This window comes from Lolium rigidum, chromosome 6, assembly GCF_022539505.1.
Source record: "Lolium rigidum isolate FL_2022 chromosome 6, APGP_CSIRO_Lrig_0.1, whole genome shotgun sequence".
Classification (NCBI taxonomy): Eukaryota; Viridiplantae; Streptophyta; class Magnoliopsida; order Poales; family Poaceae; genus Lolium; species Lolium rigidum.
In genome coordinates, this window is record NC_061513.1 from 266,282,818 (window position 1) to 266,354,906 (window position 72,089).

Consider the following 72,089-nt stretch of genomic DNA (forward strand, 5'->3'; position numbering starts at 1 on the left):
AAGGGAGAGCCAGATCTACCCCGTCGGGGACGCCTTGTGGAGTGAATCCTTTGAACCTGATACCGTGCGAACGGGTCTTCTCAAAGGAGCCGATGAGTTCGGCTTCGATGATGGCCTTCAGCTCATCGTATTTCTTCTTGTGTTCCGTGGGGAGATCCTTGTACGTAATCGGTTCCTCCGCCACCTCGGATGCCGATGTTGACATGGATGGTTACGTGGATGTCGCAGAAGATGTCGACGCGGATGTCGACGTGGATGTCCCACCGGGCGTGCCAGAATGTGTTACCCTCCAAAACCCCCCGACGGGCGTTGGTTAAGCAACACGAAGAGCCGGGAAGCTCCCAGGGCCGCTTAGTGGATCCTCGGCACCTCGCGTCGTCCCGCAAATCTTCCGGCCAACGTCCCGGCGGTTGCTAGGGCGTGCCACCTGACCTAGACCCGATCGGGAAGGTGTTAGTGCTTCGATTGTTCCTGCATGGTAGACACGTAAACATTAAATACGAGCCCTATCGGCTCTCGGGTTTCCCTGTGGATCGGCTCAAGGAGCCGATCGCCCCATGTTTCACGTTGGATTTACAATGGCATGGGGATCCAGCTTGATCAGGACAAAGCTAAAATGATCCACGACAGTTTAGGGTTTTCACCGCATAATCGGAACGTCCTACGTGCGATCGGGCCTAGCAGCTACGAGAGGCGATGCAAACTACCCCTACGAGAGGCCTAAAAACCAACATAACGTTGATCCCCGGAACATCCCTCGCAGGGACGGTAAACAACTCCTAACGCACCACCGGATCCTCCGACCCCAACATAAGGCCTAACTATGCAGATATTAAACTAATCCTCGCGTAGCAAGGAGCAACTATAACGGATCGGATCTACTAAGTAAGAACAAGCAAGATGCTGCCCTTACGTCTGGGTAGACGTAAGGGCAGCTAGGTGTCGAGGGACGGCATTGCCACACAGATATGCACGTGAAAGCATCAATGCAAGCCCCTAAACACCTAAGGATAAATAGTACTGCTCGCCATCAACAAGGCTTCAGCACGAGCAGTACAAGGTTAACGAATAAACGTGTGCTGCCTAGATCGCTAGATGCGATCTAGGCAGCATGGTGCTTACCCAGGAGAAACCCTCGAAGAGAAGGGGTGGCGATGCGCCTGATTCGTGTTGGTTGAACGATGATTGTCCTCCTTTTCCGATAACCCTAGATACATATTTATAGTCCAAGGGACTTTCTAATTGAGGCGTGCACCTAATCGTGCACGGGCCGGACTCTATCTCTTTAATCTAAATTACAATGCGATCTACTAATTTACAGATACATGGGCAACTTAGCCAAAACTCTCAGCGCAAGGCCACTTCGAAGATGCTCCATGTGTACGTCCTTCAAGCCCATCTTCACTTACGGCCCAACTCCTGATTTGGCCAAAATCGGGTGGTAACAGCATGGTACTAAAACACCTCTCTATATGCTGAAAATTTTGAAGTTACTCTTGTTTTATCTTATTATGCTTGTCACTTTGTTCTTCATGAATTTATTTGTGTACAAGATTCCTATGCATAGGAAGAGGGTTAGACTTAAATGTGTTTTGAACTTGCTTTTTGATGCTCTCTTTTGCTTCAACTCTCATCCTTATGTGAGCATCATTAAAATTGTTGAGCCCATCTTAATGGCTATAAAGAAAGCACTTCTTGGGAGATAACCCATGTCTTTATTTTGCTACTACTTTGTTGTGTCTTGGAAGTTGTTACTACTGTAGCAACATCTCCTTATCTTTATTTTATTGCATTGTTGTGCCAAGTGAAGTCTCTAATAAAAGGTTGATACTAGATTTGGATTTCTGCGCAGAAACAGATTTCTATCTGTCGCGAATTTGGGCAGGGCTCTCTGTAGGTAACCCAAAAAAATCTGCCAATTTACGTGCGTGTTCCTCAGATATGTACACAACTTTCATTAGTTTTGAGTTTTCTGATTTGAGCAACGGAAGTACCTCTTAAAAATTCGTCTTTACTGGCTGTTCTGTTTTGACAGATTCTGTCTCTGTTTTTTTGCATTGTCTCTTGTGGACTTTAAGTGAGGCTTTCTAGACGTGGAGAGCTGTAGCTAATGTTTTATTGAGTTCTTCCAATGTGTCACTACAGGACTAAAGTGGATTAAAGTTTTTTGAGTACTAACCCCTCTAATGAAGTTTATGAGAAGTTTGGTGTGAAAGAAGTTTTCAAGGGTCAAGAGAGGAGGATGATATATGATTAAGGAGAGTGAAAATTCTAAGCTTGGGGATGCCCCCGTGGTTCATCCCCGCATATTTCAAGAAGACTCAAGCGTCTAAGCTTGGGGATGCCCAAGGCATCCCCTTCTTCATCAACAATTTATCAGGTTTCTTCTATTGAAACTATATTTTTATTCGGTCACATCATATGTGCTTTACTTGAAGCGTATGTGTGTTTTTTATTTTTGTTTGTGTTTGAATAAATTCGGATCCTAGCAATCCTTCTGTGGGAGAGAGACACGCTCCGCTTTTTCATATGAACACTGGTGTTCTTAACTTTATTTTAATGTTCATGGCGGAGTTGAAAACCGTTGCACTTATTGATATTTGGTTGGAAACAGAAAATGCCTCATATTGTCTTGAATAATTTGATACTTGGCAATTGTTTTGAGCTCTCAAGTAGATCATGTTTAAGCTCATGCACCATGTAGTTTAAACCTATTAGTGGAGAACTACCGTAGAGCTTGTTGAAATTTGGTTTGCATGATTGTTCTCTCTAAGGTCTAGATATTTTCTGGTAAAAGTGTTTGAGCAATAAGGAAGACAGTGTAGAGTCTTATAATGCTTGCAATATGTTCTTATGTAAGTTTTGTTGTACCGGTTTATACTTGTGTTTGCTTCAAACAACCTTGCTAGCCAAAGCCTTGTACTGAGAGGGAATGCTTCTCGTGCATCCAAAACCTTGAGCCAAAAGCTATGCCATTTGTGTCCACCATACCTATCTACTATGTGGTATTTTTCTGCCATTCCAAGTAAATACTTCATGTGCTACCTTTAAAACAATTCAAAAGCTATTATCTTTTATTTGTGTCAATGTTTTATTGCTCATGTGGAAGTATGTGGTGTTTTATCTTTCGATCTTGTCATTTACTTCTGACAGACTTTCACCAATGGACTAGTGGCTCATCCGCTTATCCAATAATTTTGCAAAAAGAGCTGGCAACAGGGTTCCCAGCCCCAATTAATTAACTTGCATTAATAATTCTCTTCACATGTTTTGCTCTGATTCATCAGTAAGCAACTTAATTTTGCAAATAGACACTCCTCCATGGTATGTGAAATGTTGGAAGGCACCCGAGGATTCGGTTAGCCATGGCTTGAGAAAGCAAAGGTTGGGAGGAGTGTCATCTCTAAATAAAACTAAAATAAACAGATACTCCTTCATGGTATGTGATTGTTGGAAGGCACCCGAGGATTCGGTTAGCCATGGCTTGTGAAAGCAAAGGTTGGAAGGAGTGTCACCCAAAAATAAAAATAAACTACACTAAAGTACATGTGTAAACAAAAGAGAAGAGGGATGATCTACCTTGCTGGTAGAGATAACGTCCTTCATGGGAGCCGCTCTTGAAAGTCTGGTTGATAAGGTAGTTAGAGTACCCACTACCATTCGTTGACAACAACAAACACCTCTCAAAACTTTAGTTTTATGATCTCTATATGATTTCAAAACTTAAAAAGCTCTAGCACATGATTTAATCCCTGCTTCCCTCTGCGAAGGGCCTTTCTTTTACTTTATGTTGAGTCAGTTTACCTACTTCCTTCCATCTTAGAAGCAAACACTTGTGTCAACTGTGCATTGATTCTTACATACTTGCTTATTTGCACTCATCATATTACTTTGTGTTGACAATTATCCATGAGATATGCATGTTGAAAGTTGAAAGCAACTCCTGAAACTTAAATCTTCATTTGTGTTGCTTCGATGCCTTTACTTTGAATTTATTGCTTTATGAGTTAACTCTTATGCAAGACTTTTGATGCTTGTCTTGAAAGTACTATTCATGAAAAGTTTTGCTATATGTTATCTACTTGTTAGCAAATATAGATCATTGCCTTGAGTCACTTCATTCATCTCATATGCTTTACAATAGTATGATTAAGATTATGTAAGTTGCATGTCACTACATAAATTATTCTTTTTATCGTTTACCTACTCGAGGGCGAGTAGGAACTAAGCTTGGGGATGCTGATACGTCTCCAACGTATCTATAATTTCTGATGTTCCATGCTTGTTTTATGACAATATCTACATGTTTTGCTCACACTTTATAATGTTTTTATGCGTTTTCCGGAACTAACCTAATAACAAGATGCCCCAGTTCCTATTTTCTGTTGTTTTTGGTTCCAGAAAGGCTGTTCGGGCAATATTCTCGAAATTCGACGAAACGAAGACCCAGCATATTATTTTTCCCGGAAGACCCCAGAACACCGAAGGAGAGTCGGAGGCGGGCCAGAGGGCCACCACACCATAAGGCGGCGCGGCCCTAGGCCTGGCCGCGCCAGCCTATGGTGAGGAGGCCCCAGGCACCTCCCTGCGCCACCTCTTCGCCTATAAGACCCCTTTCGACCTAAAAACGCGATACGAATTGACGAAACTCCAGAAAGACTCCAGGGGCGCCCCCGCCATCGCGAAACTCCAATTCGGGGGACAGAATCTCTGTTCCGGCACGCCGCCGGGACGGGGAAGTGCCCCCGGAAGCCATCTCCATCGACGCCACCACCTCCATCATGCTCCGTGAGTAGTTCCCCCATGGACTACGGGTTCTAGCTGTAGCTAGTTGGTACTCTCTCCCCCATGTACTTCAATACAATGATCTCATGAGCTGCCTTACATGATTGAGATCCATCTGATGTAATCGGTGTTGTGTTTGTTGGGATCCGATGGATTGTTACATTATGATTAGTCTATCTATATAAGTTTGTGAAGTTATTGTTGCTGTAATTCTGTTGTGTTTAATGCTTGTCACTAGGGCCCGAGTGGCATGATCTTAGATTTAAGCTCTATACTTATTGCTTAGATTGTATGTACAAGTTGTTTGCACATGTCTATGTCCGGAACCTGAGGCCCCAGAGTGATAGCAACTGGGATAACCGGAGGGGAAGGCTTAGATATGAGGATCACATGTTTTCACGGAGTGTTAATGCTTTGCTCCGGTGCTCTAATAAAAGGAGTACCTTAATTTCCAGTAGATTCCCTAGAAGCCCGGCTCCCACCGGCTGGTAGGACAAAAGATGTTATGCAAGTTTCTCATTGCGAGCACGTATGACTATATATGGAAAACATGCCTACATGATTAATAGACTTGATGTTATGTCTTAATGCTATTTCAATCCTATCAATTGCCCAACTGTAATTTGTTCACCCAACACTTGTTATTAGAGAGTTACCACTAGTGTAGATAGCTGGGAACCCCGGTCCATCTTTCATCATCGTATACTTGTTCCTACATGTCATTGGAAGTAGTATCAACTATTTTCTGGTGCCATTGCTCTCATATTACTGCTACTCGCTGCCGTGTTATCGTTACTATCGCTCTCATATTACTGCTCGCTTTCACATCACCCCTGTTACTAGTGCTTTTCCAGGTGCAGCTGAATTGACAACTCAGTTGTTAAGGCTTATAAGTATTCTTTACCTCCCCTTGTGTCGAATCAATAAATTGGGTTTTACTTCCCTCGAAGACTGTTGCGATCCTCTATACTTGTGGGTTATCAGTCGTCCTCGCGAAGCCACCTTCGATGTCCCATGAACACCGTTTTCGAGGACCCGAGATCTCTATCTAGCTGGCGGTACGTTGTGTCGTCCATGCACCTGACGCATGCATTGAATCCATGGACCACCTTGTAACACCCCAAATTTCAATAAAAGAAAATTAGAAGAATTCCAGAAAGTAAAATTTCAAACCAACAAAAACTTTTTCTTACATATAGTACCATGCATAGGACTTGTGCATTTGAGTGATATGCCATGATGCTTGTTACCTTGTGTATATGCTAAACCCTAAAAACCCTAATGTGATCAAGTGAAGATCACCAAGAAAATGAAATGAAATAAAATAAAATCAATTGCTAAAACCCTAAAACCCTCACATAGACATTATGCCATTTTCATAAATTTTGACCCTAGATCAAATTGATCTTCATCATTAGTTGAAATACATTACTAAACTCATATTACAACTTTGTGAATCATAGAAACACCCATTAAATCAAATTCAAATAAAAATGGAGGTCACATAGAATAATGGTCAAATCTGCCCATTATAATCTGGTCACCACTTTGAGCCCTCATATTTCAAAATTCTCAAACTAAAATCTTTCCACTCTTTGCATGTCATCCAAGACAACATCAAGGTGAACACTTTTTGTAAAAACCACTATGCCAAATTATTTATAGATCCATAACTATGCTCACCCAAAGTGGCAACATTTTATTAAAATCAACAATCTCACACTTAGCATTTTTGAGAGTTCTTGGAATTTAAAAATTCCACCATCACCTCAAAACCTCTCTGGTCATTTACAACTTATATCAACACTCACATTTCAAAAACTTTCACCATTTGAATATTTTCGAATTTGGTTATTATTGCATTTTACAAATTTGGGCACTATTTGCAACTATTGCAAATAGTGATCTACCTCAACCCCTCTACCCTAACCTACCCCATTTGGTCCCCTGGTCCCCTTAATCCATTTTAATGCCAAATAGAAACCTAAGGAGAGGAGGAGCAAGGCTAGGACATGGCCATGCCGGCCATGTCACCAACCCGACCACCTCCACCTCTCTCCCTTCTCTCTCCGCCCGGCCCCCATGCCATTGAGCGCCACCGCACCTCCCTAGCGCCGCCCAGCACCGCCACGGTCGACGAGGACGACGACAACGCCCGAACGCACGCGTCCCGAACGGCATCGCCATGCCGCTCGCGTCGCGCGTGGACACCCACGGGCACCCACTGGCCACGCGCCGCGCGGCCACCACACGCACGCCCTGGCCCCTCTCTCGACGGGTTGAGCGTCAGCACGCCACCCCGACGCCGCCCGACACGCTCACCCACGCTGCCCTGGACCGCCGCCGCCGGAGACGCCGACCGCGTCGTGCCGTTGCCGCGACGCGTACACGCATGCGCCCGACCAAGTTAGGCACCGCCCGCGTCGCCGTTGACGCTCGGAGGACCGCCACGACACGCTGAACAGCGCCGCGTCGCCGCCTAGCTCGCTAGACCACCGGAGACGCCGCGCCCATGTCGCCATCGCCGCGAGCACCCACGGCCACTCGCTGGCCTATAAAAGGAGACGCCCATTTGACGATCCGAGCACACCAGCACCTTCCCTCTTCTCCCTCGACCGCCTGAGCCACTCCACCGTCGACATTAGCCCCCGTAGCTCGCCAATCGCCACCTCACTGCCGAGCGCCGCCGCGGAAGCTCGTCGTCGATTGGAGCCACCCCAGGACGAGCCGCTGCTACCAGGAGGACCGCCGTCGTCTACACCTTCGTCGAGCATATTGCCAACCCCTCGCCGGAGTCCAGGTGACCCTCCGACCCCTACCCGAGCCGCGCCGGCGAGCTCTTCTCCTCGTCGACGACGATGGACGTGATCCGTCGGATCACGATCTGATCGTGCGTCCCACGTCGCCCCGTACCGATTCGGGTGCGGTGAGCCGCTGACAGGCCAGCCCCACCCTGTCAGGCAGCCCACGCGTCGGTGGACCGTGGTGGGCTGGCTTGGGCCCTTTTTAATTCGTTTGGCCCGTTAGCTTTTCCCGCCGGCCCTTTTATTCAAATTTCATTTAAATAATTTAGTTGAATTACCCCACTGGACCCAACTTAGAAATTGCATAGAAATTGTTTGGCTTGGCCAAATTTAATAAATTTTATATATTTGGAAAGCTATTAAAATTATCTACAATATGCCACTGGTCTCATGACCAGATTCGTTGTAGAATTAATTCGACAAAAATAACAAGGCAGGGACTTTTCCCTACTCAATTAATTATTAAAAATCAAATAAAATAGATATTAAGTTAGTTCCAACTCTGGTAGTTCACATATTACTTACACAAATTGATTAGGCAATAAAATGGTGTGGTCACCTTGCATGATCATGCCCTAGTTTAAGTAGTGGACAATATAGCTATTTTTCCCTAAATGGTATTGTCCAAAAATATTAGTAATTCATATGGGAGCTTTTCTTCCATTTAAATCTTGTCATGAACAATCCAATATGAGGTGAAGACTCTGATCATAAAAATCTCATATGGTTTGTTGATGATATTAAATCATTACCATGTTAGAATTAAATTGTATGGGGTGCTACACCCCATTTAAATCATTTTCTCAAAATGATAAGTGTGAAGAGGTTGACTTGGGTCAACCTAGGTCACCTATTATACATAAGAGAAATTAAATCCTAAAAAGATAATGAGAGGAAATTATTTCTCTGAATAATTCAAAAGTAACATTTAAGATTATTACGAGAGGAAATTATTTTTCCTAATTAATAAGAAAAACCCATCCACCACCATAATAGTGATATGTGATGCTAGTTTAATTTGTGTGAATCATGTGTGTGCTTAGTTTAGTAAATAGATTGGTGTGATGATTGTGTATCCCGTATTCGTATTTTAGACGCTAGTACCGAGGAGTACCCAGAGGAGGAGGAGGTCTACTGTCAGGGAGAAGAAGACCACTTTGACCAGTTTCCCAACCAAGGCAAGATAATACTCTTGCAAGTGTTAGCTCATCCTGAGCCAAGCACCACCCATTTACTTTATATTATGAGCCTAATTCCCAGTTTTATTTTAAGTTTTACTTACTGTTATTTTGTACTATTGATTCGTAATTCCATAGGGTAAATGTTAGATTAGTACAAGAGTATCAAAGTTAGCCTAGGAGCAAAGCAAATTACTTAGCACCCCTCATCCTTAGATGCTAGTGCTAAATTAAAACCTGACTACTCTAGATGGGAACATGTGTGGTGAAATGTTGAAATGACTTTTGAAGGTGAATATGACCAAGAGAAGATGGTGATTTTTGATTAAAAACTAGTATTGGTTTGGATGCGATACCTTTCCAATTATGGAGTACCCCCACAATACCTGATTATGGGTAGGGCTTAACTAGAAGTTTATGTATCTTAGTATGAGTTCCCTCTGAACACACATCATAGGGGTTATGCCGAGGCTGCCTCCGTTGTTGAGAAATGATGTGAAGTGAATTGTACGGCCAAGCCTCGTGCAGTTCCCGGGTTGACAGTTGGTCTTCACTCGGGAGGCCAAGCTCATGGGGAGAGGTGCTCATACTAGGGTTAGTAAATGAAAGGTTATGGTTGATGATCCGCGTATTGTGTTACGATGATTCGGGGAAATCCCGACGGATGAAATCAAATGTTGTGGCACAAGTGTGCAACCTCTGCAGAGTGTAAATCTATTCGAATAGCCGTGTCCACGGTTACGGACGGTTGGAAAGGCCATACAGTTTCCAGTATTAGAATTTGATCATGTGGTTGAAATGAATGGTGAATGGTGACTTGATTATATCGAAAACACAACGAGTTGTGGGAATGACACTGATGTTCCCACTTGAGTTAGTTAGTATATGAATAAGTCTTTAGTAAATACTTGTGAACTAAAACTAGCTTATGCAAAGAATCTAGAGCTTAGCACCCCCTTACTAGAAATGTTAGCACTTACACTAGTATTAGTTTGCGAGTACATCAAGTACTCACGGCCGTGTCCCCGGCTATTCAAATGGCCGGACTATGAAGAGGAGCAAGCAGTGACGAGGAGGACGGTCAGCAGGAAGTCTACAACAACTAGGAGTCTGCTAACGTCAAGCGTTGGCCTGTGGACTATAGAGTCCTTGTATCTTACGCTTCCGCTATGAACTTATGTTTGTTCGTTGACCAGTTCGTTGATCGTTAGATCAACTATTTGTGTAATATGGATCATGTGATTCCAATTTGTAAGACTTTATGAGTTGTAATGAATGATGACTGTGATACTTAACTATTATGCCTCGCAACAACAATATTCCTGGGATTGCGATGTATGACATAATAGGCATCCGGACTTAAAAATCCGGGTGTTGACAAGTTGGTATCAGTAACACCCCAAATTTCAATAAAAGAAAATTAGAAGAATTCCAGAAAGTAAAATTTCAAACCAACAAAAACTTTTTCTTACATATAGTACCATGCATAGGACTTGTGCATTTGAGTGATATGCCATGATGCTTGTTACCTTGTGTATATGCTAAACCCTAAAAACCCTAATGTGATCAAGTGAAGATCACCAAGAAAATGAAATGAAATAAAATAAAATCAATTGCTAAAACCCTAAAACCCTCACATAGACATTATGCCATTTTCATAAATTTTGACCCTAGATCAAATTGATCTTCATCATTAGTTGAAATACATTACTAAACTCATATTACAACTTTGTGAATCATAGAAACACCCATTAAATCAAATTCAAATAAAAATGGAGGTCACATAGAATAATGGTCAAATCTGCCCATTATAATCTGGTCACCACTTTGAGCCCCTGTATTTCAAAATTCTCAAACTAAAATCTTTCCACTCTTTGCATGTCATCCAAGACAACATCAAGGTGAACACTTTTTGTAAAAACCACTATGCCAAATTATTTATAGATCCATAACTATGCTCACCCAAAGTGGCAACATTTTATTAAAATCAACAATCTCACACTTAGCATTTTTGAGAGTTCTTGGAATTTAAAAATTCCACCATCACCTCAAAACCTCTCTGGTCATTTACAACTTATATCAACACTCACATTTCAAAAACTTTCACCATTTGAATATTTTCGAATTTGGTTATTATTGCATTTTACAAATTTGGGCACTATTTGCAACTATTGCAAATAGTGATCTACCTCAACCCCCTCTACCCTAACCTACCCCATTTGGTCCCCTGGTCCCCTTAATCCATTTTAATGCCAAATAGAAACCTAAGGAGAGGAGGAGCAAGGCTAGGACATGGCCATGCCGGCCATGTCACCAACCCGACCACCTCCACCTCTCTCCCTTCTCTCTCTGCCCTGGCCCCCATGCCATTGAGCGCCACCGCACCTCCCTAGCGCCGCCCAGCACCGCCCTGGTCGACGAGGACGACGACAACGCCCGGAACGCACGCGTCCAGAACGGCATCGCCATGCCGCTCGCGTCGCGCGTGGACACCCACGGGCACCCACTGGCCACGCGCCGCGCGGCCACCACACGCACGCCCTGGCCCCTCTCTCGACGGGTTGAGCGTCAGCACGCCACCCCGACGCCGCCCGACACGCTCACCCACGCTGCCCTGGACCGCCGCCGCCGGAGACGACGACCGCGTCGTGCCGTTGCCGCGACAGTACACGCATGCGCCCGACCAAGTTAGGCACCGCCCCGCGTCGCCGTTGACGCTCAGAGGACCGCCACGACACGCTGAACAGCGCCGCGTCGCCGCCTAGCTCGCTAGACCACCGGAGACGCCGCGCCCATGTCGCCATCGCCGCAGCACCCACGGCCACTCGCTGGCCTATAAAAGGAGACGCCCATTTGACGATCCGAGCACACCAGCACCTTCCCCTCTTCTCCCTCGACCGCCTGAGCCACTCCACCGTCGACATTAGCCCCCGTAGCTCGCCAATCGCCACCTCACTGCCGAGCGCCGCCGCGGAAGCTCGTCGTCGATTGGAGCCACCCCAGGACGAGCCGCTGCTACCAGGAGGACCGCCGTCGTCTACACCTTCGTCGAGCATATTGCCAACCCCTCGCCGGAGTCCAGGTGACCCTCCGACCCCCACCCGAGCCGCGCCGGCGAGCTCTTCTCCTCGTCGACGACGATGGACGTGATCCGTCGGATCACGATCCGATCGTGCGTCCCACGTCGCCCGTACCGATTCGGGTGCGGTGAGCCGCTGACAGGCCAGCCCCACCCCGTCGGGCAGCCCACGCGTCGGTGGACCGTGGTGGGCTGGCTTGGGCCCTTTTTAATTCGTTTGGCCCGTTAGCTTTTCCCGCCGGCCCTTTTATTCAAATTTCATTTAAATAATTTAGTTGAATTACCCCACTGGACCCAACTTAGAAATTGCATAGAAATTGTTTGGCTTGGCCAAATTTAATAAATTTTATATATTTGGAAAGCTATTAAAATTATCTACAATATGCCACTGGTCTCATGACCAGATTCGTTGTAGAATTAATTCGACAAAAATAACAAGGCAGGGACTTTTCCCTACTCAATTAATTATTAAAAATCAAATAAAATAGATATTAAGTTAGTTCCAACTCTGGTAGTTCACATATTACTTACACAAATTGATTAGGCAATAAAATGGTGTGGTCACCTTGCATGATCATGCCCTAGTTTAAGTAGTGGACAATATAGCTATTTTTCCCTAAATGGTATTGTCCAAAAATATTAGTAATTCATATGGGAGCTTTTCTTCCATTTAAATCTTGTCATGAACAATCCAATATGAGGTGAAGACTCTGATCATAAAAATCTCATATGGTTTGTTGATGATATTAAATCATTACCATGTTAGAATTAAATTGTATGGGGTGCTACACCCCATTTAAATCATTTTCTCAAAATGATAAGTGTGAAGAGGTTGACTTGGGTCAACCTAGGTCACCTATTATACATAAGAGAAATTAAATCCTAAAAAGATAATGAGAGGAAATTATTTCTCTGAATAATTCAAAAGTAACATTTAAGATTATTACGAGAGGAAATTATTTTTCCTAATTAATAAGAAAAACCCATCCACCACCATAATAGTGATATGTGATGCTAGTTTAATTTGTGTGAATCATGTGTGTGCTTAGTTTAGTAAATAGATTGGTGTGATGATTGTGTATCCCGTATTCGTATTTTAGACGCTAGTACCGAGGAGTACCCGGAGGAGGAGGAGGTCTACTTGTCAGGGAGAAGAAGACCACTTTGACCAGTTTCCCAACCAAGGCAAGATAATACTCTTGCAAGTGTTAGCTCATCCTGAGCCAAGCACCACCCATTTACTTTATATTATGAGCCTAATTCCCAGTTTTATTTTAAGTTTTACTTACTGTTATTTTGTACTATTGATTCGTAATTCCATAGGGTAAATGTTAGATTAGTACAAGAGTATCAAAGTTAGCCTAGGAGCAAAGCAAATTACTTAGCACCCCTCATCCTTAGATGCTAGTGCTAAATTAAAACCTGACTACTCTAGATGGGAACATGTGTGGTGAAATGTTGAAATGACTTTTGAAGGTGAATATGACCAAGAGAAGATGGTGATTTTTGATTAAAAACTAGTATTGGTTTGGATGCGATACCTTTCCAATTATGGAGTACCCCCACAATACCTGATTATGGGTAGGGCTTAACTAGAAGTTTATGTATCTTAGTATGAGTTCCCTCTGAACACACATCATAGGGGTTATGCCGAGGCTGCCTCCGTTGTTGAGAAATGATGTGAAGTGAATTGTACGGCCAAGCCTCTGTGCGGTTCCCAGAGTTGACAGTTGGTCTTCACTCGGGAGGCCAAGCTCATGGGGAGAGGTGCTCATACTAGGGTTAGTAAATGAAAGGTTATGGTTGATGATCCGCGTACTTGTGTTACGATGATTCGGGAAATCCCGACGGATGAAATCAAATGTTGTGGCACAAGTGTGCAACCTCTGCAGAGTGTAAATCTATTCGAATAGCCGTGTCCACGGTTACGGACGGTTGGAAAGGCCATACAGTTTCCAGTATTAGAATTTGATCATGTGGTTGAAATGAATGGTGAATGGTGACTTGATTATATCGAAAACACAACAGAGTTGTGGGAATGACACTGATGTTCCCACTTGAGTTAGTTAGTATATGAATAAGTCTTTAGTAAATACTTGTGAACTAAAACTAGCTTATGCAAAGAATCTAGAGCTTAGCACCCCCTTACTAGAAATGTTAGCACTTACACTAGTATTAGTTTGCGAGTACATCAAGTACTCACGGCTGTGTCCCTGGCTATTCAAATGGCCAGACTATGAAGAGGAGCGAGCGATGACGAGGAGGACGGTCGGCAGGAAGTCTACAACAACTAGGAGTCCGCTAACGTCAAGCGTTGGCCTGTGGACTATAGAGTCCTTGTATCTTACGCTTCCGCTATGAACTTATGTTTGTTCGTTGACCAGTTCGTTGATCGTTAGATCAACTATTTGTGTAATATGGATCATGTGATTCCAATTTGTAAGACTTTATGAGTTGTAATGAATGATGACTGTGATACTTAACTATTATGCCTCGCAACAACAATATTCCTGGGATTGCGATGTATGACATAATAGGCATCCGGACTTAAAAATCCGGGTGTTGACACACCTGCCCCGCGACATATCCGTAACCGAGAAAGTCGTGCACCGTCGTGAGCAGTGCGGCTCTCATAGGGAAATATTCTTCCGCGGCGGCGTCCCACGTATTGGCAGGCGTGTCCCATAGCATGGCTAGCTCCTATTTCAGAAGCCCCATATACAGATTAATGTCGTTCCCTGGTTGTTTCGGCCCTTCAATTAGCATACTCATTTGAATGTACTTCCTCTTCATGCACAGCCAGGGGGGGAGGTTGTACATCCACAAAAACACGGGCCAGGTGCTATGCGTGCTGCTCTGGCTGCCAAATGGATTGACTCCATCGGTGCTCGTGCCCAGCCTTATGTTCCTAGGATCGTCCCCAAATTCTGGGTACTCGAGGTTCAACGCATTCCACTGGCTAGCATCCGAAGGGTGTCTCAACATCCTGTCATTTTTCTTTTTGTCCGGATCATCTGCGTCATCTTCTCCCTTCCTCATCTCCGCGTGCCAGCGCATTAGCTTTGCTTGCTTAGGATCCGCGAAATACCGCTGCAGACGAGGAGTGATCGGAAAGTACCACACCACCTTCCGAGGAGCTTTCTTCCCCTTCTTGTACCGACTGACGCCGCACTCCGGACATATGGTAGACTCCGCGTGCTCGTTCCGATAAATGATGCAATCGTTCAAGCACACATGGTATTTCACATGCGGTAAATCCAGAGGACACACGATTTTCTTGGCCTCCTCGATACTAGTCGGACACGTGTTACCTTTGGGAAGACGTTCGTGCCAGAATGACATGTTGTCGTTGAAGGATGTGTCGGTCATTTTGTGCTTTACCTTCATCTCCAGAGCCATGAGCGTTACTTTCAGGCGGGTATCCTCCGGCCTGCATCCTTCATACAATGGAGTAACCGCGTCTACCTCCAGTTGATCCATCTTAGCTTTCTCTCGGGCGGCAGCTCTTGCGTTACTCGTCTGCTTGAGAAGCAGCTCTTGAAGATAAGGGTCCGGCACCCAGTCCATCGACGATGGTCCATCGTCTTCATCTTCATGATCGTCATGATGACCTCCATCTTGATCTTCCTCATCATCAGGTCCAGGATCTCCTACATTGTGATCATGATCATCTCCAGGATCTTCTACATACTGATCATGTCCGGGATCTTCTACATCCTGATCATGTCCGGGATCTTCTACATGGTGCTCACCTCCTTCCTTATTTCTTGTTGAAATCCCATGGACAAATTCATAATCATCTTCGTCGCCTTCCCACCGATAGCCATCCATGAAACCACGCATGAGAAGGTGGTCCCGCACCATATCGGCTTTAGGGTCCATAAGGCTCGCCAGCTTGCATCTTCGACACGGACATCTTATCTCCTTTTGGTTATTTTTAATCATCTCGGCCGTCGCGGCTTTCAAAAACCTAGCCACAACGCTTTCGCTCATCATGCGGACCATGGTCGCCTGCGGGTATAGAGAAAATGGATATCTTAGTATACCAAAAGAAAATTTCGGCATGACCTTCCCTAAAAATAGGACATATGTATATGCGTAGTATGCCCATTATTCACCGAAACGGAAATGAATCAACGTTTCGGCAAAATATTGGCAACTCCATCGCATTTCTAATCCCTGCAAACAAAAACATGCAACACATGTGTGGAGGCTTCGCATATACAACACATGCATGTGGAGGCTTCGCATACAACACACATATGCACGTGACGCTTCACGCATGCACAACACATGCAGAGCTTTCGCATAACATATATATATGCACACACACGTGTGCAAGACGATCGTAACCGGTCACACACAAAGCATAAAACCAACAAAGTTACCGATACGGCGAGACCGAGAGTGTTGGATGAGGAAAAGAGTTGAGATTGAGTAGGTATTGAGCTATAGAAAGGATCACCCTTACTTACCTACCAAGAAAATTAAGTTTACCACTTAATTTGGGTGAATGAAGAGGTCAAAATGAGGTGGGGAGGAGGAGCAACACGACCAGATCAAGATTTGGTGGGAGGTGGTGGTGGAAGAGTGTTTGGGGAAAGTGGGTGGCACATGTGAGTGAAGGAGGAAAAGCAGGAAATGGTCCAGGTTAGCAATGGCGCACCACGTAGCCGTGCGCCACTGCTACGGTGACATAGCAATGGCGCACTGCTTCGTGGTGCGCCACTGCTCACCTGGTACCTGCAACCCACGCCCCTGCCCAACTTAGCAGTGGCGCACCATGTCGGTGGTGCGCCATAGCTAGTAGTGGCGCACCACGCCAGTGCGCCATTGCTAAAGCCCTCATCTCTAAAGGGGCCCTGGCCACCTCCTAGCAGTGGCACACCACTACGCCGTGCGCCATAGGTAAGCAAAGTAGCAGTGGCGCACCTAGGAGACGTGCGCCACTATTAGTTTTGGGTAGGAGTTGGCCTCCTGCCAGGAATTAGTAATGGCGCACCACAAACAAGGTGCACCACTATTATATTTGTAACAGTGGCCCACCGTTTTGTGGTGCGCCACTGCTAAGTAGTAGTGGCGCACGGCCATCATGGTGCGCCACTGAAGTCAACCTTACGGCTAGGCCTTTTCCTAGTAGTGTCTTGATGGCCGTAATGAGAACCACTGGGACTTCCAAGGTGAGCTAGTTGCGCCACTCCCTGGGGCTTTAGCTTGGGAGAACTATCTGCATATGAATATAGAAATCACTGACGAGAACATCTGCAAACGGCTCCAGACGGATCTGATTGATCATCAGTGGGCATTGGTTGGCCATGAAGACCTTGACTAGAGGAATACCATCTTATTTTCATGTAGACTTTTTAAAATTTGGATGTAATAAGAACTATGACTTCGTTGAATCTATCGGGAGCGGTGTTTTGGAACATGGGTGCATATGCTCCCTATATTTTAAAATACGTCTTATAAACATTTTAAATTTTAAAAAAATGGAAATAAAAAATTTGCACGTACATCTTCACGTGCTACGTGCTCACAAAGTCGTTTCATAAACAACCGACTTATCATGTGACGTGTGTAAAAATGATAAAATTATGTGCTTAAAATAATGCTTGTCGCAAGATAAATTTTCTCCTTTTTACATAGACCACAAAAATTATTGGTTTTTCGTGAAACTTGACGAACACTTATATTATGGATATGTACATGTAGGATTTTTTATTTAAATTTTCTGACATTTCGAAATATGATGTTTTGCTAGAGGGAGCATACGGCACCCGGGAGCCGAATTGAATTTCCGGAATCTATTGCATCTTGTTGTTTTCAAACTTCATATTTCATGCCGCCGCAGAAATGTATCGGCCCGCTGGAGGCACCCCAGGCGTAAACGGACGCGTGAACAAAAACGGTCTTTCTCGCGTCCACCGCGCGACGCAAACGGACGCTCGCGGACAATGATTTGCGTGGCCGCTGGAAATGCCTAAGAGACCCATTTTTTTTTTAACACGGACACAAACGGTCGATGCTCTGGAGGAGAAGAGTTCGTGTCCGGCGCGTGCGACAAGTTTGACGAGAATGCCATGTGACCTCCTTCGAGAAGGGCAAAGCAGGCACGGATGCGAGACTGCCATGTGATCTGAGAGCACGCCAGGAACCTTCCTTGATCCTTCCCGCCTACCTACTAGTATACTCAACCATCATTTCAGAAACCGCGAGGAGCCGACGACCACCTGGACGGCATCGGTCGATCGACCACACCATGTCCGGCGGCGACAAGGCACCGCGCGTTGTGGAGGACTTGTTCGGCATCGTCCAGATCCTCAGCGACGGCACCATTGTACGCGGTGACGAGGCCGTCCTCCGCCAAAAGGAGACGTACCCGGATGTCCCCGGCGTGCAGTGGAAAGACGTCGTGTACCACGCGGTGCGCGGCCTGAGGGCCCGCGTGTACAGGCCGGCGTCCTCGCCGCCGCTGGCTGGCAGCAGCAAGCTCCCGGTGCTGGTGTACTTTCACGGCGGAGGCTACTGCATCGGATCCTACACGCAGCCGCCGTTCCACTCCTTCTGCCTCCGCGCCGCCGCCGAGCTCCCGGCCCTCGTGCTCTCCGTCCAGTACCGCCTGGCCCCCGAGCACCGCCTCCCCGCCGCCATCGAGGACGGCGCGGATTTCCTGTCCTGGCTACGCGGCCAGGCCGAGCTCGCCGCCACCGGCGGCGCCGACCCGTGGCTCGCGGAGTCGGCCGACTTCGCACGGACGTTCGTCTCCGGTGTATCTGGCGGAGCCAACCTGGCACACCACATCACCGTCGACGTCGCGTCCGCGCAGCTCGCGATCAGCCCGGTACGCGTCGTCGGGTACGTCCTCCTCTCCGCTTTCTTTGGTAGCGCCGAGCGCACGGCGGCGGAGGTTGACCCGCCGGCGGACGTGTCCCTGACGGTCGACATGTCCGACCAGCTCTGGCACATGTCGCTTCCGGTGGGGGCGAGCAGGGACCACCCGGTGGCCAACCCGTTCGGCCCGGACAGCCCCAGCCTCACGGCGGTGGACCTCCCGCCGGCGCTTGTGGTGGTGCCGGGGAGCGACGTGCTCCGCGACCACGTGCGCGGGTACGCGGCCAGGCTGAAGGACATGGGGAAGACCGTGGAGGTCGTCGAGTTCGCGGGAGAGCAGCACGGTTTCTCTGTGCTCCAGCCGTTCGGCCAGGCGGCCAATGAGTTGATGCGAGTCCTCACACGATTCGTGTACACAGGTCACAGCGACTGAACGGTCATGTCTTGTGATCTACACTGATGCTTTGTGTTGCTGCTTATTTCAGTTTTACATAGATATCCAGATACTGAAACATTTTCGTGGTTCTCAAAATAAAACGAGTAGAGCAGTAACATTGGCAGAAACTTTTGATTCATCACGGCAGCGTAGATGCCTTCGGATCAAGTTAATTTATCACGACCAATTTTCAGTTTATCTCAGCAAACCATCAATTTTCTATACCAACTCGTATGTAACAATTTCTCGTCCTCTCGTAACAGTTTCAGAAAGGTCCTGTCTGAAATTCTGAACAGCTAGCAGCTAAATCATCAAATTTCAATGACTTCTTCAGGAGGTTCAGTCTTGCATCGACCATTCTTCTTCGGCCCCGCTTCCTCTGGAGCTCCCCTCTTGCCGCGAGCACTCTTCTTCGGCATAAAGACATCCGTCAGGACGGTTTTGGATTTGAAGGCAGCAGCGAGTATGCCCAGCGCCTGCACTCACACACACAATAAACAAGAATCAATCACAAGTTAATCGAAGAAACTACTACCTGACTTGACATTAATAGTTCAATACTGCTAGTACCTCATCGTTGCCGATCTTGACGATCTTCTCCTGCAGCACGCTGAGGTCCTTGACGCCGCACTGGGCGAGCAGCGTGATCATCGACATGGACGCCGGCGTCACCGAGAGGTCGTCTTTCACGGTGTACGTGTGCGCGGACACCACGGGTCTGTTTGTTTCGTCGCTGGCCAGGGTCATGGCCTTCTGCCTATAGGTGTAGCAACTGGGGCAGAAACTGCCATAGGTCTCCGAGAGCTTTGCACATCCTAGACACGAGTAAAGTGTTCTACTGCCGTTGAGCTTGACGCCCAGCAGCAGCTGCAGGCTGGAGAGCGTGGCGGGGGCGGCGGCGGGGCTCAGTTGCAGCTCTTCGGTATTGTACTTGGCGCCCAATGTCTCCGCGCTGCCGAGCAGTGTCCCCACGCTGCCGACCATGCCCTCCTTGGCCAGCAGGCTGGTGATGGTGCCCAGCGGCAGGGTGAGTAGGGCCGTCAGGAACTCCACAACGTCGCTGCCGGCCTCGGCAAAGCAGAGCTTCCCAGTCTTCTTGTTGATCAGCAGCTTCATCGATAGCTCCTTTGATGCCATACTATCCTGTTAGGGTTCAGTTCAGACGTCCTTCAAAGATGAGCAACGTTAATTGGCAGAAAAACATGCATTTATGTCTAGGAGAAGTAACATTTCAAGACTGTAACCCAAAGATGAAAACGGGGACAAATTATTCTCTGAACTCGATCTTCCTGGCTTTGGGCGAAAAGGATGCAACAGGGAAGTGCCAAGAAGAGATTTCTACTCAATCCATATGCTGGCCGTGAGGTCGATTTGGTGCAAGAGAAACAGAAGCAAGCTTTATAAGCAATACAAGCCGGTTCAACAAGTTATTGACCAAATCAAGACAGATGCATCTCAGTAGTCTTTGGCGAGCAGGGGCCACCTTTTTCTCCACATCTAGGCTTTGTGGTTGGTTTGAATGGTATTCTGTTCTTGGCTTCAGTTTAGTTGTTGGCCATGTGGTAGCTCTTGCTTAGCTTGAGTTTCAGAACTTGAGCCAGTCGTGTTTTGTACTTGTTTTTTTGTTTGAAGATCATAATTCCATATATAAAGTCACCAGCAAGCCGCCTCATTAAAAACCTTCTAGCCCCTTTAGGTATCCTGGTAAGGAAAAGAGTGCGTCGTGGAACTTGCTGGGCTCAAGTCAAAGTACAATCAGCCTTTTGACTAAGAAAGCCAGGCCGGTCCAAAGGAGCTATTTTGGTGGTATAGTTGTGTGGTTTGCACATAGCTCGTGGCTTACACTTGATGATGTCCAGGAATCGGAAGTTGTCTAGTCATACAGAGATTTCTATGGGATATGGTCCTTTTCTAACAATGCAGGAGACCCGCATGTGATATATTAAGAAAATAAGGTGGCCAACGAGGGAGAAAAGACATCATCCTGAAATACACAAGAACTAAAGAAAAAATAGATTAAGCTTTATCTAAAGCTCAGAAAGCTACAGTAGAAATGGTTGAGATCAACTAGATCAGGTATACGTTTCGGTTTTGATAGTACATTGCACATATTTATTCACATAAGTTTGCAGCTATACTGCAACAAATTAACATATTTAAGGAGATGGCAATGCACTGTACATGAGTGTAGCATTTACAGTCCTCTATACCGGTTTATTAGACCACCACGTACTTCGAGAAAACAGTTTAGCCATTAATTTAATAAAAAATTATAAGATATGCCATGCAGTGACGGAGCTTCAGTCCGGCATGCCCGGGCTCGGCTCCGTTCGGCAGGCGTAGCTCCCGGTGCGATTCGGGTGAGTATGTGGATTAGGGCCTAATGTGGATTGTGTTGGATCTTTAATTTCAGAAAATTCCGAGATTTTGGTTAAAATGCCAAGGCAGCGGTATTTGGATACCTAAACTTTTATTTGTGATTCATATTGTTTATTGAGCTACTACCTCCGTTTCAAGAAATAAGACACCCTCGTTTTACGTGTTTTTTGTTTGGCTAAGAATTACTTCAAACAGATAAAGATTGTTTGTATAAAATTAATATCATTAAAAAATATTTTTCAATATGAATCCAATGATACTAATTACATACTCCGTATAATATAATCAAGATTTTGTTGCTCAATTTTTATGGTCAAAGTTCATCTTGAAATACGTGTGCTCCTTGTTCTTTGAAACGGAGGTAGTATTGCTTATCATATTTAATTTCTAGAATAGTAAGAATGTATGGTTCTTCATTTTAGTACTAATATTCAGATTATGTTATACAAATCTCTAGTTGCAATTCCTGTGAGAAAATATCCGGTTGCGACTCCCCGCAAAATGTAAATTCAAACATGATTCTCATCTTTTTTTCTTAGCTATGGTTCGCCCAGGTTTCAATTTTTTCCTGGCTCCGCCACTGATGCCATGAAAAGTATACCTTTGGTAATTTATTTTGCATTTGTATCTAATGGTATAATTTGTCTGACATATATCTCATACTCAGTTTATCAAATTAATGGTCAATTTTGTCTCCATGTACGTAGTGGCCTAATAAACCGATATGTATGTAGTACACTACGGGAAAAACTATCTTTGCCGTACAGCCTATCTTTGCCGTGTGTCCACGCACGGCAAAGATTTCTTTGTCGTGCGCACGAAGAAAAATGCACGGTAAAGATCTTGGCCACGGCAAAGACAGACACAAGCGCACAACAAAGATAGGATTCATGGCAACGACGGAAGAGGCCGCACGACAACGAAAGGTGCACGGCAATAGCCCAACACACCGCACGGCAAAGATTCAGTGCACGTCAAAGATGTTGGGTATTGTCGTGCCTCACCCTTTGCCGTGCACGCAGCTGTGTTGCACGGCAAAGCAGCCTTTACCTAATGTTTTTAACAAACGCACGTCAAAGCAAGCCTTTGCCTAGTGTAAGAGAGCACGGCAAAGATGTAAAAATTGGATATCTTCTCAGCTCAAAGGTGTGGCGTGGTATAGTGATCAACAAATAAACACTTAGCCCAGTGGCAAGGTTGCACGCTTCCGCTACTACGTCCTAGGTTCGATTCCTAGACCGACTAGTTTGGGGCTTTTTTTTATAGATAAAACATGTTTGACACACGGCAAAGAAATGACCTTTGCCGTGCAGCGTCGCACGGCAAAGCCTTTGCCGTGCATATAGCTCCCTTTGCCGTGCAAATAGTTGCACGGCAAAGGCTTTTTCTCCCGTAGTGGTAAGTGTGTTCCTAAAAGACTCAAATCCCGAATTAAGCGAGTTGGAGGCCCTATGAGAGCCTAATGAATTGCCTTTCCAGATAAGATCATAAGGAAATACAAGATTAAGGTATAAATATATAAATCTAACATTACATTGATTAAGAGCTCGGAGCAATTTTTGAATAAGGTTTTGGGTTTTCATGCCATCTCAAAGACAGCAATTGGAATAATAGGTGGGACTAGCTACCTAGGCTAGGACAAACTCTGTTATAAGCTTGCCTAAAACACCCTCTAAGAGTAAGCAACATATATACTATAAATAGGAATCATGTACTCAAGGAACTTAGATTATAAAAGCTAATTTGACCTTTAAGCAAAACATTGATTATATTACTCCCATGAAAAGGATGTCGCAAATATATCTAAATTCAAATGCATGTAGACAATTTAGTGTATAGATATATTCAAATTTAGATAAATCTACGATATTCTTTTTCGGAACAAAGGGAGTACTAAGTACTGGCTATATATATCATTTTACTGCGCTTAAGTGTACACGCCCGTCTTTCCAAGGAAAATTTCCATTATCATCCCATACACATGCAATTTTGTAAAATTTTAAAACTTATAAATATCGGATTCATCCCACATATTTATCTGGTAAAATCTGTGCAAAACTCAATTTCGTCATGTTCCTATCCAACAGATTCACAAATCGCCAATTTGCTCACGTTGCTGCCTAAAGACGAGACTAAAACAGTAGGAACAATCATGGGAAACGCCAACTGATCGAACAGGTGGTGATATACAGCATTAAAACCCATCAATGGTGACACGTTAGAAAAGGGGTTTGGCTATTTCATCCCAGAAGCGACTAGGAAAAGGTACAAGGAGACGGAGGTGTCCCAAAGCACGGTGGATGGAGAAATTCACTTACAGTGGTGTTGCCGCCTTCCCGCTGATGCTCGCCGCGAGAGGAAGGCGACCACGACGGCGGCTCAACGTAGGGTTTGCGGCTCGACGATGGTGCGTACGCGAATGGATACGTATGGATCGTTGATTCTGGGCCTGTTGGACCATATATATACGGCTCTTCCTTTGAGTTGATTTTGATCCATTAATATTTTTTCTAGTTTCGGTGCACTAAAGGACCGGACAGTTTGTTTGGCCCTAATTGTGATGGCAAACCCTATATGCCGATCAAATTAGTCGTTCCCCTCTCACAGCAAGCCATCACCCCACCCCTGCCTTTTTCTCCTGATTTCCCCATCCCTTCCTCTCGCTCCAGCCCTCCTCCGCCTATGAGAAGTTTTAATCAGCGCCCTCCGGCCCACCCCCGCCGAGGAGAAGCTCACATGACGACCCTCCTCCCGCTCCGGTCCTCCTCCGCTGACGAGGAGCTCGCTTCGAAGCCCTCCCCCCTCCCCCCGATGACGAGAATCACATGCCGGCCCTCCTCTCGCTCTGGTGCTGCTCCGCCAACGAGGAGCTCGCTTCGAAGCCCTCCAGCCCGCCCCCGCCGACGAGAATCACATGCCGGCCCTCCTCCCGCTCCGGTGCTCCTCTACCGACGAGGAGCTCGTATCGGCGTCCTCCGGCCCACCACCGCCACAACTGTGTCGCTCAGCAACCACCGGCTCAGCCTTCCTCGCACGTCCGACGGGTGACCTAGCATACCTCCTCTGCTGGCGGGCGCCCTACCACTCCTCCTTTGCCGGGCACGACCTGGCGCGCCTCCTCTGCCTGCAGGCGCCGTTCTCTACCGACGAGAGCCATGCTAACCCCCAGCTTCTCCCCGCACGGCTAGACCTCCATGGCATGGAGGAGACATTTGAGGATCTTATTTGACGTAAGAAGTTGCACCTCTCTGCAATTTCACATTCTGGAACTAGACAAAACCTACCAACCACACTCTAGGTTTAGCAGCCTACAATCTACCAAACATACAACAAAATCTCAGCCTAGCTAGTATGATATGGGCAATGCTCACATAAGAAAGTAATTTCTAAGTGAACCGGGCTACGAAACATACCCATAATTAAAAAGTGGGGCAGTTTGGCCCACATTGTTCGGGCCCGTTAGCAGGCTCTACCTACTGCCTGATTTCTGTGAGCTGTGATATGATGACTGGGTCGCACGAACGGGGTGCCGCACACCCCCTCCGACCCGACGGCTGTCAATTGGGCCGTAGCCCACCAGGTAAACGTCTTTTTTCTGTTTACAGTCTTTTTTTTAACTAACATTTTTTCTGTTCTCAAAATTTGTTCAAAACTTTCTGTATATAGATTTTAGAAATGTACGGTTTTAAATTTGTTCAAACTCTAAATTCGTTCAAATTTCAAAAAATTCTTTTAAAACTCGTAATTGGTTCAAAATTCAAAACGTTCAAATTTTGAAATCGTTCAAATTTAAAAATTCTTTCAAATTGTGAATATGAACATTTCTTCTATTTGAACAATTTTCAAAGTTATTTTTTTCAAATTTAAAAAATTTCGAAATTTATTTTCAAACAGAAAATAAAACGAGAAAATAGCTAAACGAAACACACAAAAAAACAGAAAAGGAGAAAAGAAAAGGAAAAGGAAAAAGAAAAAGAGAAAGAACAGGAAAAAACACCTAACCTGGTAAGCATATAAGTGGGTGCCAACCTCGTCGGCATCTAGAGATGGCCCTGATTTCGACCATTTCGGCCGACGCAAACGGACACGGGCGGACATTTCCGGACGCTAGGAGACCCTTAGGACATCTTTAGCGGGCCGACCCAAATACTTCTAGGCTGTCCGTTTCTGTCCACGCGGATAGACGGACAGCCTGTGACTTCTCAGCTTTCGCGCGGGCGGGAGCACGAGGCGTGCCGTGTTATCCATGACCACCGGAATTTCTTGCCCGCCGAAGGTCGTCTACGAAGACGATGACGAGGACGACGAGGAGGAGGACGACAATGAGCAAGCTGGAGGTGGTCCTCCCGGACAACTACGACGAGGATGCGGCCACGGCCGCTGCCCTGGCCGCGTCATTGGCCGGCGAGGAGGCCAAATGGTCATGGCTAGGGCTGGAGGACATCGTCCAGCTCTCGGTCATGGTGGCGGAGCACGCAGCCTCGCTGCCACCGCCACCACCGCCGCCGAACGCGCCACCACAGGCGCGTGGGACGGCCAGGAGGTTCCACCGCCTCCGCCACCGACGCCACCGCACTTCGCACCTCCTCCGCGGTACGCGCAGCCAGCGGAGGTGCCTGCTTGGGCGCAGCAGCTCTGGACATCAATGCCACTCATCGACCTCGTCTCCGACGACGACGAAGACGACGACAATTGAATTAGTTTAGATTTTTGATTTAAACTATGTGAATTATGTTTCAATCAATGAAATTTCAATCAAGTTTTTGCGATCTTTTTTAAATTCGTGCATTTCTATTTGTTTGTTGTACGCCGTGCCAACTAGCCATCAGACCGAATGGGTCGCGCCGCTGCGCGCTGTCCAGGCAAGCCGGACCGTGCGACGCATATTATCCACAGGCCAACTAAAACGGACAAAAACGAACTGTTTGGATCGCTGATTTGGGTCCCTTATCTTCTTTCCTTGCTTGGGCGGACTGTTCTAGGAGGAGAGGCCATTTCGGCAAAAAAAAAAAAAAGGCAGGAGAAGCCATCCGTTTGTACATCTGATTAAGTAATTAATTTTTGCTTGGAGATTTCACCAAGCTAGCGAAAACAGCCTTTGGGATTGAGCTCGCGGCAGTGGCAAGGGAGCTCAGCAACTGTGCAAGAATTAATTATACGTGCTTTCGCTGGGAGGAGATGTCGTACGTAGATCGGATGAAATTTGTCGTGTGTGAAGCAATTCCGCTTTCACACTATGCATGCAAGTTCGCCATGTCGATTGTTCTTCCATTCCCCACCGAAGTCTCCTACGCAGTCTCTTTGCATAACAACAACAGTGCACTCCAAATTCTTCATATGTGTTCCCAAGAGATGTTTCATGTAAGCGAGATGTCCTCCGGAATTGAATACAGCGGCACCAAGAAGCGCAACATCAGGCTCCTGGTGGACAGCAAGGCCCAGCGCGTGCTGTACGCCCAGGCCGGCAAGGACGTCGCCGACTTCCTATTCTCTGTCCGCGCCATGCCGTCATGGTCGAAAAGCTCCATTGCCCGCAGCGTACGTGACGGCGGCAACCTTGATAATCTAGACCTGGATTTCATCTGGCGTAGCATCAACCGCGGCATCAGGGAAGGTCTCATCACGGAAATAGGTGGCGGCGCCGTCCCGTACTGCTCTGCGTGCCAGCGGAGGCGGAGCATGTCAACGACGACCACGATGGTGCCTTGCGCCGCCGGGGCTATCTGCGTGCAGCAAGCAGGGGACGCGACGTACACGGTCATGGACGACCTGCAAGTGGCGCCCATGTCCGCTATCTCTGGGCTCAACATCTTCAATGTCAAGATCGGCTCGCTCGAGGAGATGACTGTGCAGCTTGGCCACAACGAGGTGGGTAACCACTCGAGTAGTTAGTGTTTCTCAGAAATCAGTTTCTTTTGATCATTGAATTTATCAGTTTCTATTTGCTCTCGTCTTTGGATTAATTTGTAATATAGGCTTTGGAGATCTTAAACGCATCCTTCCGATCGAAGACTATTCTCACAGATGTCTTCCTTGGGAAGAAGCAGAAGGGCTGGAAGCTTCCTCTGTTGTTCAGCGGCCTTTTGCTCATCGTCTTTGGCCGGCTGTGTCGCGATGCTACGGCTGGTGTTCGTTCATGAAGTTTGCAATGGTCGTCTTCTGCCTAAGAAATATTGAACGGGTCTTCGGCTTAGCTAGTACTTGGAACTCTTGGTTGATTTGAATAAGTCGAATTTTCAGTTAAGTCTTATACTTTCCGATTACAATATTTGTTGAATATATAAGCAAATATCCATATGAAATAATCCGTACAAGTAATTGATAAATCATGACTATGTAAACTAATAAACTAAACGTGCAGTCTAGTAAGATAGATGAACAGATCACATCTAAAGGAGACAAACCGATCGCATCTACCACATATACTAGAAGAAGAAACTCCAACAGAAACTGGAAGAGAAACGATAAGATCACATACTTCACAGCAGCGTCGTTGTCGCCCATGTTGAGGTTGTCGAAGAAGTCGTTGAGGTCCGGGAAGAAGTTGTCGGTGTGGAGGAACTCGTCGTCCGAAGACGACGTCGTGCTGCCAGTAGTCGCGCCGGAGCGCTCCCCAAAAACCTGATTGCCCCTCACCCGTAAAGATAAGCTCGGCTCGGCGAGATTCCCGCAACCCGCGTCGTGACGAGGCGAGGCGAGGCGGGCGGCGGAGGAGGAGGAGTGCGCGAGGACTCTCTCTCTTCTCACTCACTTACTAGGACTAGAACAGCCCACCTTATATACCACTCCAACTCTCTCCCACTAGAATGTGGACTAAACTTTAGCCCCCACTAGTGCTGCCACTGATTATTGAAATGGGCCATGTGAGTTTTAGAATTTGATAATGGGCCATGGGCCAAAGGCCAAATGCCCACAAATTCCAGCAATATTATCCGTGCATATATAAGTTGCAAGTTAGATTATAATTGAGTTCCTTTTTTTAGTTGCAAGTGAGGGTGCTCCGGACTGTGCTATTTATTTGGTGATTCGTGTTAGTCATGAATTGTAAAATGGGTGTAACTGAGATTTGATTGCATCGTCTAGCTTGGAACTAAGTTAATTCTGAGCCGACTAGATAGCACCTCCAATTAAAGAGTTTACGTACGTCCAATTAAGAACATCTCCCTATTATTTAGAGGAACATATTTGTTCCTAAGAAAAAAGTTTATAACCAAGACCCTAAACTTAACTCCCTAAATCTTACAATTAGCGCATACATTTCGTCGAACCCTTCCAATGTATCTCTGTGGCGAGCCATAAAACTTACAATTTGGAGCCCATCCATCATGTGGGGCTGGTTCCCTTCCCTGGTGCCATCCTGTTTCATTGATAGGCACGCCTCTGTTTCTTTCGCTGTAGCCTCCTGGAATGACGGTGACACTGATAAATGTGATGTTGTTAGTGACAATCTTTCCTTAGTTAACCTATGATTGCTGGGTCCCCCCCAAGACTACATGACCCGCCCCACATATTGCTACTCATGAGTCTATCTTTCTGACTTTGGTTATCTGGTAGGAAGGTTAGTCATAAGAAAAGTCTTTATTCTTTCACACATGAACTGAATCATTATTCCCCCTCCCTATATGCACTAGTAGAAAATAGGCCTTTCATTCAAAGCCACTGGGAGCTTTAGTCCTGGTTTTGAAGCAAACCGGGACCAATGCCTCCCAATTCGTTTGGAACCTTTCGTCCCGGTTGGGTACCAACCGGGACTAAAGGGGTGACGGAAGGCTGCATTCGGGGCGAAAGCCTTTAGTCCTGGTGGTATATAATAAGAACTGAGACTGAAGGCTTTGTAGGTACTTTGGCTCCCCATGCACCCTTTTTTAGCTTTGTAAAATATAAAACAAAATGATAGAAAATTCAAAAAATAAAATATTTTGAAATTCCTGTATGTTACGCAACCTACTATTAGGGTAAATTAGCAAATTCAACTTTCTTATGAAAAAAGGTATGCAAAAGGTTTACCCGGTTAGCCAATGTTTATATTCTCAAAATTTAAAATGGAAATATGAAAGCAGGAAGATATTTTAGATTTTGCCAGAATTTCAACATTTTATATTTTATTAAATTTTAAATTAATAATTGCATCCTGCATAAATATTAATGTTACTTAACCATAAAGGAGGTTAGGCAATTTTTAGATTTCCAAATTTTCAGGTTTTAGGTTTGGCAAAAAAGAATTATTAAAAAATAAAGTTAAAAAATAATTAAAATACATACTAAATAGTTAATGTTTATTTGTTTATTCAAGGTTATTATTATATCATTATTTTTATTTATTAATAGAATTATTTAGTATTCAAACAATAAAGAAGTGTGACATCGACCAACATGTTAATAGGATTAATATGATACTACTATCACATACATCCGCGCGAAGCACTTGGAAGTGGGGTGGGAAGGAACTTAAAAGTTAAGCCTGCTAATGCAGGATTAGTGGGAGGATGGGTTACTGAGCGGGAAGTTTGACCACGAGTAGTTAATTTAACTATAGTTTAAGTGTAGTTAGAGACTAAACTTGTCAAATAACGAAAATACTAGAAATTCTGAAAAGAAAAAGAAAGAAAGATAGAGTTAAAAATAATTAGAAAAGGAAATGGATAAAAAAATTGACGAAATAGCCTTTAATCCCGGTTTGTATTACAAACCGGGAGTAAAGGTCATTCACCCCGGCGCGCGCCAGCAGCCCACGTAGCGGGGCATTTAGTCCCAGTTTGTTTTACAACCGGGACTAAAGGGAGGGTCTTTAGTCCCGAATACATCTGGCCATGGGCAGCCCGGCCCGACGGCCCGGCCCGAGCCCGGCCCGAAAAACTCGGGCCTGGGCCGAGAAATGTTGGCCCGACTGCCGGGCCGGGCCGGGCCTGGGTAGCCCGAAAACAGCGATTAACACTACGGCCCGGCCCACGGCCCGACGGCCCGACGGGCTTGGTGGGTATTTGGCCGGGCCGGGCCGGGCTTGGGCCGTATTTTTTTGCGTCGGGCTTACCTCGGGCCGGCCCGAGGCCCGGCCCGGCCCGACACATGCCCAGGTATAGTCCCGAATAAGTAGTCCTGGTTGCAAAACCGAGACTAAATGCTCTTATCAACCGGGATTAAAGGCCCTTTTTCTACTAGTGATTACCTGCCGGGCGTGTCCACGAGGCGCGACGCGAGGAGTTGCCCGACGACGGAATATATGCAGTCGATACGACTGATGGCGGAATATAGGCTGGTGCGAGGAGTGACGGCGGAGTGCAGGCAACCGGCCGACGGATTGGCGAGGGGTGGTGCCGCTGGCGACAGAGCAACAAGAGGGGAGGGGGATTTGCGACGAGACAGTGGTGGGGTTTGCGTGTTCTCTTGCCGATAGAGCGGGCCCGTCCCCGCTTTTGTCTCGTCCGGAGTCCCCGAGCGCACCCCGGGGGTCCAGGGATGGCCTGGGCTCTCCGAATGGATTAAGAGCATATTCCGGGGGGAAACGAGTAACCGGGACCGCGACTGAGCCAAATAACGCCGTTTGGATGAAAAAAGCGCCTGCCGGGGGCCTAGTCGGCGAGACGGCTGGAAATGCTCTTAGATGGCTAAGAGGTTGGAAGAACTAACTTGTATCCAAACTTATATCCATTGTATGGTAGAGTATCATCAATACTCGCATGCATTAATTATGATTTAGAGGAACACGATGACAATAAGTTGATAAGGCTGGTCATAGTGGTAAGTATCATGTTGTAGTATCATGCATATGATACTTTTGTATGCTACTATCTCTATAGTGGTTAGTATCATGAAGTAGGATCATAATTATGTTATATTTATTACTTTTTAAAATCTCAATGCAAATGGGTGCACAAGATTTATTTGGCATTAACTTCTCTCGTGACATGCGCTATGATACAATATTCACCTATGTTACTCTAATCTCCTCTCTCCTCCTTAATTAGCTGCCACATCAGCATTTTTGTGGGACCAATGTGTATGATACTAGCTAAGATACTAGCACTATGGCCAGCCTAAGAGGAAAAATAAATGTTCCCTTTTGTAAAACCTATAAAGACGCATCGTTTATTTTACGGAAATAAAGAGCTCACTAGATATTGGTCATAAAACGTATTCATTTGTGTCGTCTTTTCATGCGAACAAAACATGGATATTTGACCTCAAGCTTCACAAGTTGACTGCCCAGCATAGCTTCTTATGCGTAGCTTCGAGCATGCATTGCATGTACATCTTACTACCTTTGGTGGGATTCATCTTGCAGCTTCTTCAGAAGGCTCCCTCTTGCAGCGAGAATTCTTTTTCGGCAGGAATACATCCGTCAGGACAGTCTTGGACTTGAGGGAAGCAGCGAGTATCGCCAGCGCCTACATCCCAACACCCAGGAGAATTTATCAAGGCAACTACCTAGTAAAAATTCAAGACTTGAACGTAACCAGAGAACACCAACCTCTTCCTTGCCGATCTTGACAGTCTTCTCGTCCAGCGCGCTTATGTCCATGACGCCGCATTCCGCAAGCAGAGTGATGCCGGATAGCAGGTTCGACGCTGGAGTGACCGAGAGGTCATCCTTGACGGCGTACGTCGTGGGCGACCCCGCAACCACCTTGGGGCCATTGGTTGCGGCGTCGGGGGCCATTGTCATAGGCTTGTCCATCGGTTTTTGGCAGACGAGGCAGTCTGTGCCTTTGGTGGCCGACAGGTATCCGCAGCTGGCGCGTCGGTTGTTGCAATTGTCAAAAGAAAAAGTCGGGCCTGGGAAGTTATTGTAATTCGGACCTTCACATGTGAAGAGGTTGGTGTTGCTGAGGTGGGAGCCCAGCAGCTGCTGCAGGCGGGAGAGTGTGGCGGGGGCGACGACCGGACTGAAACGCAGCGCATTGCTCTTGTAGTTCGCGTCCAGCTGCTCCATGCTCCCAAGCACGTTGCCGATGCTGCCGACCATGCTCTCCTTCGTCAGAAGGCTGGCGACGGTGCCCAGCGGCAGGGAGAGGAGGCAGGAGAGGAACTCCACGACGTCGCTGCCAGCCTCAGCGAAGCAGAGTTTATCTGTCTTTGTGTCGATCACAAGCTTGATCGATAGCTCCTTGGTCGCCATGCTATCCTATCCTGTTATAGTTCAGATCAAAACATCTCAATTATTTTCCATGAACAACATCAACTGTAAACCACAAGGTAGGTGCAAACGACTCAGCCTGTATCACTAAATAACATTTTGCAGTACACCTTTTGATCGAAAGCTTATATTCCAAATGTTAATTGTATGGCTTTAGGTTCCGAGTTCAGAGATACAGTAGAAATAGTTGAGATCGACCTGATCAAATTTACATTTTTTTTGTTATTGATCCTGATTTAAAGCTTTGAATGCCTTAACTGACAAAACAAATTCAGAAATTGCGAGGCAACAAATGTATCATGTTTAGAAAGAGCAAGACAACCTTATAGATCTAATACTATGTTCATTAGGAGCTCAGAGAAACCTTGGATCAGGTTTCCATGCCATCTCTAACACTACATTGAGAATAATTCGTGGGACTAGCTACCTCGGATAAGACAAACTACTTCAGTCATAGGCATGCCTAAAACTATAAAACACCCTCTAGTAATTTCTAATAAGTTCTTTCTTTTCTTCAACTAGCAGTTGGAAGATACAATAGGTAAATGCGATAAAGAAATGCAGCATAAGGTTTAAGTAATAAAAAATGTGCAATAGAGAGATACAACAGAAACCAAGAGTGTTTCAAAAAGCACAATACAAAGTAGTAATAAAGAAACAAATGTAATAGACACTACAGAAACACAATTTAAAATTACAGTGATTTAATAAAGAAAAAGTCACCAAAACATATCAAATCGGGGTTTAGGTTTCAATATCCTGTCAAGACAAATACAATGGTCAAAAGATTTATACAAAACATATATGTGGAAAAAAACTAAATATATTAATAAGTTGTCCAACCTCTAGAGGTTAGCGTGCACCTGCGCCCATGAGCAAACACAATTTCTATTCCTAGCTACCGGGCATATGTCATTTTTCTTTTGTTCTCTTAGCGTACACACATATTTTTCCGAACAGAACATACCTGCTGCAGATTTCATGGTAGTAAGTATTTGCACAATTTTATCGAAAATTTATATTCCATCTTACGTGTAAGGCTTTATGTTATGAGTTAACAGATACAATAGAAATGGTTTGACCTGATCAACTTTTACTCCATCCATAAATAAGTGACTCAACTTTGTCTTGATACGGATGTATCTAGATGTATTTTAGTTATAGATTCATCCATATCTAAAAAAATTGTGTCACTTATTTTACGACGAAGGGAGTACAATTTTTTGTTAGTGATCCTGAATTAAGCTTTCCATGACCTAGCTGACAAAAAAAAAACAGAAATTGCGAGGCCACAAATTAAACATTTTATAGAAGGAGCAAGAGTAAAGTTACAACTTCATAATCTACCACTATGTTCATTAGCAGCTCGGAGCAACCTTGGATCAGGTTTTCATGCCATCTCTAACACTAACACTACATTGGGAATAATTCTGGGGACTAGCTACCTAGGATAAGGACAAACTCCTTCAGTTATAGTCATGCCTAAAACTGTAAAACACCCTCTAGTAATTTTTTTATCTAGTACTCCTAGTTGGAGTATACAAGAGGACAATATCATAGATAGATGCACCAGAAAGATGAAGTAATAAATAGATCTGTGGTACAAAGATACAGCACAAAATCTAAGAGGCTTTAAAAACACAATACAAAGTACTGTAAAAATTGTAGTGTAGCTAGAAAAATGCAGTAGGACATGTAGTGCAAATAAACAATGTACAGACTAATGTAAATATACAATACAGAAATGCAGCTCTAGAAGTTAGCACGCACCTGCACATATGAGCAAACGCAAATTACATTATGTACTAGTGACTGAGCATATGCCATTTTTCTTTTATTCTGTAAGCGCACATGCATGTTTTTTTCCAAGAAGAACATACCTATTGCAGATTTCATGGTATTCTGTATTTGCACAATTTGTCAATTTTAATAAAACTTAGAAAAACAAGGACTTGTGATAAAATTTGTGCAAAACTGAACGTATTTTGTGTTTTGGCCTATCTCATGGTTCACAAATTCCCAATTCCCTGATGGCTGACGACGACTAGAATAACAGAACAGAAGGAACACGCATCCGAAGCGCCAACTGATCAGGCGGGGATATATACATCATCAAAATCATCGAGAAGATATAAGACATTAGGTTCGCGGTTCGGGTTAGGGCAGATCGTAGTCGTCGTGAGTACAACGAAGCAAAACGTTGCAAAAACGGTATAAGGACGGAGGTGTCCCAGAGAACGGTGGCCAGGGAGGAAGGCGCTCACAGTAGTGTCGCATTTGATGCTCGCCGATGCCGCCTGGCGCCTGCCGGCGAGAAGAAGACAGCGGCTCCACTCTTCACAAAAAAAAAAAAAAAAGACAGCGGCTCCACGATGCGGTTTCTTTTAGCAGGTCAACAGGTAGGTATGGACTGATGCGTTAACTCTGGGCCTGTTCGGCTATATATACATGGAACTTCCCTACTATAGGGCCATACAGTTTGACCCGAATTTCCCTGGACCGAGCGGTTTTTGCGGAGAGACGTTGGGAGGGCGATTCTGGGCGATTGCGCCAGAATCCGACGATGAAGACGATGATGGGATCGCCAAGACGCCGGCGACGAGGTCTCCACCAGATGGATCCGTTGCGCAACCGACTGCTTACTTGATTTCACCGAAGGTAAACTGTGATCTATCTTTGACGCCCATGAGTTCAGTTTTGAGAAGAGAGAGGAAGAGAAGACTGCAGAGAGAATCGGCGCGCATGCTAGGTATGTTCTCTGATTCTATTTCTGTTGTTACGCCTCCACCTGCATCTTCTACTCCGGCGAAGAAAGATCCGGTTTTGTCTCCGTCGACTTTCTTCCTGGAGGATTTTGATGCCAAAGACTGGATTTTGGTACACCGAAAAAGGAAAACCAGGACACAAATCGGATCACACCACAAATCGATGTGTTCATCGATACATCAAACATGCCAATTTCAAATCCCGATGTGTTCATCGAGGGATCAACGGGAGGTTTTTGAAAAAACCGTTTCCCTTAATTCTACCGTGGGCCATATGGGCTGTAACAATTCTGATCGTTGGGCTCCTGTGCGAGGCTGCGGACGATCAGACGAATCTTCGATCGTCAAATTAACTGGAGGGTATCGCCGTCTGGTAGGGTTTCGATCACACCCTTTCCACCCGGCTCCTCTCGTCTCCTCCAAGGCGGCGGCTGCTGGACATACTGCGATGTCCAATCGTGGCGGTGGCTTCAATCCCAACCGGGGACGAGGCTACAATGGTGGAGCTGGCCGTGGCAATGGTGGTGGACGGTGGAACGGCGGTGGAGGTAATTTCGGTCCTGGGCGTGGAAATAATTTCTTTGAAGGAAGTTCTAGTGGTACTGCTGGTCAAGGTGATGGGAATAGGGACTCAGAGCATCGTGGCGGAGGTTTTGATGGTGTCTTTCGTGCTGGTTATGGGAATTCAGAGGGAGATAGAGGAAGATCCAACTATGGGCAGGGGTATAATCGTGCTGTAGATCGTCGCCCGTATGCTGGCCAAAACTTTGCATATCGGCGGACCAACAATGGAACTGCTGCTCGTGATGCTAGGCTGGATAATGCTAGGCCAGCAAACTTGGTGTCAGATGTTCCAGGTTTGTCGGCTGAACAAAGTCTTTTGGTGAAAGAGGCTGCGAATGCTTTTGCGAAGCAATTGGCAGGTTTATCAAATGGCAGTCAGGGGGCTTCACAAAACACACCTATTGCTCCTTCGGTTGTGCAACCGTTGGCTGCGCCGGGACGTCAGACACATGGGGTGCAAAGAGCTGAAGCTACACTTTTGGCTGTTGCTGGGATTAATACACAGGTTGATGATGCAGCCACAAACCAACAATCAGCGGAGTTTCAGATGGCGAAGAAGAAAAAAGGCTCTGGATGCTTTAGATGTGGTCAGGTAGGACATTGTCTGAATGACTGCAAAGCAACAATTTGTGAATGCTGTCAAAGCACTGAACACATATCCAGGAACTGTCCTTTGCTCAACGCCCCTAAGCCTAATATGGTGATGTATGGTCTGGCTCATGAAGAACTCATGTTTTGGGATGTTCCTATGTCAACAAATGTTAGACCAAGGCTAGAGAATACACGGATGGGAAGGGTTACAATTTTTGGTGGTGAACTCACTATCCCAGAAATAATTGTTCAGTTACAATGGATAGTACCAGATGAAACTTATCAGTGGGATGTAGTAAGGGTGGAGGATAATGTGTATCGTGTCAACTTTCCTAGTAAGATGGATTTGGTGAGAGTGCAACACTTTGGTCGTTTTAATGTACCTAATTCTGAAATTTACATGAGCTTTGATTTTTGGAAACGATCTGTTGAACCTATATGGAGGCCGCATGAGGTTTGGGTAAGAGTATATGACTTACCCACTTCAGTTCTGGATGATTACTTAGCCATGTGGGCTATAGGCAATTTATTTGGCAAGACAACAGATATTGATATCACCTTTACAAGAGCTAATGATGTGCTGCGTATGTACATTATTTGTCTTGACCCTTCTCTCATCCCTGCTCAGATGGACATAAGGGTGCTAGATGAATTTTACAGAATGAGGTTTGAAGTTGAGGGTGTTCAACCTGTAAGAGCTGCTGATGTGGTGATGAATGAAGCGAACAATGGGGAAGGTGATATGGAGCATGATGGTCCAGATGGCAATATGGAGCAGCCGGGTTCTGTTGATGAGAACAATTCTGCTGACCAACAAGATGGACATAATGGTACTACAAATGTACAGACTGATTTACAGGGACAGAGACTTGCTCTTTCCCCTTTTCAATTTGGAGTGGCGGATCCTGTAACTGTTGTCAATGGGGAGATGGTGGGTGCTGTTCCGAAGTCTCCAAATGTAATTTTCAGTGCTGAAATTCAGGAACGACTAAAAGGTTTTGAATGTGTCAAGAGTTTGGCGCCCGAATTTGCTGATGAAGTGACCAACCGGGTGCAGTTTCAGAACTTGTCATCACATGTGCCGGCTGATTTTGTTCAGGATACCTCTGTCGGGCCGTCTGAGCACAGCCCGGCCCTTTCTGACGCGCAAGAGAGCCTGGCTGCGGTCCAGCCCAGCATGCATGAGGCCATGCAGAGTACGTCGATCAGCGGCATAGACGCTGCGGGAATTTGCGTCACACCTTGTACTGCTCCGACTCCTGTAGGGGTCTCCGAGGTATTCACAAAGGCAGATCATGATTTCGGTTTAAATTCTAATAGTCTAGATAATGTTTTATCACCTGATTCTAATATATCAAATTTGAACAAGATTGTTGCTGAGTCTCCAAAGGGACAGCCTAGCCTGGATGAGGTGATCAAATTTGGTGGTATTCTTCCAAATGCGGAGGTGGGGCTGAGATCAATACGATATTGTTTTTGGAGCATGACATCCACAAAGCAATTAATATGAAACTTATATTATCAATGTTTGAACAATTGTCCGGTCTAAAAATAAATTTTCATAAGAGTGAGATATTCTGTTTTGGAAAGGCTAAAGATATGGAAATACAATACAGACAGATTTTTGGTTGTGAGGTTGGAACCTTGCCAATTAGATATCTGGGAATACCGGTGCACTTTAGAAAACTCAGAAATCTAGAATGGAATCCAATTGAGAGTCGATTTGGCGCAAAACTGGGAACTTGGCGTAGCAAATTACTTTCGTACGGAGACAGATTAACTTTAATTAACTCGGTCTTAACGAGCTTACCAATGTTTATGTTGTCGTTTTTAGAGATTCCTGTAGGGGTCCGAAAACGATTAGATTTTTATCGGTCTAGTTTCTTCTGGCAAACCGACGAGACAAAGAAAAAATATAGGCTCACAAGGTGGAACATGGTGTGTAGACCTAAAGACCAAGGAGGGTTGGGAATTGAAGTTTTGGAACTAAAAAATAAGTGCCTGTTGAGTAAGTGGTTGTTCAAGATTCTTACTGAGGAGGGAATGTGGCAACAACTTATTACTAATAAATATTTAAAGACTCAGACTTTAGCACAGGTGGAAGCAAAACCTTCTGATTCTCCATTTTGGAAAGGTCTAATGCATGTGAAAGATGATTTTTTTAAAAGAGGAGTTTTTAAATTGGGGAATGGAGAAGACATTCGATTTTGGGAAGATATCTGGCTTGGAGATAAGACACTAGCGCAGCAGTATCCAGCCTTATATAATATTGTACAAACAAAACATGTTAGAGTGTCCACTGTGTTGGCACATAATCCACTAAATATTGTGTTTAGAAGGGCGTTTAACGATTTTAAATGGAACCAATGGATAAATCTGTGTCAACGGCTAATAACGGTACAGTTGACAAACTCCCCGGATAAATTTGTTTGGAAACTTAATGAGTCCGGCATTTATTCTGTCAAATCATTGTATCTTGATCTAATGAATGGTCACACTCCCTTTTTAAGAAAATACTTATGGAAATTGAAGATTCCATTAAAAATTAAAATTTTTATGTGGTTCCTAAATGGTAAAGTGCTGCTCACAAAGGACAATTTGGCGAAACGTAAATGGAATGGTTGTCAGAAATGTTGTTTCTGTAATGAATCAGAAACTATTCATCACTTATTCTTATCATGCCCTTTTGCTAGAATTATTTGGCGTATCATATATTGCACATTTAATATACCTCCTCCTGCTAATATTACAAATATGTTTGGAAATTGGCTAAATGGAGTTACAAAGTGGGATAAGAACAGGATCAGGATTGGCATATCTGCTGTATGTTGGTCTATATGGACAAGTCGGAATGATCTTATTTTTAACAGACAAAAGGGAACAAATTTTTTGCAGGTTATAAGACGGGCGGCTTACTGGATACAACAATGGGCGTTCCTTCTCCCGGAAGATCAGCGGGAGATTATGGATACTGGATGCAACCGTATGCTGGCGGTTACTCAGGACTTCTTTTTCCAGGCTACTGGGTGGCGACATACTAGTAGGATACAAAATGGATAACTTTACATGCTTATGTTTTTTTCGATGGTTGATACATGTCTCAACCCTCTCTGATCCGTGATGTAAAACTTTGAACTACAAATGCTATAAATAAATGAAAGCCGTGTGCATCAATCTGATGCAGAGGCTGGGCTATGCCCCATTTCGAAAAAAAAAAAGCAGGCCCCTGCTATTGCCGTTTTCCAATGGATTTTCCCTGTCTCAAAGTCAGATATGTGGTGAAAAGGGACAGTGTGTTTCTGCACCCGGGACATATCAGCATATGCACCCATTATTTGAAAATGTTTAAAATAAAAATGAAAATATCTTGTGTATATCTTGATATGTTACATGCTCACAAAGTTGTTCCAGCAAAAACCGTTAAGTTTTGTGTCCTATGTAAAAAGACAAATATTTTGTTCAAAAATAGTCTATTTTTCGAGGCATTATTTGTATTTTTTACACAGGGTATAAAAATTGTCGGTTTGATGTGAGACTTTACGTGCACACATAGAACATGTTCCTCTACATGTGAAAGTTTTTTCCTAATTTTTTTATATTTTTAAAATATGTTTTATGCATACCATGCACACCTGACATCAGTTTTGGTTTTCCGGGCCAAAAGTTAGCTAAAAAAAAGTATAGGTGAACATGAAACTGGACGGATAGACTATCTATTTGATCGATGCGGTGCTTGTATTTCTTCTTCCGTTGAGACAAAAACGGATATAGCAGCAACTTAGGTTGATCCATCGGCTCTGGAGTATCTAAAGGTATAATAGCAGCCTCCTCATGGGGGTCTCACAACGATTTGAGCACGTGAGCCGTCGGATCATTTCATCGGCGCATCTCGTCCGTTCATTCTGGACACTCCTCACACTAGCTAGCCCCATGCAATGGCGGATTGTTACCCGCCTCCAGCTGCATGTGGGCCCCACCTTTGCCGGTCCTGCACGTCAGCCACCGTGGCTAGGATCTATGTTGGTGCGCATTGGCATCTGGCAGTGGATCTCAACCCGCAGGGGTATTTTCGTAATTTCAGCGTGGCCTGGTATAAAAGCGAGCCTCAGGGAAAATAAAAACCCTAACCGCCTAGCGCCCCCGCCTCGCGCCCGCCTCCCCATCTCCCACTCCCCGCCGCCGCCGGACTCTTCTCCGGCGAGCCACCATCACCCGCGTCCTCCCGGGGATCTACGCGGCACACGTTGCCGGCGCTGTCCTTGGGAAGGAGCGCGGAGACAGGTGTGGCGAGTGCGACGGCTTGGCGGGCGAGCGCGTCGGGGAGGAGTTGAGGAGGCAGAGGACGTCGGCGGGTCCGGCCCGTCCGACCACGGCGGCGCCACGCGCATGGACGATGGCGACACAGGTAGCGGCGGCTGCGCGGGGCCCCTTGCGGAGAGCGGCCCTGGCGAGCAAGGCGGCTGGGCGGGCGAGCGCGTCGGGGGACGAGCAGAGGAGGCAGAGGACGATGGGGGCGCTGCTATAATAGCTGCCCCCTCATGGGGGTCTCACAATGATTTGAGCACGTGAGCCGTCGGACCATTTCATCGGCGCATCTCGTCCGTTCATTCTGGACACTCCTCACACTAGCTAGCCCCATGCAATGGCGGATTGTTACCCGCCTCCAGCTGCATGTGGGCCCCACCTTTGCCGGCCCTGCACGTCAGCCATCGTGGCTAGGATCTCTGTTGGTGCGCATTGGCATCTGGCAGTGGATCTCAACCCGTAGGGGTATTTTCGTAATTTCAGCGTGGCCTGGTATAAAAGCGAGCCTCAGGGCAAATAAAAACCCTAACCGCCTAGCGCCCCCGCCCCGCGCCCGCCTCCCCATCTCCCACTCCCCGCCGCCGCCGGACTCTTCTCCGGCGAGCCACCATCACCCCCGTCCTCCCGGGGATCTACGCGGCGCACGTTGCCGGCGCTGTCCTTGGGAAGGAGCGCGGAGACAGGTGTGGCGAGCGCGACGGCTTGGCGGGCGAGCGTGTCGGGGAGGAGTTGAGGAGGCAGAGGACGTCGGTGGGTCCGGCCCGTCCGACCACGGCGGCGCCACGCGCATGGACGACGGCGACGCAGGTAGCGGCGGCTGCGCGGGGCCCCTTGCGTAGAGCGGCCCTGGCGAGCAAGGCGGCTGGGCGGGCGAGCGCGTCGGGGGACGAGCAGAGGAGGCAGAGGACAACGGGGGAGCCGCGCGCGGGGCCGCCGGCGACGCAGGCAACGAAGGCTGCGTGGGGCCCCTTGCGGAGAGCGGCTCTTCCTGGCATGGCCGTGCTCGCCTCGTCTTCGTCTGCTTCGGCGAGGCAGGGCCATGGCTGTCGGACGCGGCCTTCCTCGACGCCGCGCTGGCGGGAGGTGGACAAGGAAGCCGGTGAGCCCCACGCCGGCGTCCTTGCTGCAGCCAAGCAGCAGTATATGGGCAATGAAGGCGGCAAAATTTGCAAGCCTGAAGTTCATCTCCAGGTCATGAACTATCTCACCCTCAAAATTAATGTCTCTTTCTTGCCTCCGTTTAATTACAACAGGTCACACTCATCTGCCCCCATCACTTGCAGGGAGGAAAGCGAAGGCACGCTCGGGCATTTTTGTCTGAGAGGACACTCGGTTGCAGGTTTCCTCTCATCTTTGACTTTGTTTTCGTGTCAGATCTAGGAAATTGGAAGATAGGGTCATGCTTTTGAGGGTAATTGCTACAACTAATCGTGGACTGGTCGGTTATTTTATAAGATTGCCTTTCTTTAATTCACAGATGAGATTTTCCCAAAATCTGGTTGCCAAATAACAAATTAGGTGATGAGACTGACAATAATTTTCAGATTTACATTATAAAGTTGTTTAGTGCTGGAAAACCTTCTAGGTATTTAGGTATAAAGTGCTAACCTTAGTTGTTCAGTTCTGGACATTTCTTAGTTTGGCCTCTCTTAGTGGTGTACTTCCCTTTTTTTACTTTACGGATATGGATTGTTCCCTTCGGGCTTATGCGTGTTGCAAGTTCTACGCCCGGGATACATTTACCATTTTCTATGTGTCGTCGCTGATTTTTTACCTATGTGTCATCGATGTTTTTTAACATATATAGTTTTGTGTATGTGTGTGTGTGCGCGTATCTCATGCACAAAAAAAGGTGATGCCAGTTACAATTCAGATGTGCACCATTAGACAAGAAATGTAACAAGCCTTGGTAAAGGATCATCAGTTTAGCCATATTGTTCTTTGGGAAATTTTATCTTCTTGCCAAGCTATAATTGAATGCTAACTGTTGTTTATTTTCATTACATTTAGGTGAAATTTGCCACTGGACTATTTTTCTTGATTGATATAGCCAATGTTGAGTGCTTTAGGTTTTATGCAGTGAGCTGTTGGATGCTTGAATTTGAATTTTGGTTTTGTAATGATCTGGCTGGTGCCTATGGAGTCGAGTTTACTCCAGTGACAAAACAAGGGCTAAGATAGCTCAAGGTAAATCAACTAACGTTTTGTTACCTCTATATGTAGCTTCATGATACTAATACATAAGATTTAAGATCTTCCAGTATTCGGCCGATGTAAAAATGTTTTGGTACCTCTATATATATTCCAGCTGCATGATACTAATACATGAGATTTGAGATCTTTCCTGGTATAGAGAGAACTAAATTATTTTCAGGCTATTAAATGCTGGCTTCTTTTTTTCTTAGTCCTAATTACTGCAAGTTTTGGCGATTCTCCAGTTTGGGCACAACCATACAAATTTAGGTGCCCTTGTTGAACTCTGTGGTGGTGATATTTTTGATTTATTCAGCGTTGTAAAATATTGTTTAGGCAATGGAAAGATCACACTGTAGATCCCCTTTATTTTATTTGCTCATGACTGAACCTTGGTACATGTCTTTGATTTTATTTACTTCTCAAGAAAGTATTATTTAAATTTAGTATAGACTATTCTTGGAGTGGCAAGACTTATTTGATTAATGCCAGAGAGGACATTAGAGAACATTCTACATTTGTTGTGTAAAGTATAATGTAAATATATTCAAGGAATGACCACCGTTGGGGTAAATCGCCCTTGAGTTATTTCCTTAAACTAAGATAACAAAAGTGATTCTGTTCTCTTCATTACATTTTAGTCTTCTGCAATATTTCTTATAATTGAGGTACATGTCACCACTCTTAATTAATCTGATCTGATTCAGCACTTCCTCTTCTCTCGATCTCAAGCTAATTAGTACAAGGGTGATGTTTGCTTTCTCTGTAGTAAAGTATGGAGGTGTTGCTTGTTGTTCAGTAATAAATGAGAGCTCGGTTGCTTCAAATGCAGGTGTTGTTTATTGTGTAGCAAAACTGAGAGTTCAATTTAATTACTTAATAATGAGAGATTGGCTACTTACAAATGAGAGATTGTTTTACCTTGATTAGTTTATGTCAGGTTTGTCCTTCACGATATGTTTTTCTTGCCTAATGCAGGTGGATCTGTTTTCTTAGCATGTTAAAAGTGCGACATTCAGAGGTACATAGTTTGCTAAGTAAGATCAGCGTTGTAGAGTCATGTGAATTTCTCTTTTACTGACTTCTTGAGGTTAAAAGTGCGTTAGTTAATGTGAAGGTTATTATGTGCCTGGAATTTGTGTGCGTGAGCTAGCTAATGTTTAGCAGCATGCCTCGGGTAAACCAGTTCAACTCCCATGCCTACTTTTAAACCATCAGTAAATAACTAGATTTACGGACTTCTGGCTATTCTATTGTAATTTTAGCATTGCTATGTTGTGTTTGGAATCATTCCTCTCATGACTGTCATTGACCATGTTTCTCGAACAAAAGGAATATTGTTTTTCCCTCACCTGATTTAGAACTTTATGCTTCAAAATTGTTTTAGAACTTTATGCTTCAGATTGGACTTTAGGAAGAACCACAGTAATTCATGAAATCAGAATGATAACAGATGTATTCAGTTTGTTCTACCAAGTAACGTACAATTCATATTCTTTCTGATAAGGATTGGTGTTCTGATCCAAAGTGTGTTGTTAGCGATGCTTTGAGAATTTGGTGATCATATATTTATTACCTCAGCAGTTGGTATGCTCTTCAGCAGAATTTGAGGTGTATTTTTGCTGGATACTTTGTTGTCGGCGTCTTCGAGGGTGTATATGCAAATACTGATATGTATTGTGTGGATTTTCCTGTAATGATGAGAAATTCAAGGGCTATGTCATGCCTTGGTGGAACTACAGTGTTCTTATTTGCATCTACTGTTGGCTGACAACTATCATCTACTGTTGTAGGCATACATTTTTACGAGTTAAACAGGACCAGATCATCCTCTCCCAGTTGGTTCTTGTGGAATACAAGGTAACCAAACTCATCTCGCTTATTACTTTTTTGTTGAAAGAAGAGCCCTCAATGATATGTTATACTGGCAGAATTATGAGTTGTTCTGGTACAAAGGGCTCCAGGTTGTGTATGCAGTGCCATTTTTTGTTTAAATCTTTAGGTTTTGATGCATGTGTCAATTTTATGAATTATACAAAGTTTTGTCCCATTCATGGTTGATTCACTAAATTGTATCAAATGTGTGATGCCAATTACTAATAATTATGAACTTCAGTGTTTAGATAAGACACAAATTTAGTATTGTCAAAACTGCATCTTTATTTTGATGTGTCGGGATGCATGTAAGTTGCTCCCACTTCCCTGGTGAGAGCCACTTCATCTTCCGCTCAAAGCAACACCTATTTTTAACAAATAGATGAATGAATTTTGTGGTATGGTTGTAGGTTGACAGTAACTATGGTACAAGAAATTCCTTATGGAAAATCTAAGGTGTTCATTTATGCATGTGTAGACAACCTAATTGCTGTAATGAGGAAGTGCATCTCAAGTCTGTTTAGAAATCCTTGCAAAGACTGTTCTGCCACTGATGTGCTTTCCTGTGTGTCTTCCAGGTAATCAGTTAAATCTTATAGCAACGAATGGAACTAATGAGGCTGGATTTATGCTTTCTGAAGGGAGGGGAGAACATGCCATCAGAATGTCGATCCCAAGGCTTACTGCAAGGAACTGGCCACAAAAGCAGCCGCGCTGCAACTCCGTGGTTACTCATACTCCTTATGAACTGAGTTGTATCCTTTACTCCTCTTGATTCATTGCATGTTTTTAACAATCTCCTGCCCGATTGACATTGTCTCACCGGATTATATGGAAGGCAAGGTACCCAAAGTTTGTAGTGCTACTTGAGGCCAAATATTGAGTTGTAGTTGAAACACCTGTGATATACCCAATCGAACCCAAGAAGCATACATCCATGCTATATAATATAATTATTTTAGATCATATATATGCGATTTAGCTCAGGACGGTGCACATGGTATCTTTTCAACTGAAGTTTACAATATTCTTTCATTGTTTCAGTGAGTAACCCATTGACTCACGGGTTTCTGCATTACTATCCATGAAAGTTAATTTACTGGATATATATGAAGTAAGTGAGGTTCCTCTTATGAGGTAGTACAAGGATCCCTTATTTTTAGTAAAACTGATCACTTATTTAAGTGTGTCCGTATATAGCTGGTGTTGCAGTTCTCCGCTTTGTACGGCTGCCATTGCCTATTGTTCTCTTAGTCATGTGTAAATTGTTCTTTTTTGTAATTTTCTGCACGGTACTCCAAATTTTCAAGTTAGTTTGTACACAAACTACGCAACTCTATTTCCCTACAACATACAGTACACTTGTGGTGTCCCTAGATATCTCTGTAAATGATGACATGAATGGCCAGCAATCTACCCCTTTGACGGTGTGTGCAGAAAATACCAAGTTATGCCATGGCCCTAGGTGTTGATGTTTATTTTCGTTCGCATTGGATCCATCTCAACCAATGGAAATGGTGTATAACAAAAGTACACCATATCGTTATTGTCTCCTGCCCAGTTTCAGCTAATTATAAACATGCCTAGATCAATAATATCCTCAATATTTCTGTTAACCCCATGCCTATATTCACGCTGCACTGGATTTAGTTTTTCGTAGATCTGATCTTTGCTGCTTAGTATTACTGCAATATTCTTTTCGCAACTGTACTGCTGGTAGACAACTATCCTAAAAACAACACCCTACTGGATGCATCTTTTCATTTAGATTTTGTCTTTTCGATAATGGTTTTTCTCTCATGGATTTTGTCTTCTTTCTAATATCGTTTACTCATGTTGCTTATGTGAATATTATTGACCCTGGTCTCTTACTATTGTATTTCTTTTAAGAAAAGCTTTTCATAGCCAAGATGCTGATATGTCTGAGATAGAGAATTCATCCATTTTCACATTAGTAGTCAGACTTCAGTAACAAGACCATAATATATGTTTTTCCAATTTAAGCTAATATTAAGGAATGACTTTACAGTTATATTTTTAGATTACAACCCATTCGATGTTGAGGAACAAAGCGTACATAAGAGATCAATTTACATGGTGGAAGGAAATTGCAAGGTCAGTGGCTACAAGCCTATGAGTGAAATATGGAGTGGTGCTCTCAATCTCATTTCACACAATGACATTATTCAAAATCTGCTTATTGATGTAGAGCAGCGGACGAAAGTTAAATATGTATTGGCATTTGTTTTAGCTCAGATAACAAGAGTGATTATGTTTTTTTCCTTCATTTGTAGATATGTTGTCAGGGCAATGCGATGGTGACACTCCAGAGGTGGCCACCGCGCCCTAGCAGGAACAACCCCTAGGACGGAGATTCATTAAGGGGCCCCTTGCCGTTATCGGCCTGCGACGAAGATCTGTGTAGGCTGTATTGTCCAGGTGTAAGGGTTTTGCTTCACTGCACCCTTCCCTCTATTCAAACTTTGGCTTCTTTCTTGGACTAACTTACCCCCTCAATTTTGGTGGTAGATTGGGTGGAGGAGGACAGCGGAGTACGCCTTATCCTAATTTCAACCTGCTAACAAGGTTTTGTGAAACTAAGAATTGTCTTATCAAGTTGACAGTTGTTATTTATCGTAGTTATATAAAATGTACATTACGGGGTCGTGCGCCAAGGCGCACATCAAAATCTAGTTAAGAATAATGCCACATGCCGCATGCATGCAGGAGGTAGTAGTTCTTCAACATATCTATCCTACCCTTACCAAGCTAATTTACTTTTTTCGAAATGGGAGCATAGCTCCTGCTTCTATACACATAGTTTTTTTTATTAGATTATTTACAAAGTTTTACAAGAAAGATACAAAGATCAACGTGAAGCTATCTTTTCAGCGATAACTTGCTATACGTACAAAAGTGATGAAGGGAGCGACCATAAACAGGGTCATTACCCTGACAATGCACCAACACACATCATCTAAAACCGAGTGCCTTCCCAAGTCACCCATTGGCGGGTGAGAAGCACAACCAGTCAAGCAGACCCTCAGCGCACGTCATTGCACACGCCGCAGAAATCGCCATCGCCGTCTTCCTCAAACCCATCTCCAAGAGGGATCATCGCATTGACCTTGCCAGACCTGCCATCGATGCCGCCACGGCGCCAAACGACACCACCATCTTGCGCGTGTACATTACACTGCGTCCGTCTCCGAGACACCACTGCACCATGCTGCCGAGAGTCGACGACGTCGACACAGTAGAAACACACTGCTCCACCTCAGCACCACTACCATCCGTTGTCTACTCCAAAAACGACCCCAACAGGTAAACTGACTCAACATAAAGTAAAAGAATGGCCCTTCGCAGAGGGAAGCATGGATTACTATTTTTGTGCTAGAGCTTTTGTTTTGAAAACATAGAAACAATTTTGTCAACGGTAGTAATAATTCATATGTGCTATGCATAATACTTCCTACAAGTTGCAAGCCTCATGCATAGAATACCAATAGTGCCCGCACCTTGTCCTAATTAGCTTGGATTACATGGATTATCATTGCATAACATATGTTTCAACCAAGTGTCACAAAGGGGTACCTCTATGCCGCCTGTACAAAGGTCCAAGGAGATCAATTGCATTTGATTTCTCGGTTTTTAATAGATTTCAACTTAAGACATCCATACCGGGACAACATAGACAACAGATAATGGACTCCTCTTTAATGCATAAGCATTCAACAACAAATAATATTCTCATAAGAGAGTGAGGATGTATGTCCAAACTGAAAACTTCCACCATGATACATGGCTTTTGTTAGCGGCCCAATGCTCTTCTCTAACATATGCATACTCAGACCATTTGATCATGACATCACCCTTACTTCAGACAAGACGAACATGCATAGCATCTCACATGATATCCATCAAAGGTAAAAAGTTGATGGCGTCCCCAGAAACATGGTTACCGCTCAACAAGCAACTTACGAGAAATAAGACACATAACTACATATTCATCACCACAATAGTTTTTAAGCTATTTGTCCCATCAGCTATATATTGCAAAGATAAAATAATGAAATTTTAAAGGTAGCACTCAAGTAATTTACTTTGGAATGGCGGAAAAATACCACATAGTAGGTAGATATGGTGGACACAAATGGCATGGGTTTTGGCTCAAGGTGTTTGGATGCACGAGAAGCATTTCCTCTCAGTACAAGGCTTTGGGCTAGCAAGGTTATTTGAAGCAAACACAAGTATGAACAGGTACATCAAAACTTACACAAGAACATATTGCAAGCATTATAAGACTCTACACTGTCTTCCTTGTTATTCAAACACTTTACCAGAAAATATCTAGACTTAGAGAGACCAATCATGCAAACCAAATTTTAACAAGCTCTACGGTAGTTCTCCACTAATAGATTAAACTACATGATGCAAAGCTTAAACATGATCTAATGAGAGCTCAAAACAATTGCCAAGTTTCAAGATATTCCAAACCATATGAAGCATTTTCTGATTCCAACCAAATAGCAATCAACGAAGCAATTTTGAGCCTTCGCCATGAACATTAAAGCATAACTAAGAACACAAGTGTTCAAATGAAAAAGCGGAGCGTAATATCTCCAATATAAGGATGGTGGGATCCAACTTTATTCAAACCAAAACGAAAATAAAAGCAAACAGACGCTCCAAGTAAAGAACATAAGATGTGATGGGATAAAAATATAGTTTCACTAGAAGTGACCTGATAAGTTGTCGATGAAGAAGGGGATGCCTTGGGCATCCCCAAGCTTAGATGCTTGAGTCTTCTTAAAATATGCAGGGATGAACCACCGGGGCATCCCCAAGCTTAGATTTTTCACTCTTCTTGATCATATTGTATCATCCTCTTCTCTTGACCCTTGAAAACTTCCTCCGCACCAAACTTCAAGCAAACTCATTAGAGGGTTAGTGCATAATCAAAAATTCACACATTCAGAGGTCACATAATCATTCTTAACACTTCTGGACATTGCACAAAGCTACTGAAAGTTAATGGAACAAAGAAACCCATTCAACATAGCAAAAGCGGCAATACGAAATAAAAGGCAGAATCTGTCAAAACAGAACAGTCCGTAAAGACAAATTTTCCAGAGGCACTTAACTTGCTCAAACGGAAAAACTCAAAACTAATGAAAGTTGCGTACATATCTGAGGATCACGCACGTAAATTGGAAGATTTTTTTGTTTTTTCTACAGAGAGTTCTACGCAAATTCGTGATAGACAACAATTCTGTTTCTGCGCAGCAATCCAAATCTAGCATCAACTTTACCATAGAGACTTACTTGGCACAAAAGCATGATAAGGAGAGGTTGCTACAGTAGTAACAACTTCCAAGACTCGACAATACAGTAGTAAAATAAAACATGGGTTATCTCCCAAGAAGTGCTTTTCTTTAACGCCTTTCAGCTAGGCGCAGAAAGTGCAAATCAAGTACTGTCAAGAGATGAAGCATCAACATTATTATCTCGGGCTTTATGCCTACCCTTCTTACTCTTTTTCTTACTCTTTTGTTTAGGAAATACATGACCGCCTCCCGGTGTAGAGGTGAATTTTAGGGTGCCTTTTCCCACATCTATGATTGCTTCCAATAGCTTCAGCAGGGATCTTCCAAGTACGATTCGTCCCGTTCCTACACATTCAATAACAAGATAATCAGTGGATACCGTTTTTCCAAGAATGGTTGTGAACACACCCTTGGCTTTTCCCTTAGGAATTATAACAGCGTTCTCAGTAAGAGTTATTCCTTCTCCCCCTTCAACAAGTCCCCAGAGTGTCAAAGATTCATAAATACTCTTAGGCATAAGGCAAAATTCAGACATAATATCACAGTGGGCATGAAAAGTTTCACCACCAATAATAACTTTAATAGTAGGGTCCCACATTGAAGGTTCAGAGTTTACTAAAACTTGATCAAGACGGTCACGAACATAACTATACATTTCTTTCAAGCAAGATGTATTTGTCTCAAGAGTGTTTAATCTATTATAAATGCTAATAAGAGATGAATTAAAATTATCAGCTGAACTATGTGATGCAACCAATTTTTTATGGCATTAAAAGCTTGATCACCATTGCAATGAAGGAAATCTCCTCCCACTACAGCATCCAAGGCATATCTATAGCGAATCATAAGCCCAAAATAAAAATTACTAAGGAGCAGACTTAGAGTCATTTTAGGTTCAGCTTTACGATAAGAATAAAAAATTCTAGACCAAGCATCTTTAAAACTCTCCTCATCCCCTTGTTTAAAAGTAAAGACTAATTCCTCAGGTGAAGAAGTAACAGGTACAAAGCTAGACATGATAACAAAATAAACTAAATGCAAGTAACTAATTTTTTTGTGCTTTGATATAGAGCTAGTAAACAAGACAGAAAGTAAAGCAACTAATTTTTTTGTGTTTTTAATATAGAGCAAACAAGACAGTAGATAAAATAAAGTAAAGCAAGACAAAAACAAAGTAAAGAGATTGGATGTGGAAGACTCCCCTTGCAGCATATCTTGATCTCCCCGGCAACGGCGCCAGAAAAAGAGCTTGATTACGCATGATGCACACGTCCGTTGGGAACCCCAAGAGGAAGGTGTGATGCGCACAGCAGCAAGTTTTCCCTCAGAAAGAAAGCAAGGTTATCGAACCAGTAGGAGTCAAGGAAGCACGTGAAGGTTGTTGGTGGAGGAGTGTAGTGCGGCGCAACACCAGTGAAACCGGCGCCAACGTGGAACCTGCACAACACAATCAAGATACTTTGCCCAAACGTAACAGTGAGGTTGTCAATCTCACCGGCTTGCTGAAAATAAAGAATTAAACGTATTGTGTGAAAGATGATATTTGTTTGCAAAGAACAGTAGAGAACAATGATTGCAGTAGATTGTATTCAGATGTAAAGAATGGACCGGGGTCCACAGTTCACTAGTGGTGTCTCTCCAATAAGATAAATAACATGCTGGGTGAACAAATTACAGGTGGGCAATTGACAAATAAAGATTCAATACATATCATGATGATTACTATGAGATTTAATCAGGGCATTACGACAAAGTACATAGACCGCTATCCAGCATGCATCTATGCCTAAATAATCCACCTTCGGGTTAGCATCCGCACCCCCTCCAGTATTAAGTTGTAAACAACAGAAATTGCATTAAGTATGGTACGTAATGTAATCAACAGAAATATCCTTAGACAAAGCATTGATGTTTTATCCCTAGTAGCAACAGCACATCCACAACCTTAGAACTTTCTGTCACTGTCCCAGATTCAATGGAGGCATGAACCCACTATCGAGCATAAATACCCCCTCTTGGAGTTACAAGTATCAACTTGGCCAGAGCCTCTACTAGCAACAGAGAGCATGCAAGAACATAAACAACACATATATGATAGATTGATAATCAACTTGACATAATATTCTATATTCATCGGATCCCACCAAACACAACATGTAGCATTACAAATAGATGATCTTGATCATGTTAGGCAGCTCACAAGATCTAAACATGATAGCACAAGCGGAGAAGACAACCAACTAGCTACTGCTATGGACCCATAGTCCAAGGATGAACTACTCACGCATCAATCCGGAGGCGGGCATGATGATGTAGAGCCCTCCGGTGATGATTCCCCTCTCCGGCAGGGTGCCGGAGGCGATCTCCGGAATCCCCTGAGATGGGATTGGCGGCGGCGGCGTCTGTGGAAGGTTTTCCGTATCGTGGCTCTCGGTACAGGGTTATTCGCGACGAAGGCTTTAAGTAGGCGGAAGGGTAGGTCAAGGTGCGGCGCGAGGGACCCACCCCATAGGGCGGCGCGGGCTGATATGTCTCAAACGTATCTATAATTTCTTATGTTCCATGCTACTTTTATTACAATACTTGAATGTTTTATACATACTTTACAGCATTATTATACATTTTCCGGCACTATCCTATTAACAAGATGCCAAGTGCCGATTGCTTGTTTTCTAGCTGTTTTTGGTTTCAGAAATCCTAGTAAGGAAATATTCTCGGAATTGGACGAAATCAACGCCCAGGGGCCTATTTTTACACGAAGCTTCCAGAAGATCGAAAGGGAGACGAAGTGGGGCCACGAGGTGGCCAGACACCAGGGCGGCGCGGCCCAGGCCCTGGCCGCGCGGCCCTGTTGTCTGGGCCCCTCGCGTCGCCCCCTGACCTACCCTTCCGCCTACAAATAGCCTTCGTCGCGAAACCCCCTGTACCGAGAGCCACGATACGGAAACCTTCCAGAGACGCCGCCGTCGCGAATCCCATCTCGGGGGATTCAGGAGATCGCCTCCGGCACCCTGCCGGAGAGGGGAATCATCACCGGAGGGGCTCTACATCGTCATGCCCGCCTCCGGATTGATGCGTGAGTAGTTCATCCTTGGACTATGGGTCCATAGCAGTAGCTAGATGGTTGTCTTCTCCGCTTGTGCTATCATTGTTATAGATCTTGTGAGCTGCCTAACATGATCAAGATCATCTATTTGTAATGCTACATGTTGTGTTTGGCGGGACCCGATGAATATAGAATATTATGTTAAGTTGATTATCAATCTATCATATATGTGTTGTTTATGTTCTTGCATGCTCTCCGTTGCTAGTAGAGGCTCTGGCCAAGTTGATACTTGTAACTCCAAAAGGGAGTATTTCTGCTCGATAGTGGGTTCATGCCTCCATTTAATCTGGGACAGTGACAGAAAGTTTTAAGGTTGTGGATGTGATGTTGCTACTAGGGATAAAACATTGATGCTTTGTCTAAGGATATTTGTGTTGATTATATTACGCACCATACTTAATGCAATTATCTGTTGTTTACAACTTAATACCGGAAGGGGTTCGGATGATAACCTGAAGATGGATTATTTAGGCATAGATGCATGCTGGATAGCGGTCTATGTACTTTGTCGTAATGCCCTGATTAAATCACATAGTAATCATCGTTGATATGTATTGAATCTTTATTTGTCAATTGCCCGCTTGTAATTTGTTCACCCAGCATGTTAGTTATCTTATTGGAGAGACACCTCTAGTGAACTGTGGACCCCGGTCCATTCTTTTACATCTGAATACATTCTACTCGCTTTTACTGTTCTTTGCAAACAAACACCATCTTCCACTCGATACGCTTAATCCTTTGTTTTCAGCAAGCCGGTGAGATTGACAACTTCACCGTTACGTTGGGGCAAAGTACTTTGATTGTGTTGTGCAGGTTCCACGTTGGCGCCGGTTTCACTGGTGTTGCGCCGCACTACATTCCTCCACCAACAACCTTCACGTGCTTCTTGGCTCCTACTGGTTCGATAACCTTGGTTTCTTACTGAGGGAAAACTTGCTGCTGTGCGCATCACACATTCCTCTTGGGGTTCCCAACGGACGTGTACATCTACGCGCATCAAGACTGTTTTCTGGCGCCGTTGCCGGGGAGATCAAGACACGCTGCAAGGGGAGTCTCCACTTCCAATCTCTTTACTTTGTTTTTGTCTTGCTTTATTTTATTTACTACTTTGTTTGCTGCACTTAAACAAAACACAACAAAATTAGTTGCTAGCTTTACTTTATTTACTATCTTGTTCTCTATATCAAAAACACAAAAAAATTAGTTACTTGTCTTTGCTTTACTTGTTTAGTTTACTTTTTGCTTATTTCATCATGTTTCCTCCTAAGTACACTCTAAAAGACATACCGGTAGGCTGAGGGTCTATAATTGGAAGAGATAATATAGAAGATTTTTTTCACTCATGTTAGTATAGCTGAAGATTTTGAAGATAGACACTTGGTAGAACTTGCTCCTACTTATGAAATTGCTGTTGCTTCTCTAGTACACATGTTGGAAATTAAATTTGTTAATCTTAATCCTATAATTCAGCATATGTTTCTTACACTCTCTGATATGGAGGAAGGAGAAAAGAAAGATTTTGTCTTAGAAACTCTTCTCAAATAATTTGGTGGTGTAGCAAGAGAGGCTAGAAAAGTCTTTACAAAATATAAAATGCTTGGTTCTTATACCAACTTTGCTAGTACCCTTAAAAAGATGGGTATGGATAGAATTAAGTACATTAATAATGTTAATGATGGTTGAGAAATTAAGGCGCCAATACCTAGTAAGCTCCTAGGGATGCATGAAGCCTTGGAAAATAACTATGCTTGGCTTGTTCCCGAAAATTTATTTGATGAGAATAGCAAGCCTAAGAGTAATGAAAAAGGAGCCTCTGAAACTTACATAGATAAGATAACATGCATTGTGGAAGAAACTTCCAACACCCCTGGAGGTAATGTTGATGCTCCATCTCTTGATGTTACTTGATTTGCACTTTCTGCGCCTAGCTGAAAGGCGTTAAAGAAAAGAACTTCTTGGGAGATAACCCATGTTTCATTTTATTTACTGTATTGTTGAGTCTTGGAAGTTGTTTACTACTGTAGCAACCTCTCCTTATCATGTTTTTGTGCCAAGTAAAGTTTCTATGTTAAAGTTGATGCTATATTTGGGATCGCTGCGCAGAAACATCATTGCTGTCTGTCACGAATTCTCGCAGAAGTCTCTGAAAAAAAATCAAACAAATCTGCAAATTTACGAGCGTGATCCTCAGATATGTACGCAACTTTCATTAGTTTTGAGTTTTTCCATTTGAGCAAGTTAAGTGCCCCTGCCAGATTCATCTTTACGGACTGTTCTGTTTTTGACAGATTCTGCCTTTTATTTCGCATTGCCGCTTTTGCTATGTTGAATGAGTTTCTTTGTTCATTAACTTTCAGAAGCTTTGTGCAATGTCCAGAAGTGTTAAGAATGATTGTGTCACCTCTGAATATGTGAATTTTTGGTTATGCACTAACCCTCTAATGAGTTTGCTTGAAGTTTGTGTGAACGAAGTTTTCAAGGGTCAAGAGAAGAGGATGATATACTATGATCAAGAAGAGTGAAAGGTCTAAGCTTGGGGATGCCCTGGTGGTTCATCCCTGCATATTTTAAGAAGAATCAAGCATCTAAGCTTGGGGATGCCCAAGGCATCCCCTTCTTCATCGACAATATTATCAGGTCACTTCTAGTGAAACTATATTTTTATTCCATCACATCCTATGTTCTTTACTTGGAGCGTCGGTTTGCTTTTATTTTTGTTTTGTTTTGAATAAAGTTGGATCCCACCATTCTTATATTGGAGATATTACGCTCCGCTTTTTCATATGGAACACTTGTGTTCTTAATTGTGCTTTAATGTTCATGGCGAAGTCTAAATTGCTTCGTTAAATTGCTATTTGGTTGGAATCGGAAAATGCTGCATATGGTTTGGTAAATTTGGAAATTGTTTGAGCTCTCATAGATCATGTTTAAGCTCTTGCATCATGTAGTTTAATCTATTAATGAAGAACTACCGTAGAGCTTGTTTAATTTGGTTTGCATGATTGTTCTCTCTAAGTCTAGATATTTTCGGGTAAAGTGTTTGAACAACAAGGAAGACGAGTGTAGAGCCTTATAATACTTGCAATATGTTCTTGTGTGAGTTTTACTGTACCTGTTCATACTTGTGTTTGCTTCAAACAACCTTGCTAGCCCAAACCTTGTACTGAGAGGAAATGCTTCTCGTGCATCCAAACACCTTGAGCCAAAACCCATGCCATTTGTGTCCACCATATCTACCTACTATGTGGTATTTTTCTGCCATTCCAAAGTAAATTACTTGAGTGCTACCTTTAAAATTTCATTCCTCTACCTTTACAATATATAGCTCATGGGACAAATAGCTTAAAAACTATTGTGGTGATGAATATATAGTTATGTGTCTTAATTCTTATAAGTTGCTTGTTGAGCGGTAACCATATTTCTGGGGACGCCATCAATTTTATCTTTGTTGGATATCATGTGAGATGCTATGCATGTTTGTCTTGTCCGAAGTAAGTGCGATTTCATGATCAAATGGTTTGAGTATGCATATGTTAGAGAAGAACATTGGGCCGCTAACTAAAGCCATGTATCATGGTGGAAGTTTCAGTTTGGACATACAACCTCAATCTCTTATGAGAATATTAACTGTTGTTGAATGTTAAAGCATTAAAAGAGGAGTCCATTATCTGTTGTCTATGTTGTCCCGGTATGGATGTCTAAGTTGAGAATAATCAAAAGAGAGAAATCCAATGCGTGCTTTCTCCTTAGACACTTGTACAGGCGGCATAGAGGTACCCCTTTGTGACACTTGGTTGAAACATATGTTATGCGATGATAATCCGTGTCTTCCGAGCTAAGTAGGACAAGGTGCGAGCACTACTAGTACTCTATGCATGAGACATGCAACTTGTAGGAAGTATTATGCATAGCACATATGAATTATTACTACCGTTGACAAAATTGTTTCTATGTTTTCAAAACAAAAGCTCTAGCACAAAAATAGTAATCCATGCTTCCCTCTGCGAAGGGCCATTCTTTTACTTTATGTTGAGTCAGTTTACCCACTTCTTTCTATCTTAGAAGCAAACACTTGTGTTAACTTTGTGCATTGATTCTTACATGTTTACTTATTGCACATGTTATATTACCCTATGTTGACAAATATCCATGAGATATACATGTTACAAGTTGAAAGCATTCGCTGAAACTTAATCATCCTTTGTGTTGCTTCAATGCATTCTACTTTGAATTTATTGCTTATGAGTTAGCTCTTATGCAACTCTTATTGATACTTGTTTGAAAGTACTATTCATGAAAAGTTTTGCTATATGATTCATTTGTTTAGTCATTATCTTTGTTAGCAATCTTTTATTCAGATCACTCCATTCATCTCATATGCTTTACAATAATGTTGATCAAGATTATGTTGGTAGCATGTCACTTCAGAAACTATTTGTGTTATCGTTTACCTACTCGAGGACGAGTAGGAACTAAGCTTGGGGATGCTTGATACGTCTCAAACGTATCTATAATTTCTTATGTTCCATGCTACTTTTATTACAATACTTGAATGTTTTATACATACTTTACAGCATTATTATACATTTTCCGGCACTAACCTATTAACAAGATGCCGAAGTGCCAGTTGTTGTTTTCTGTTGTTTTTGGTTTCGGAAATCCTAGTAAGGAAATATTCTCGAAATTGGATGAAATCAACGCCCAGGGGCCTATTTTTACACAAAGCTTCCAGAAGACCGAAAGGGAGACGAAGTGGGGCCACGAGGTGGCCAGACACCAGGGCGGCGCGGCCCAGGCCCTGGCCGCGCGGCCCTGTTGTCTGGGCCCCTCGCGTCGCCCCCTGACCTACCCTTCCGCCTACAAATAGCCTTCGTCGCGAAACCCCCTGTACCGAGAGCCACGATACGGAAAACCTTCCAGAGACGCCGCCGTCGCGAATCCCATCTCGGGGGATTCAGGAGATCGCCTCCGGCACCCTGCCGGAGAGGGGAATCATCACCGGAGGGGCTCTACATCATCATGCCCGCCTCCGGATTGATGTGTGAGTAGTTCATCCTTGGACTATGGGTCCATAGCGGTAGCTAGATGGTTGTCTTCTCCGCTTGTGCTATCATTGTTATAGATCTTGTGAGCTGCCTAACATGATCAAGATCATCTATTTGTAATGCTACATGTTGTGTTTGGCGGGATCCGATGAATATAGAATATTATGTTAAGTTGATTATCAATCTATCATATATGTGTTGTTTATGTTCTTGCATGCTCTCCGTTGCTAGTAGAGGCTCTGGCCAAGTTGATACTTGTAACTCCAAGAGGGAGTATTTATGCTCGATAGTGGGTTCATGCCTCCATTTAATCTGGGACAATGACAGAAAGTTCTAAGGTTGTGGATGTGATGTTGCTACTAGGGATAAAACATTGATGCTTTGTCTAAGGATATTTGTGTTGATTACATTACGCACCATATTTAATGCAATTATCTGTTGTTTACAACTTAATACCGGAAGGGGTTCGGATGATAACCTGAAGGTGGATTATTTAGGCATAGATGCATGCTGGATAGCGGTCTATCTACTTTGTCGTAATGCCCTGATTAAATCACATAGTAATCATCGTTGATATGTATTTAATCTTTATTTGTCAATTGCCCGCCTGTAATTTGTTCACGCAGCATGTTAGTTATCTTATTGGAGAGACACCTCTAGTGAACTGTGGACCTCGGTCCATTCTTTTACATCTGAATACATTCTCTCGCTTTTCTTGTTCTTTGCAAACAAACACCATCTTCCACTCGATACGTTTAATCCTTTGTTTTCAGCAAGCCGGTGAGATTGACAACCTCACTATTACGTTGGGGCAAAGTACTTTGATTGTGTTGTGCAGGTTTCACGTTGGCGCCGGTTTCACTGGTGTTGCGCCGCACTATATTCCTCCACAAACAACCTTCACGTGCTTCTTGGCTCCCACTAGTGGAAAAAGGGCTAACTGTGGCGCACCAAATTTAGATTCTGTGGCGCATATGGCCGTCGCCACATATGCCACGCGACTAGTATTTAAATTCTGTGGCGCAGCAGCGGGTGCGCCACAGAAGTTTGGAATTCTGTGGCGCATGCTTACCAGTGCGCCACAGAAGTTTGGAATTCTGTGGCGCATCAGCCCACATGCGCCACAGAATGTTTTTATGGCGCACCGGTGGATACGTGCGCCAAAGAATACTTACATTTTTTTATGGCGCACTACCAGCGCATGCGCCACAGAATGTTAATTTTTGGATTTTCGAATTTTTTTCATTTCTGCAGTATATACTGGTATTTGACAGGAAATATACAGGTATATATACAGCAAATACATAGCACATTCCAGAAATAACAGAAATAGTCAGAAATGACACACAAATGACATGGTACACACAAGTCTTCATCATTACATCATTTAGATCCAAATTACACAAGTAGAAATGTGTTGATCGTCGCATACACATACATGTGTTCATCTCGTCTCATGCACATGCATCATCACTGGCCACCTAGACTAAAGTAAAGTAGAGTACAACCGCGGTGGCGGTGAGTAAGAGGGGGACCAAGAACTTCAGCCGGTTCTTCTTCTTGCCCACGTGTGCCCTCCACTGTGCTACCGCCTCCTCTCTAGTCGCGTATCCCTTGTAGCTGTTCCCGCTGAACTTGTGCACATGTTCGAGACAGTCCTGCCACTCCTCGTAGACACCTGGAACCCGACCCTTGCACACAACGTACGTCGGCATCTCTATTGACAAGGCATATTAGTATATCATATTAGTACATCATGCATATATATATATGTTGATAAATATTAGAGCAAAGTATATAGTAAAGTTGAGCACGGCAACAATAAGTTTGCGACGCGCACACACAAGACGACGTCCACCGATACACATAAATCGATGAACATAGTACTTAGAGTTTAATTACGACCCACACAAAAGACCACGTCCATCGATATATATACAAACTAACCGATGAAGATAGCTAGTTTATCACACACTAAGTCAAGGCTCGCAGGGCTCCGGGAACGGCTTGTATAGATCTTTTGTAATCGACGTCCTCGTGTCACCCTGCGCTTTGAGGCGGTGTTCGATGTCCCTCTTGCATAACGCTCTACCCTGGTTCAAGGGCCCTCCCCCTGTGGTGACGTCTTGAATGATGATATGTGATAACTTGACCTTGGTATCATGGAAGTCTTCTCTGAGGTCATCATCGTTGATCCGCGCCAACTTTTCGGCCCATCCTCAGAGAGCAGATGGCAGCAACAAGTTCTGTCTATCCCGAACAAACCCTTTTAGGTGATGCATGACATAGAAGGCGTCCAGAGTGCTGTTTTCCGGCTGCTTGACACAGGGGAACTCGAACACGTGCTTGAACTTGTGTTTACCATCATCCCTGAAACATTCCGCCTTTTCTTTGAAGGCGCCTCCCTTTTTGAAGTAGCCCTCGAGAGCATCATCTAGCACACCCCTTATTCTGGCGTATTTCTTCTTTTTCGCACTCCCCGAGTCGAAATAGGTGGCAAGAGAATACTTCGGGGCAATGGAGATGAGTACGCAGTACGTGTCTCTGCGCAACACAAATTTGGAACAAGATCGAGGTTGGAAATGAGCAATGGAAAAGAAATTTATTACAGGGCTAGCAGATGTGTACTTACTCGGGAAAGTAAGCCAAGAGGATGTTGTCCTTCCTCTTGTTGTCCAAGAAGCATTTATGTAGGTACAACGAAGCCCGGACCCACACCGCTGATAAGGCCAACTGGCTTTCACGCATGTAGTAGGGATCCGCTATCGCGACGTCCGGGGTACTCTCTCTCTTGATCTTCATCGCCAGATTGAGCGCGAATAGGCGGACCAAGTTATAGTCCAGCCTTCTCGAGTGGAATAGCTTGAAGATGTCCTCGTACGCTATAAAGAATATATTCGCGGGGGCATCAGTGACGAAGCCCACATCTCTTGGCACCCTGACCGTGAAGACCGGGTAATTTGGATCTTTGTCCTTAAGAAGGATACTATCTAGGACCAGGATAGTGTCCTGCAGAGGCAGCATATCTCCAGAACCGAGGTGTTGCAGCTCCGGACCCAGTATTGGTTTGCCAGCTTCATGCATTCTGGTCAAGCCATCCTTGCTGGGAGGTACCATGGAGTCCCGATGACGGATCGTCGGAGGTGGCTGGCTCGCAGACTTCTCCTTGTTCTTACTAGGTCTTTACGGGGCTTCTTCGGAGCAACGGCCCCTGACGCTTCAAACTGCTCGTTGACCTTCTTGATCAGCGTATTGGGGCTGAAGATGTTTGCGGCGGTTGGCTCTTGTGTATCGGCTGCCGGAGGCGTCTCTTCAGAGAAGCCGCGGAACACCAGGCGCTGTTTGGTTGCCTTGGGTGGGCCAGCTGGTTCGTCGCGAGCGCGGTATGCTTCTTCATCCGCGCCTGCGATGTACAAATCATCTATGTCGGCGCCGGTGTTGAGGTAGGCATCGACGTCTACCGGCCCATCATCATCGATGTCATCTTCGTTGGGTGATGGGATGGGCGATAGCGGTGCAGCGGCCTTGCCTTTAGGCTCCGCCGGTGGCGGTTGAGGCAGAGACTCTCCCAGCAGTTTCTTGTGGCGGCTTGTTGTGGCGGTGACGACGGGAAGAGCTGCCCTCCGAGCAGGCGGCCGGACGATCGGCTGCCGGATGATCGAGGAGGCACCGGTGGAGCGACCCCCAAGACGGATCTGGGTCTTTGGCCATACCATGGTATAGCCATGGCAGTTCTCAAGCGTCAGGTGCTCGTCGGCTCCCTCGGGCTGTATTGGGGGGTCCATGTCTTCGCACCCCGGCAACACCCGACCCAAATTGACCTTCAGGACGTTGGCGTCCATAGCCACGGTGTGCAATGTGGTGCTCTTCGGTTGTATGATCATTCCCGTGGCAACATCCTTCAACTCGCCGCCGGGCGCGCAGTGAAGGAGCACGCAAGGAGTGTCCTGAGTAATGTTGGGCATCATTAATTAGACAGCCGAGTATCAAAACGCATGAAGGAGATGGCATGGAATAACTAATTAGTTAAGTACCTTGGTGATGGCGTTGAGCTGTGCTAATGTGGAGACAGTGGCGGCCGGCCTATCAATCTTCTGCGGCTCGGGTGCATTATGAAGCACCACCGCCGCCGGCTGCGCCTTGGTAGCCTCGGTAGGAGCGGGGGGCACCGGTTCATCCAACTCCATCGGCTGCCCCGCGGCGATGGTGGGCGGCGGGGTAACCAGATCCGGAGATGGCGACGCGTTGAAGATCGAGTTGCTGGCCCCGGCGCTAGGCACTTTTATCGGCCCCACCGACCGGCCGCATTCCACGCAGCTATCCCCTCGATGACCTGAGGGGGCAGGAAATCGCGGAGCTTCTTCTCGAAAAGCTTGTCCACCTCATCTTTGTCCATCGAGTTTGCCTGTTTTTCCTCGAGCATGGAGACCTTCTTCCTCAGCTCTTCCACCTCGGCTTTATCCTCTGATGACATCGCGCTCCTCCTTCTCTTCTTGCTGCTTTCCTCTTTGTAGTACTCGCGAAACTTCATGCTTGTACCAAAGCCGCAGACACGTCCAGCCGACGTCGGCGGCTTGGATATTGGCCTCTCCTTGTGGATATTCAACGCCCTGTTGAAAGGCGTGTCCCACGGCTCCGTCGAGCCCTGGGACGACGATTCGGCCTCGGGGCGATCGGCCGCCGCCAACTGCTCGTTCTGCAGACAAGGATAGGGTGAACACATTTAGGGCATTGCATTCACGTCATATATGTAATATGTGGAGCAATGGATCCCTTACCAGCTTTTCCTCGAACTTCTTCACGTCGTCATGCTCGGTAACGAATTCCATTGTAGTCCTGTCCAGAGTGTAGCGGGCCCGGACAAAGTACCTCACCTGCAGGTTGGTCATTTTCAACCATGGGTTCGGTTTCCCGAGCACGTGCAAGTTCTTCGTCCTCCTTTTCCCAAATGGGAATCTTTCCTCTATAACCGCCGCTTCCAAGGTGATGTGCTCCTAAGTTGAGCTCATGCATTTGTCTACCCCACTCCGTCCATGCTTTCGCATCCTCGCTTTCCAGCTGCTCCTTGAATATCTGGAACTCTGCTTCATCGAGCATCGGCTCACCCTTCTTAATACTCTCAAAGCTTTCACCTTTGTCGATCTTGGCCTTCACCCGGCTTTTCCAGCTGCTCAGGGCGTTGCTCATCTTCGTGATGGCCAATCTATTCACCGGGTTGGATCTTTCCAAGTTATTGTATGGCGCCGGGAACGTGTACCGTCGGTGAAGCTTCCGAAGGCAGAGCTCGACCAAATGCTCATTGCCTTCACCTCGGAGATTCACCGTGTTGATCGACATGCTTTCCCGGACAATGCACCCGAGTTGCATGCCGTACCCAGCGGCAACATCCAAAGGCTCCTTTGGCTGCCCACTTTCGGAGACCAATGTGATCTCGCTGGTGGTGTTGGCGAGCACCGTCGGCTTCCGATCCTTCCGCGGCTTCTTCTTCTTCTTAGCAGCCGGGTTGCCGCTGCCGTCAGCCTCCCCGACGCCGTCACCCCCCGTGTGGTCGCCGCCGTCGGTGGTGGGTTCATACTCCTCCTCCTCCCCGGCTTCAGTCATCTGACGGTCAGCTCCGACTTCCTCCGCCGCCAAGTCCACCTCCTCCTCTTGTCGCTGGGAGGGGCCGAATTCCCAGAACTCGATGTTCGCCGCTCTGGCTTCCTCTTCGAGGGTCATGGCAGCCTTAGAAGTGCCGGCCACGTTGTCGTTGGCCGACATATTTGCAATTTCTATAAAGAAGAGGATGAAATCTATTAGTACAATTGTCGGCCGGAAAATTCGGCATGACCTTCGCTACTTTTTGGACATAGGAGCCCCATTTCTCAACCGAAACGGAAGTGAATCAACGTTTCGGGTGAAATGGGCAGCTCATTTGAAGTCCCTGCAACATATAAACACTACAAATACACACCACAGTACCCACAACATATACACATCACAGTACCCATCAGGTCCATCAGCAGTACACAGCACAATATTTCATTACCATGCATATACACAGCACAGTACCCACCAGGTCCATCAGCATCACCCTCACCACATGCAGCAAATACACAATGTGCACCAGCAGCAATACACAACCAGCAACAATACAATAGATATAAAAATACACAGCCTCCTACTCCCCTGGATACACAGCCTCCTACTCCCCTGGATGCATCTGGACAGCCAAGCATTATACATGTACAAAATTCATAAAATGCTGAAAATGCAATGCCAACAGAAAATTTTGTCCTTGAAAGGTACAGTCCAACCATACCACTATTCTCTAAATGCTGAAAATGCAATGCCAACAGAAAAAAGAATACAAATAACCTTACTAGTTCCATCTAGGTAGGTGATGCAGCAGAACAACATTGTTTATGAGTACTTTCGACCAATCACAGAGCGAGAAACAAATATCATCAGAAGTGGTGTACCATAATTTCGACCATGGCAAGTTTGCTTCAGAATGTTATGCAAGCTAGGTTGGCAATGTTTGTAACCTAGGCTATCAAAGACGACTTGAACATCACATGGCACCCATTTCATCTGCTGCACCAATGGTTTGCTGCCAATATATGCTAATGTTGGTGATCAACTCATAGAGTAATTGTTTGTAGGGAACTCCTCAATCCAACATGGTGTGTATACAAGCAATTCATTTCTGGATGAGTAAGGAGTCTGAAGCTAGCTGGTAGCTTGGCTCAAATAGAGAAGTGCATGTACCTACGACTCACATGATCCAAATGAAGGAAATAACTCAAAACAATTAACTAGCAAGTAGTGGCCGCCAAAGAATAAAGCATTCCAGAAGAAATAAACATAACAGACATAATAATAATATTTTCCAGTAGGAAGCAATTCTACTTAAGAATAACATTGATAAACCAATATAACCAGTAAGCATCCAAAATACAAAGCTGTATCCATCTGAACATTCTAAAGCCTCACCAGCCCTCATATTCAACAAGCATAAGACTACTACTTCTATACACATTTACTGCTTGCAATAATATACCAAAAATGATCATTTGTGCTTTTCAGAGTTGCTAATAAACCAACTATACATGTACTGTAGCATATCATATAAACCACTGTAGCATATCTTGCCTACTGTACCATATCATGTATCATTGTTTCTCAAAAAAATGCAAAGTTGCAAGCAAGCTCATCACAATACAATGATAAACACTAAGCCACTACTTCTTGCTTGCAAGCAAGCTCATTTTCTACAAAAATCTCTCTGGATAAATCTCTCTGCATAATTTACTACATCACAATTTAGTAGAGCATATAATTTATCTACATCAATTTATCTCTCTGACTTAGTGTATATAATTTATCTCTGGTTATTTTTAAATGACTTAGTGGATATAATTTAGTGAGATAAATTCTCTGACTTAGTGGATATAATTTATCAATTTAGTGATATAATTTATCTCTGGTTATTTTTAAATGTCTGGTTAGTGTGTGTACTTGCTTTTGACACATATATTTTGTACCTGTTTTCAACAGGCTTAGTGGAGTCCAGTTAGCAATGAGACATATTGCACTAAGATTTGAAGCAAAAAATATGAATACCACTAAGATTTGAAGCAATGAGACACACAGTAAAGCACACAATGTAATTTTTGGAATCGATGGCGCGCATTTCATCAAACAGATGGTGAGAGGGGAGGGAGGAGTGTTTGGAAGAGATGGATCAGGGGAGCTTACCACTGGGAGATGGTCGTCGACGAGGATGGTGCGGGCGGCAGGCCTCCTCCTATGGCGGGCAGCGGGCCTCCTCCTCCTGCGGCGGGTTCCCAACCTCCTCCTCCTCCTGTGGCGGGCGGCGCGGGCGGCGGGCGGCGAGGCGAGGCGAGCGTGGTGAGGCGGCGCGGCTAGGCGAGCGTGGCGTGGTTGAGCGGGCGCGGCGAGCACGGCGAGCACGGCGGTGGTTGGGCGGTGCGGAGGGCTAGGGCACGATGGTTGATTTGGGGAGAAGAAGGCCGTGTGGGCAAGACAGGGGGCGCGGGGCGGATATGGCTAAGTGCCAGAATTCTGTGGCGCACCTAATACAACATGCGCCACAGAATTTGAAGATTCTGTGGCGCATGTCGTATTAGGTGCGCCACAGAATTCTGGCACTTAGCCATATAGTTCGTGTGGTCACAGTTTGGAATATGCCTAAGTGTAAGATTTCTGTGGCGCACCAAAACCGACATGCGCCACAGAATCTTAAATTCTGTGGCGCACCTTGGCTTTGGTGCGCCACGGAAATTTTACACTTAGGCATATTTCTAAATCCCTGCATCATATTAGCTAGTGTGTGTTTTATTAATACATTCCAAGAAATGAAGGTTCAATTAAAAGTATTTCCTTTAATACATTCCAAGAAATGAAGGTTCAGTTATGCAAGTTAATTAATATAGATAATTCAAAAAAGTACATATATGGATGTTTGTGTCATACACACACATATACACACATATATGAATGTTTGTGTGTCATACACACACACATATACACTTCTCGGTTCCGATCGGTGGCTAGCTAGCGTTTCTTGACAATGTTCTTGCCCTTCTTCATCGCGGTTGTTGAATACTTTAGCCCGGCCACCTTGAGATTTCTTCTCGTGTACGGGCAACCTTTAGCCGGTAGGGTGGTCTTCCTTCTTACTTTCGAATAAGTAGTAGGCTTGTCGAAGTACTTGTCAAATTCCTCTTCGATCTTCGGATCACCGTTCTTGTCGATGTCTTGCTTGTCGGCTTCTCCTTCCATTCCGATGATGCTCCTCTTGCCCCTCCTCACGACCACACGGCTGGGCTTTGACGGTTCGGTAATGAAGAAGCATTGGTCAACTTGGCTAGCGAGCACCCACGGCTCATTTTTCGCGGAGGGGGTCTTCGATTTGGCATCGGGTATAACCATGGTGGTGAAATATAGTCCATCTTTTTCGACGCTCTTGGCCCATCTCACACGGAACATCGGCATCGTCACTCCAACGTAGTCGAGTTCCCAAATCTCCTCGATCCTTCCGTAGAATCTTTCCTTGACATCAGTCTTGTCATCGGTGTAGGATAGCATAGTTACTCCTGAGTTTTGATATTCGCTATTATTGTCCTTTTCCTCGGTGTAGAATCTATAGCCGTTGATGTCGTACGACTGATAGGTCCTTACGTTGTGCCCGGGTCTCTGTGACAGGGAGAATATGAGTTTCTGCTCTTCAGTAGAAGGCATCGGTGCGGGACTTTCCAGTAGCCTTTTCTTGAACCACCCCGTGAAGCTGGAGTTGTGCTCTTTCGTAACGTCCCCTGTTTTCCTCGGCCGTCCTAGGTCGATGAACTTCTGCTCGATTAAGCTTTTGTGCTTATCCACCCAAGGGCTGACCAATTCTATGTGTTGTAGCGCGACTCGGTGTGCCCTGTCAAAGTCGGTGTGTCGACCAGCGATGCCGACATGCATTGCGCGGTAGCCCTCGCGGTGACCAAACCCCGCTAGCTCTGCCGACGTGCTTCCTGGTGGGCAGACCGACATCCTCGTTCTCGGTGCTTAGGTAGTTCGCGCGAAGGAGATGCACTCGTAGGTGAGAAAGCCCTTGGCTATGCTTCCATCTGGACGGGCCCTGTTGCGAACGAATCCTTTGATGACACCGTTCAACCTTTTGAATGGCATCATGTTGTGCAGGAATGTCGGCCCGAGGTGGATGATGTCATCCACTACATGGACAAGCAGATGCACCATCATGTCGAAGAACGCTGGCGGGAAGTAAATCTCGAGCTCACATAGTATCTCGACGATCTCTTCTTGTAGCCTGTTGAGCTGCTGTTATCACCGGAATTTGACCAAGCCAGAGGTGGGCCGCGATCAAGATGGACTTGACGATATATGCGTGGAGAGATATGTGAATCGGCCTTGCGTATGAAGTTTGGGCTAGTTAGCCCGTGTATCTTTATAGTAGGTTATGTAGAAGTTAGAGTTTATCTCGTGCACGGTTTAGTGCACGCCCACATTAGAAAGTCCCCTGGACTATAAATATGTATCTAGGGTTTATGGAATAAACAACAACCAACGTTCACCACAAACCAATCTCGGCGCATCGCCAACCCCTTCGTCTCGAGGGTTTCTCCGGTAAGCACCATGCTGCCTAGATCGCATCTTGCGATCTAGGCAGCACGAGCCTGCCTACGTTGTTCATGCGTTGCTCGTACTGAAGCCTTTTTGATGGCGAGCAACGTAGTTATCATAGATGTGTTAGGGTTAGCATTGTTCTTAGTATCATATGCTTGTCGTAGTGCAACCCTTGCGCATCTAGCCGTCCTTGTACCTCATCATGGGTGCGGGGCGGCACCCCGCTTGATCGTTATTTAGTAGATCTGATCCGTTACGGTTGCTCCTTGATTCGTCAAGGATTAGTTTAACATCCGCAATAGTTAGGCCTTACAAAGGGTTGGAGGATCCGGCGGCGCGTAGGGTGTAGTTTGCTGGCCCTAGACAGGATGTTCCGAGGATCAACCTCGTGTTGGTTTTTAGGCCTTGTCTAGGATTGGCTTACGATCACCGTGCGCGAGCGCGAGGCCCAATCGTGAGTAGGATGATCCGATTATGCGGTGAAAACCCTAAATCGTCGTGGATCTCATGTGCTTTATCTTGATCAAGCAGGACCACCATATATTCGGCCACCTTGGACGAATCATGGGTGGATTGGCTCCATGAGCCGATTCACAGGATAACCTGAGAGCCGATCGAGGCTCGTATTTAACGTGTACGTGTGTGCCCCGCAGGGAAACTAAGCGAGGCATCATCCACACCTTCCCGACCAGGTATAGGTCAGGTGGCACGCCCTTGCAATTTGCATCGGCGCGCGACCAGGAGGCTTTGCGGGCCGTCGCTCTGAGGGACTGGGGCCAGCCGTAGCCCTAGTTGTTCCCGGCTCTACGGTGTTGACCAGTCGCTGCCCGCCGGTGGGTTTCTGACGTCAACAGCTGCTTAACGCCGATGGACTTCCTAGATATGACGTCGAAGAAGTTGCAGAGGCCAAACAGCGTCTCGCGGACGTGGTCGTCCATTATCCCTCGCATCGCAATGGGAAGTATCTGTGTCATCAGCACGTGACAGTCGTGAGACTTCATCCCGCTAAACCTCTTCTTCGCTACGTCCGGATATCTCGCTTATCTTCCCCGAGTAACCGTGAGGAACTTTTACTCCTAGGAGGCACTCGAAAAACCTCTCGAGCTCCTCCTCGCTCAGAGTGAAGCAGGCAGGTTTAAGCACCACCACCTCAGTCTTCTTAGCCCTTTTGTGGCGACCCTGAGTCATTTCCATTTGTTCATCATCATCATCATCATCGTCACTATCGGTGGGGTACTGAACTTCTTTCTTGAGGCCAAGCAATGTCAGGTCGGTTCTTGCTTTCGGGCCATCCTTGGTCCTCTCCGGCATGTTCATCAGAGTGCCAAGTAGGCTCTCGGTAACGTTTTTCGTGATGTGCATGACATCGAGGCTATGGGGCGTGTGGAGGACCTTCCAGTACGGCAGGTCCCAGAAAACAGACCTCGCTTTCCATACTCCCAGCAGCGGCGATTCCCGCGGTCGCTTCTTTCCCGGCGCGGGGCACTCTTCCCAATTTTCCAAAAGCTCGGATATTTCTTCGCCGCTCCTCGGTCGTGGGGCTCTTTCGAGCTCCTCTTCGCCGTTGAATAGATCCTTGCGTTTTCTCCACGGGTGATCGAAGCGAAGCCACATTCGAGTCCCTTGGAACACAGTTTTACAAGACCCGGAGCCTTCGGCGACCGCAGATGCGGGGTCTTATCCATGCACTTGACACATGCCTTGAATCCGTGGTTCACCCGGCACGATACATATGCGTAACCAGGATAGTCCCGCACTGTCGTTAGCAATGCGGCTCTGAGAGGGAAATAATCTCTTTTGTACGCGTCCCAAGTACGGGCCGGCGTCTGCCACAGCGTGGCTAACTCCTCTTTCAACAGACCGAGATACAGATGCATGTCCACGCCCGGTTGTTTTGGCCCCCGAATAAGAATACTCATGTGTACGTACCGCTGCTTTGTGCACGGCCAGGGGGGAGGTTGTATGGCCATACAAACACGGGCCAGGTGCTATGCGTGCTACTCGGTTTCCAAAGGGATTGAGTCCGTCGGTGCTCATGCCCGTACGAATGTTCCTCGGTTCGCTCTCGAACTCATCTGTGAACTCAATGTCCAACGCATTCCACTGGCTAGCGTCTGCAGGGTGTGTCAGGATCTTGCCCTTCTCCGGATCATCTGCGGGATTCTCCCTTTCCGCGTGCCATTGCATGAGCTTTGCTCCCTTAGGATCTACGAAATACCGCTGCAGACGGGGAGTGATAGGAAAGTACCAGACAACTTTCAGAGGAACTTTCTTGTTCCCTCTCTTGTACCGTCCTTGGCCGCACACCGGACATGTGGTTCTGTCCTTGTACTCATTCCGAAAAAGTGCACAATCATTGATGCATGCGTGGTACTTTACGTGCGGTAGGTCGAGTGGGCAAACTACTTTCTTGGCCTCGTCGATACTTGTCGGCAATGTGTTGTCCTTGGGAAGACGAGCATGCCAGGATTTCATGTTATCGCTGAAGCCGTTGTCGGTCCATTTGTGTTCCGCCTTCATCTCCAGACACTCGAGCGTTACACTCAAGTGTGTATCCTCGGGCCGGCACCCTGGATACAATGGAGTCATCCCGTCTACCTCCATTTGCGCCAGCTTGGCTTCAGGTTTGGCGTTGTCCGTGTCCTTCAGGAGAAGCTCTTGAACATGAGGGTCCCGCAAGGCCGACGTTAGCGGCGTCTGCTTGCTCTCGGCATCTCCACCACCATCTCCTCCGGCATCATCATCTCCTTCATCGGCCTCTCCTTCCTCATGATGAACACCATGTTCGGGAGACTCTTCGTCTTCTCGCCCGATGTCGGCCTCTTCTTCATGACCAACATTTGCCGCCGGCTCCTCGTTGAAGCCGACCATGAAACCGCGCCTCGAGCAGGTGTTCCTCCGAGTTGTCCGAATCAGGGTCGATCCACCGCCGGAGTCCGCATTTTCGACACGGACATCTTATCAGTGGTCATGTTGTTCCTAACTATGTCGGCCTTCGCGTTCACCTTGTATCTAACCACTTGTCCTTCCCTCATATGGACGACCATGGTTGACTCGCATCATACATATATAGAGCAAAAGAGAGTTAATTAGAACCACACACACCATGCACAAACACACATGCATGCATGATCGCCGGAAAATTTCGGCATGACCTATCCTAAAAGTAGGACATATGGCTAGTGCAAGAATTTGCCGAAATGGAAATGAATCAACATTTCGGCAAACATCCATGCACCACACGCCGGCACAAACCAACAACACAAATAAGCTTCTTCGCAAGCAAACATTCAACCACAACACAAAGCTCAACACATATAAACATCATCGTCTCGCCACCGCAAACCGTCCGGGAGCGCGATAATAATCTTCACCTACAAAACATCCATACACACAAAACATGCATCCAATAGTACTCAACCTCTCACAAATCTACCAAGATCATGGTGGAGCAAGAGGATGGGGTGGTGGAGACAAAACAATGGACCATGCAAGAGGGAAAGTGGAGGAGGAGGGAAAGAGAATTGTGGTTTTTAGTACCCCTCTACAAGTTGG

General features: G+C 45.1%; 3 protein-coding genes across 3 annotated transcripts; 1 reads left to right on the forward strand and 2 right to left on the reverse strand.

Annotated features, from left to right (window-relative positions):
- The first annotated feature begins 18,104 nt into the window (after positions 1-18,104).
- Positions 18,105-19,241, forward strand: LOC124667465 (probable carboxylesterase 15). Its single transcript, XM_047204738.1, has one exon. The coding sequence runs from the start codon at positions 18,106-18,108 to the stop codon at positions 19,108-19,110; it is 1,005 nt and encodes a 334-aa protein (XP_047060694.1). The 5' UTR covers position 18,105; the 3' UTR covers positions 19,111-19,241.
- A 97-nt stretch (positions 19,242-19,338) lies between these two features.
- Positions 19,339-20,229, reverse strand: LOC124664081. Its single transcript, XM_047201683.1, has 2 exons — positions 19,684-20,229; positions 19,339-19,589 (listed from the first exon to the last, which is right to left on the reverse strand). The coding sequence occupies exons 1-2, from the start codon at positions 20,227-20,229 to the stop codon at positions 19,425-19,427; spliced, it is 711 nt and encodes a 236-aa protein (XP_047057639.1). The 3' UTR covers positions 19,339-19,424.
- Positions 20,230-31,763: 11,534 nt separating this feature from the next.
- Positions 31,764-32,608, reverse strand: LOC124664083. Its single transcript, XM_047201684.1, has 2 exons — positions 31,961-32,608; positions 31,764-31,877 (listed from the first exon to the last, which is right to left on the reverse strand). The coding sequence occupies exons 1-2, from the start codon at positions 32,606-32,608 to the stop codon at positions 31,764-31,766; spliced, it is 762 nt and encodes a 253-aa protein (XP_047057640.1).
- Positions 32,609-72,089: the final 39,481 nt, after the last annotated feature.

Excerpts from the sequence above, each read along its gene's own strand:
- LOC124664081 (XM_047201683.1), bottom strand. The coding sequence starts at position 20,229 with ATGAAGCTGCTGATCAACAAGAAGACTGGGAAGCTCTGCTTTGCCGAG. Across the intron at positions 19,590-19,683 it reads TCAAGATCGGCAACGATGAG|GCGCTGGGCATACTCGCTGC; the intron begins GTACTAGCAGTA and ends GTGTGAGTGCAG.
- LOC124664083 (XM_047201684.1), bottom strand. The coding sequence starts at position 32,608 with ATGGCGACCAAGGAGCTATCGATCAAGCTTGTGATCGACACAAAGACA. Across the intron at positions 31,878-31,960 it reads TCAAGATCGGCAAGGAAGAG|GCGCTGGCGATACTCGCTGC; the intron begins GTTGGTGTTCTC and ends GTTGGGATGTAG.
- LOC124667465 (XM_047204738.1), top strand. The coding sequence starts at position 18,106 with ATGTCCGGCGGCGACAAGGCACCGCGCGTTGTGGAGGACTTGTTCGGC.